The sequence below is a fragment of the Chondrus crispus genome, genomic scaffold (assembly GCF_000350225.1).
Source record: "Chondrus crispus Stackhouse genomic scaffold, scaffold_223, whole genome shotgun sequence".
Taxonomy (NCBI): Eukaryota; Rhodophyta; class Florideophyceae; order Gigartinales; family Gigartinaceae; genus Chondrus; species Chondrus crispus.
The window spans coordinates 42,645-113,311 of NW_005179099.1; the positions used below are offsets into that span (position 1 = coordinate 42,645).

Below are 70,667 nucleotides of genomic sequence, written 5' to 3' on the forward strand. Positions count from 1 at the left end.
TCCACGCGTTGCTCCTCGGCTATCTCCTCTATCGTAAGAGGGGCCGGAAGGTCGTCCTGCGGTGGGGCGACCGGGGAGTCGAGCGCGCCAGCCTCGGGGTCTTCGGCGCGCTGTATATCGGCGGCGTCGAACTCGTCGTTCTCCTCCCAAAACGAATTGGGTCCTTGAAGAGCGGGGGCTTCGTCGTCACCTCGCGGTTCGTCGCGCGTCCGTACGCGCGACCTTGTTCGGGCTTCGCCTTGGTTCCGTGTCGTTACGAAGACATGGACGCCCTGATGATCGCAGCTCGCGGTACAAGCGTGGTCCGCGAGCTCGTTCGATACGTCTCGAACGGTCGTACCCCCGTCGAAGGTGGGAATGTCGTCATCCACCTCGACGGTGGGGCGAGGGTCATCGGCGACCTTCGGCGACACGAGTCGTGACAGGGCATCGGGCACCTGATGCACGCGCCCGGGGCGGTACTGAATGGTGAAATCGTATTCAGCCAGACGTAGCCGCCACCGGGTGAGTCTTTCTGAGCTCTCCGTGAGCGACATGAGCCATCGGAGGGCGTCGTGATCCGTCCGGACGGTGAACTTGGTTCCTTCGATATACGGCCGCAGTGTGCGGACGGCCCACACCACGGCGAAGCACTCACGCTCCGTAGCGCTGTAGTTCCGTTCGCTATCGCTTAGCGCGTACGACCAGTACCCAACGGGGCGCCAATCGTTTGGCTCGTCGTGCTCCTGTAGGAGGGTGCACCCGAGTTGATATGCACTGGCGTCAGTGTCCAACAGGTACGGTCGGCCGTACCGTGGTAGCGCGAGGATCGGCGGGGAGATCATCGCAGCCTTCAGGCTTTCGAAAGCCTGAAGCTGAACTTCCGTTGGGTTATCGAAATCGTGATCCGAGTCCTTGCGCGTTATATCGGATAACGGACGGGCAATCTTCGAGAAGCCCTTGACGAAGCGACGATACACGTTACACGCCCCGAGGAACGAGCGCACCTGCGTCAACGTCCTCGGGAACGTGAACGTCTTGAACGCGTCGATTGCCGTATCAGCCACGCTCAACTTACCTGGGGATATCACGTGCCCCAGGTAATGCACCTTGGGACGGAAGAAGCTGCACTTCTTAAGCTTGAGGGAGATGCCGGCACTCCGCAACAAGCTCAAGACGGTATCGAGATGCCTTGCGTGTTCCGCGTCCGTACGCGAGAACACGATAACGTCATCGAGATAGACGAGGCATATTTGCCAGCGGACTCCGGAGAGTACGATATCGAGGGCACGTTGGAAGGTGGCCGGTGCCCCTTTTAATCCAAACGGCATGCGCAAATGGCGGTACGTACCCATATGTGTCGTGAACGTAGTCTTATCCCGGTCCTCCGGAGCGACCGGGATCTGCCAATAACCGGAATTGCAGTCCAGCGTCGTAAAGACGGCTGCATCTCCTAACGAGTCGATGCAGTCGTCCATACGCGGCAGCGGATACGAATCCGCTGCAGTCTTCGCGTTGAGACGCCGGTAGTCCACGCAGAACCGAAGAGAGCCGTCTTTCTTCGGTACGAGCACCACCGGGGACGCCCACTCGGTGCTCGCGGGTTCGATAACCCCTGCGTTCAACATCTTGTTGACCTCCTTCGCGACCATTTCGCGCATGGCCGGGCCCTTTCGATAGGGCATAAAACGAATTGGTTTCGTTCCCGGTTCGAGGGGAATGCGGTGCTCTGTGGCTTGGATCGTTCCGAGCGCACCGCTCCACAGACTCGAGTGCTTACGGAGCATTTCGAGCACGTGGCCACGGAGCTTGTCATCGTCGATGTATGACAAGTCAATCCCATTTTCCCAATCCATCGGTGGATTTTCGGGATCCTTCTGCTGGGGGGGTACAGTACCCTCCGCCGTCGGTTGGGGTATAGGTGACCGTTCGTCCGGGTCAACCCCTTCACTCCCCGCGGTTGCCTTCTCGTCGGAGCTGGATCGGCCAGCTCCGACCTCTCTGACTTGATCGGTCAAGTCGGTCAGGTGCAACGCGAGCGCGACCCCCTCAGCGACTCGACGTTCGGGCGTGAGGATCGCGAGGGGGTTGCGCTTCGCGTATCCCACGACGGTGTGCTTCGGAAGCCGCCTCTCCCGTCGCGAGAAGTTTGCGACGAGGACTTCGAATGTCTGGTTCGGCAGGACTTCCGCGACGCCATTCGTCAGCCTCACTCCATGGCGGTGTTGGAGTGAGGGCTTGGGCTCCAGGAACACGAGACCCCTCCCCGCGGTTGTCACACGCACACGGGCTTGCGACATCGCGGGGATGGTAGCCCAGCGGGCGATTCGGATCGCCTGCGGGGCCTCCTCGCGTACCTCCGGACGACTCGTTTGGCGACCATGTCGCCTGGTAGGGGGAGTCGGTTCCCCCTTCCCATTGACGATGGCTACCGAGCCACCGTAACGAAGTTCGAGCTTCTGTCCATCGATGTCGATGCTGCGTACGTGCGCATCAATGAACGCGGTCCCAAGTAGAACGGGAACAGCGAGTTGTTCGGCCATTACGAAAGGTATGCGGAACGTCGTGTTCCGCAGCCGGACCGCGAGACGGACGACCGCCGTAAGTCGAAGCGGGTTACTGTTCGCGCCAGCCAGGCGTGGTAATGGCGCGCCCCGTATTACGTAGCGAGCCCAGTCGGGAGGGAGGTCGGCCTTCCTCACCAAGTTGTAGCCCGAGCACGTGTCGACGGCGATCGTGTGGGGCTTAAACGCGTTGCCTTCGGTGGCCACGGAGCCCAAGACGTTATATATTTTCGACGTCATGAGGCATACGAGGCCATCGACCACCTTGGGCGCGACCTTATCGGTGAGGTCGTTCCGCCGGGGCCTTCGACTTCGGCGTTGGCCCCTCTTGCGTTTCCTTCGGCTCGAGCCGGGGGACGTTCGCGTCTCAGTGACGCCCGTCCAGGTGCTGGAGTCCGTACGAGGCGGACATTTCGCCCGCGACCTAGGGCTCACCGGGGTCAGGAGGTCGACCGACTCGTGTCGGTCGGCGTTAACCGCGTCTCGCTCGTCGCGCTTCACTGGGATGTCGGGTGTCCCCGTGGTGCCTTCTTCCAACATCGGGTCTACGTGGGCCTCGGTGTTGGGTTTCTCCTGCAATGTCGACATTGCTGGAGTCCCCGTGCTCGACTCCGATAGCGGGGGATGTATTATCGGACAATACCCCCCGTGTCCTTGGCCAGCACGCGGGGACCGGTCTAGTTCATAGGGAAAAGACGGCTCACGCGAACGCGTGTACGTAACCGTCTTTACCCTTTTTTCGAACTACCGGTGCTATCGGAGCTACCCCCCTGGCTATCGACGGCCAGGTCTTCTCCGGGTAGCCGGCCGCGTGGGTCGGGACTATTCCTCCCCTGCGGCTCGGCAGCCTTGGCGAAGTACTCGGGTACTTCCGGGCCTTGACCTGCGGCGTCCGGTCGTCGCAGGATATGGGGAACGAAGCGAGTCGGCTCTCCTTCGTGACCCTCCGTGGGTAGGGGGTACGGATCCTCTACCCAGTCTTGCAGGTACATTATCGCATTCTGTACCTGTTGGGGTAACCGAGAACGGTCTCGGTCCCCTCTCCCTCCTTGGCGGGGGTATCTTGTGTCGGCCTGGCGGTAGTCGGGCCGATCCCGACGATCGAGTTCGGTACGACGATACCCGCCTCCACGGGGGGCGAAGCGAGCGCCCCCACCCGACCGATTCGGGAAACCTTGACGCGGGGGACGACCCTCGCCGACCGCTTGCCGGAGTAGATTGCGCGCCCCGGGGCGCGTCTCCATCTGGTAGCGGTAGTTCCTGTACGCCGTGAACATTCGTTGTTCCGGCGACAGGAACGGGCAGGCGTACATGGCGTGTCCGTACGTATGACATAGCCAGCACACGTACGCGCTGCCCTCCGTCGAGGCGAAGGTCGCCGCGTGACGCGCCTTCTCATCGGTGAGGAGGGGCACGCGAGGAGCTTCACCTCCGGTATCTCCGTTTGAGATGTCGAGCTCAGCGACCCGGGGAACCGTACCCCTGGGTGCTCTGGGAGTGGCCGCGAACGCGGTCGCGTAGCTCGACGTCGTTACGGTCGACATCGGTGAAGGGGGTCGACCCCCTACCGGCCCTGCTCCTTGCGTAATGAGGACAGGGTCGGCCTGCCACTCATCCTCCCCGACATGGAGGGTAGAGGCGGGCGAACTTGTTGCGGCGGACTTCGTAGTCCTGCCAGCCCTCCCTGCCGGTCTCGAATCCGGCAGAGGTAAACCGCGTCGAGCGCGGTAAGTGGTTCCTTCTGCCGTTGCGATACGGCGGATGGTCGGAAGATCGGTCTTCTGGCGGCTCGGCAGCCGCTGCACTGTCTCGGAAACTGCGGCACGGGTCGCAGGAGCGAGTCCCCGCACGAAGTAGTGCGCGAGGGACTGTTCGGAGAACACTGCCGTGCACCGGAACGCGGCCGTTTCGAGCCGGTCCGCGAACGTGCTCTCCGTTTCATGAGATTGCTGTCGCGCCGTCGCGACAGCGTCGTACGCTTCACCTAACACGTCGTCGGTTAGGTAGCGTTTCAGGAACTGGTTCACGAGCCCCGGCCAACTCACGTCGTCGTGTAGTTGGCCGGCGCGGAGGCCACGCATCGTATAACTCGTATACAGGCGCTCCGCGTCGCGCTCTAAGAAGTGCGCGAGGACTCTCACGGCAACACCTTCGGTCAAAGGTTGCGAGTTGAAGGTTATCCGAATATCCTTCAAGAACGGTAGGAGCTGGATCGGGTCCGTACCGTCAAAGCTCCTCATCGTGGGACGGATCCCACGGCAGCGTTGGACGTACTTCGCGATCCGTCCCGCGTCACCCGAGGTGACGAGCCTCGAGGTGTTATCCAAGCGGTACATACGATAGTCAGCGACGGCGCTGAACTCTTGGATCATCGTATGCACCGGCTCGAGCCCGGGTTCGGCGGGACCTAGCGTGCCGAAGGAGGTAACCGGTAGCGTACGGACGTCTACCGGACCTGGATGCTCGGCATAACTCGCCGGCGGGTAGCCGCCCCAGCGGGGATCGACGGGGAACATCGGTTCTCCGGATCCGCGGGCGGCTCCTCCACGGTCCTGTTCGTCCGCGTACGATACGCGGTCCATCTGCCGCCTACTTACGGGGATAGGCGGCAATGCTTGGGTCTCGGACGCGAGATTCGCGCCCATCGGGGGACGGTTTCCTTCCGCAGTCCGACTGGCGTCGGCGCCAGTCGGACGCCAACCTTCCGGAGCGACGGCGCTAGGAGGTACGGCACCACCGGGCCCTCTCGTGGGGGCACCGGGCAGCCTTGCGGCCATGGTCCGTTCCATGTCACGAGCACGCCGTCGCGTAGCGTTGAGCTCGGCGGAGAGGTGCGCGAACGCACCCAACTGCTCTGCTGACGGGGACGGTCGATCGTCGGGACGTCTCGTCGAGGTCGGCCTCGTGGGGCGACCTTGCCCGTGCAGTACGGGCTGTGCGAGGCGTGAGTCTTCGACGAGCACCAGTCGCGAGTGTAACTCGTCGACTAGTGCTCGGAGATTCTCCAAGGACTGGCTGACTCGATCGAACCTCCCTTCACGTAGGGAGCGAAGCTCGTCCATACATCGCGAGTAGACGGCGTCCGTCACGTCTATACGGAGTGAAGTACGGACTTCCTCGATGTAGTCAGCGATGCGATCGAACATCGCAGCCGCTTGTCCTTCGGGGGACTCGGGCGACGGTTCGCGGTCTCGGAGACCAGCGTCGCCGTCGCCGAACGGCGGTGATGGTGCGTGCATAGCGGCCGCCCTCGGATCCGCCGGTTCGGACCGGATCGAGGTGGCGTATTCTTGACTCATCTCAACGCGTACGGACGCGGAGGAAAAAGAAAGTCTTCTCGGAAAGATCTCGGGGTCTTCTAGGTCGGGAGACCACTGTAGCATAAACACCCCCAGACGACTGGAGGTGTATGCGCAGTTCGACCTGTAGACCCCGGATCGGAGAAGGGGTGAAGCGGGCCAACCAGCTACGGAACCGGGCTCGGGCCCGGGTAGCGGTGGTAGAGCGGGAGCGAGCAGGGACGCGTGCACGCACGAGCGGATCGACGCCTCGACGCCCCGGAGCAGCACTGGGTGACGTACCAGTGCTGACGGGCGGAGGCGGTTCCGTGCTCGCTCGCGTGCTGCGCGTCCACTCCGGCTCGGCTCCGACTAAACGCGCGCGGAGAGCGAAGGCGACGTTTAGAATAAGCTGGGTGCACTGACCTTGGCGGTCGGTTGAGGACAAGCCCGTGCTTGTCCCCTTCCGCCGCCGTCGGTCCGCTCCATATTTAATATACAAAACACTCTATCATAACACTACAGTACCGTGGTACTGTAGTGGGCTACTGTAGTGCAGGTCGGCCTGCACTGTAATACTGTCAGCTATGTCAAGGCTGACAGTACACGTATCACTCGTGGTGCGTGCGCGCTTCGTTCGCGCGCTGTACACGTGTGCACGTGTATGCGCATGTCCCTTGTCCCCGTGGTGTACACGTGGACACGCGCGGTGGTACTGTAGAGCTCGACGCTCTACAGTAGCTGATCTAGTTCTTGATCTAATCTAATTTAAACCCCCAGGGGGGGGTTATACTACAACGGGTTCGCCGGTACGGAGGTTGAGGCGGACGGGAGTGCCAACCGTAGCGACCAGGGTAACGGCCTGGGCAAGGGTGGCGAGCAGGACTGAGGCGAGTGTGGCGAGAGCAGCGCGACCTGCAGCCAGAGTGAGCACGGAGGGGCGGTACGCGTGGCAGGACGAGGGGGAAAGGGGCGACGAAGACCGGAGAGAGGACGAGAGCAGTAGCGAAGAGGACGGGGGAGCAGCGGGGCGGGGAACGCCGGCAACGATGGTGGACCAGAGACGAAGGGACGGCGGAGCGGGAGGTGCGGGGCGAGGAGCGGAGAAAGAAGGGATTTGGCTCGGCGCGCAAAGCGCGCACGGAGCCCACTTGTCAGCCCCTAAATGTTAATGCCTATCCTAATGCCAATAGGACGTTGCTGGGAAATTTGGATGCAGAAGGTTGGTTTCCGAAAGGGGGAGTAGTGGTCTGCACTGCCAAGGGGTCCATGGATATGACGGTCCTTCCACTACTTATCAAACACCTTAATAACTACGTGCGAATGTTTGTGCCATCTGATATTCACTACTTGCTTAAGCTGGATGGGCACGGCTCCCGGAAAGGTATGGAATGGGTGGAGGCGTGTGTGGAAAATAGATGTGAAGTCGTCGTTGCACCAGCTAACACCTCCCACTTCTTACAGCCCTGCGACCAAGACATAACCAAAACGTTTAATAGTCACATCAGGGCTGTAAACGATGAGCTAATGAAGCACAAAGTTACTGACACGAAGTCAATTGGGGTCAAATTGATTTGTGGTGTGCGGGCATTTGAGGCAGTCACGATGGAAAAGTGTGCGATAAGCTTTAGTAAGACCGGTCCTTTTCCGTTCCGGAGGCGGTTCGCGAGGCGTTTTCAGCATGTTCCGGTTATTGACCTCATTGAGAGAGAGGACAGCACCACGCTTACCGAGAAAGAGACCAGGCGAGTTGCGAAACAAATTCTAGAATCCGTCGCTGATCCGTCACGAGCCCTGCAGCTCGTTGCAATTTTACTGCAGAGGGCGACAAGTACTAATTCCATACTACTCAGTTTACGGGGCAGCAGCACAGCCAGTAGTGTGGGCACACATGTATCCGCTACGAATGTTCTCCTTCTCTGCGGTGCACCTGCAGAATACATAACAGTACACGAAGCAATAACCAAGCAGAGGGATCGACTCGACAAGGAGAAAGCTAACCAGGAGGACAAGAAACGGAAGAAGATACAGAAAGCAGAATTGCTCGCCGCGGGGCGCGAAGCGTCTTGAGAAGCTGAAGAATGCGGCAGAAAAGTGTCGCACAGCTGCGGTTAAAAAGCTTGAAGCGGAGAAAAGAAAGCAAGCCGTGCAGGAAAGGAAGCGTGCATCGCAAGCCGCTGCGCTGGCGAAAAGACAGGCGGCACAGGGCCGAATACGAGCTGCACGAGACAAAAAACCGCAGCGAAGGGACGCAAGGCCGTCAATATTGGCCCAAGCACCCCTCAGAAGGCTTCAGCTTCGGCTTTGGTGGATAACTCGGAGAAAAGGACCCGCTCTCCATTGAAGGGGATCTCCCCTTGGGGTAAATTCAGGAGATCTAGGCAATCTGGCGCTGCTGACACCGAGTAAATAAAACTGTCGAGCTTGTTTTGTTGTCCAAATCACCCCATTACCCCATTACCCATATCTAGAATTGCACGGAGGATGAGTGGCCATTTGTATACGGGGCAGAAAAAATTGTGGTTTTTAATTTGATTGCAGGGCCTAGTGCCAAATCATAACTTGCCTGCCAAATTATCCCAGCATGAAGGGTAGCCTCTTTCGTTTAACAAATTCCTGAAAATCATTTTATTCCTAGACGTTAGTCTAGGTGTAAGCAAGAAAAAAGGGGACGGCTCGTTACACGTGTTCACTTTTTCTGTAAAGTACACGTGTCCACTTTTTTCTGTAAAGTACACGTGTTCACTTCTCCTTATGAGGGGAACGGGGTGGTGCTGAACTTTTTTTTTTCTGTAATATATTTTTCTTTTCTGTTTCTTTTTTTTTTCTCACTTCTCTTTGTGAGGGGAACGGGGTGGTGCTGTCCGCACGGCTGTTCGCAGAGGTGTACCCTTGGATACTGTTCAGGTCATAAGTTGAACCGAAGTCTTGGCGCCAACCCGCCCGAAAGGTTTATAGTATAAACCTGTACAGTCACACCCCAATACTGTAATGTATTCAATATTTTTCAGGAATTGCATTAGAAACCTTTCTCTTTGTTTCCGTTTTCTTTCCGCGGAAACGTCTAGGACTCGCGATGCGTGCATCGCAAAGAATGTCTTTCACAGGGAATGGGGAGGTGTTCACGAATCTCGGGTCTCCACCGTGTTGCGTGGCTTCATACTGAAGTGGTTACGCATGCTCGGGGATGCACGGCGAGCACTGTTCCATCCGTGTGCAATTTTTCCTCATAGTATTGCGTGGCATTCAAAGTATCCGCCATGAAAAAACAAGTAGGGCGTTGTCAAGCGTCAACTTTCAAATACAGGTTCTATACATCTCTATAAAACCTACAACTCTCACCGCAGTGAGAGGGGTGCACCATCTTGGTCCCCGTTCTGTTTTTGCCGTCCCTTTTTCCCTCACCAGTTCAACACATGCGTATAGACTTCGAACACTGCGATGGTGAATAAAAAAGGAAGGCAGCCTTGCCACCCGACATCGTTGTCTATCTTTACTTCCAGCCAGCCCAGCCCATAACCCAAGTAAAGTGTACTTATGACGATATATTAATATCTTAACAATACATCTACGCCGTCTTTTAGAAGAAGATTCTGTTCGGCAACTCGGACGAGGCAATGTTCGTGTTTCTCAGGATCAGCGAGCGGAAGATCTCCGACTCAGTGAACAGCGCGTTCACCCGCGGGATCGCGCTGCGCATCTGGCTCGAGAACACGTTCCGGTTGCGGAAGAAGAACCGGTCACCATCCCTGAGCACGCTGAACTGCCTCTCCCAGATAGCGTTCATCGTCGGCCCCATCGAGCTTCCGGACTCGTGGTCCTCGGCCACTAGGCCGATCCACGCCTCCACGCGGTCTACCGTCCCGTACACGTTCTGCAGACCGCTCTGCACGTTCGCTACGCTCGAGATGTCCGCAAAGCTCGTCGCCTTGCGCATCCCCATCAGCTCTTGGATCTCAGTGAAACTTGGAAGGGCGTGGTCGCGTGACCGCTGAAGGTTGAACGCGATCAGGTCAAATCCAAAGTTGATCGCAGGCACGTTTGTGAAAAGGAAGTTGCGCAGGTTGTTGTTAACCATCAGGTCAATTTCCTGTGCCTTAATCTGCGTCGCCCCTCGAATGAACTCTTCGGCTCCCTCAAATCTGGAGGCCACGCGGAAGAACGTGTCTGTCATAGGGATCGATGGAAGCACCGAGTTACCAGGTCCCCTCCGCGCTATCACGTTTCCAACCATGGTATGGCCCACGCGGAACGCCGCCGTGCTGAACACGTCCAGAACATCAGGTCGCGTCGTAATACTCACACGTCGGAAGCGGGGAAGGTCCTTGCCGACTATCGCGGGATAGTACTCCTCAAGCACAATCTTTTGGAACTGCGCCCCATTAATCTTACGGGCGTTTTGGAATAGCTCGTCCTGACCCATATCCGGGAATGCCGCCTCAAGTTCGTCGCATAAATCGTTGTGCTCGCGAAGGAAAACAACGTGCAGGGCCGTGAGAACAGGATTCTCAGCGGGGCGGACATCACCAGCAACGAAAAATTGGTCGCTGGGGAGGGGCACATTAGACAAGTCCATGAAGTTGACGGGGAGAATGTCACCTGGACCAGTCCTTAGCTTGCAGCTTCCGGGCTCGCGAAGAACATCCTGACGAATCTGGTTGGAACCATACACAGCGGCAAGGTCAAGAACACTCGAGTGCGCATTGATAGGTCTCTCGATATCAACGCCCGGAGGCGGACGGGAGCCTCCTGCAGCTGACCCGCCACCAGTACCTTGGAGAAGACCCTGCGTATCCACGATGCCGCGGACAGACCGGGAGAATTGAAGTTGACCACCAGAAAAATTGGCGAAGATCGGGTCCTCGCGGGGGATCGGAATCGGCATGGATTCACTGCCTGGCGGGGTGAGCATGAAAGTATGGTCTAGAAATTGACCGAAGAAGGTGGCCATTTCATTGAGTCCACGGTCGTTGAACTTGTCATCAGACTGCTGGCAGAGCATGTTCGAAACGTCACGGGCGGATGGCAGGTCCAACCCATTGGGATTAGCGGAGTTTAGGAAGCGCTGGAGAGATGTCTGAGCACGACCTGCTGCGCCCCACGTCCTGAAAACTGTGTTAGTGCAGGAACCGTCGGCGGTGCGGAATTCAGAGCTGCAGCGTCTTGAGGTCATTTCATCTTCCTCGGCACTACCAGGGTTGACAACTTGCAATTGTAACTCAACATCTCGGCCTCGACTGCCAGGGCGCAGGCCTTGTCCTGAAACGAGGTTGAGAATAAGGGCGAACGCAGTCGCCAGAAGAACGGCAACCTTGATAGACATCATTGTTGGAAAGAGACGCTACAAGCAATGGCGAGAAAGTTTGGAAATGAGACTTGTTGGTTGGTGAAGAGGTGAGAGTTGCTGGATGATGAAAGTTGCTGTGCCGCAGTGGGAAGTCAGCTTATGTACTGTTTGGGGGGGACGGAACGATGCATCAGAACATATGCATGATGTGCAGGAACAAGAGAAATACATCCAAGGGGCCAGATGCATGGCATAGTGGTACGTCAATGTGTTGCGTTGCAAGTGATGAAGCAAAGGATAGAAACAGAAGAAGTGTCAATGCGCATCACTTCGGTCCCCAACTAGATGTTGTGACGTATACAAGTTTCCTTCAGAGAGAATACAATTTATCTCGAGATCTTTGAAACTATCTTCCAGGTAAGTGTATTTTTCCGCCTGCAAGCCCGATCGAATCAGTGTCAACAAGCGAGGCCGTAAATGCCAAGTCGACGACAATTTTAGCGTTGGATTGGATGAGAGCCATACGGTGAGTCCAATGGAAAGCGAAGGGTAGAAATGAGAAATATTCCTGTATTGTTTCGCAATTATCTTCTGTCGATGCAAGCCTGTTGATGTAAGAAGAGAGGCTATAGCTGAGAAAGACAAAGGTTACGCCGCATGTCGCCATGAAGTCAGTCGGCGCGGCACTGAAACCTGTTGGGCCTTTTCACGGTGTGAGACCTGGCTGTATCGTCATCAGGGGTCCGCGGGAGGGACACGAGACGTCAGATCACAATTCGAGGCCGCCTGTAAAGTTTCGTAGATGGCAGACGGTTGGGGATTGGTCTTTGCGGACGAGCACCGGCGTGTCTCTCTACGAGGCTGTGGACTAGGGTTTTGAGGCTACGTCACCGGTGCTACGGAGAGGGTGAGGAGCACATTTATGGATTTGTAGATGAGGTACCCTTCGAAGGGTAGAGCCCGTGCGACAAGAACGGACGGGGCACCAGGTATTTTGCATTGATGACATTTCTTGATTTCATGTAGAGCAAAAACGATTCAAAATCCGGCTCCCTATTTCTCCTCGCTCCGAACAAACTCCGCCGTCTCTTTTCTTTTTCGCCTCACATGTTCCGCATTATACTGTAGTTAGCCACCGCTGGCGTACGTCGTCACCAGAGGCTTCCTATTCCCGGATACGCTACAGTAGTACTGTACATACCCTCGCTGTTTGCCTGCGAGCAGCGATGTGGACGTTTAGCCGTTACGTCATCGTCGTTGGCGAAGAAAATTTGACAGGTCGAGACAAGCCCACTTCTCCACTGCTTTGAGAGCAATAAGCTATCCTTATTTGCGACATATATGTTTCATGAGTTCCAGGACGTGTAGTTCTACACTTGCCGCGTCGCAGGCCTGAACAACGTGAGCTTCATTGCTGTTACCCCTGCAAATGGCATCATAATATACTGTAGGTTGCTCCATTTCTCAACAAGTCTGTCTCGGACAGCAATGCTCCCAGCGCTGATTCCCTGGTCTTTGTCTTCACCTTCCCATCATCTATGAACCTATTTGCTATTTCTAGTATGGCACGGTATCTACGAAAGGAGCCTGGACAAGCTGCGTTACATGATACGCCGCGTCTGTGTTTCTTTCACATACTTCCATGTCTCAACAGGCTGGAAAGATCCTCATCTCTATCACCCCTCATTCCACCCAGCCCCCCGTGCCCCCTTGTGTTTTCTCCTCTCCTTAGATTAGTGTTACGTACGCTCTAGAAACGCCAAAATCAACTACATTTCATAAAGATCCGACGTATATCTCGAAGGAAATATTATGTCTTCCATCAGATCGCCTCTAAAGGAGTCTCTGGCGGGGCCTCATCCTATCGCAGCCATGGCAATACCACGAAAAGAAAGCTGGCAGTACTGCACGGCCACTCCACTAACGTTTCGATATGTTGACGAAACAGTGGCATGCAACCGAAATGGACCTCAATATGATGCGATTAGTTCTAAGTTAGGGAGAGCTCATGTCCAGAGTCCTTTTGGTTTGCCTTCTTCGCATTTAATCCAGAGTATGACGAAGCTTAAAAACGTGGAAGGAAAGACAACTCGAAAAAAGTTGGCAGACTCATCATCTGCAATTGCTGCCATCCATCCTAGTGTCTGTTCGACCCAGCGTTATCATAACATAGCATATGCAAATTTTATTTCTTTTCAACTTCGATGTCCACGATTTATATCTTTCTTTGGAGGGTTGACTCGTCTTCCATTTTTCTGAAGGTAGAACTGAATAGAAAGCACTCTACGCAGTGTGTTTATGCCACTGATATAAAATTAGAATAAAGAAAAATGCTTACTGTAACCCTACTTCTTCTTTTGAACACCTTTATGCGCATCAGCGAGTTCGTTTTCGCTAGAATCGACGAGCAACTACTTTATCTGTGGTGAAAGCCTTCTAGTTTCAAAAAACAGAAGTGCAATCGTGAGGTGCGTTCTGTAGAATAAATAAAATAAGTTTTGTCCTCATGGGAGGACTAACGGTCCTATAGACACTAGGCATGAAGCAGAAAGAAGACCTTCAAAAAATGCCAAGTGCAGTATGGCCATTTGCTGGTCTGCTTTGCACTTTCACCATTCATCCCGCTCAGGTAGGTCTGAATGAACAAAAGGCTGCTTTAATGAGATATCGCGTTGTGGGCATTTTTGAGAACGAAGAACGTGCAAATCAGTATTTGGCTGTACCGTCGGATCTTTCTACATCTTTTCTGCTAATTTCAGCTCCGTCCATTGTGGCATGAAAACACAAATTTTCTGTTATGGCTTCCCCACATTAGTTTGCCTTTGGCGGCCCGTGTCACTCTTCTGCAGCTCTAGCTAGATATACTCAAATCGGCAATAATGGAGAAAATGTCCTTTCCTCTTCATGCCCTTCACCCTGGGCAAATTTGATTTGTCCACTATTTGCACGGTATGTGGTTGCTCGTGCATAGGCTGGGGCAGACGCACGGACCAAAAAGAGCTCCAACATAGTCGTACCGACATAATACCATCAAAATTATTCAGCCCCCCTGAGCTCATAGTAGTAGAAATGACTGTGTCACTGCAGTTCAGATGACATCCTTGCATCTAGACAAAATCATGCTTGAGTCAGTGAAGGGTTTTTATTTTTATCAGGATTTGTTTCAGCTTTTAGCGTTCCTTTTCGTTTCTGAAGAGGAAGAAAACCCACCGTGCGTCGACTTGATTCTTTTCAGAATGTCTTCATTGTTTTAAAGCGACAGGACACTCAATTATTTAATTAAAAGGTATCATAGCTTCTTGCGCCAATTACTAATATACGTGGGATCTCTGGCCTCTCCAAGTCTTGTACTGTAATTGAAAGGATATTTGAAATATGCAAAAGAGGACAGCATATAAAATGACTAAAACAACAGATAACATGGCAGAGAATATGCACATTTTTGCCTGTCTCGGTATATATCTTGTAGGCACGTAGTCAACGGTCTCGCCTATGAAGATGAGTCTGTGTCAACTTGTTTTAAGATTCCATGCCTTACACGTTTTTAAGCTCCATCATACTGTGGATTAAATTCGAAAAAGACAAACCAAAAGGACTCTGGACGTGAGATCTCCCTAAAGTAGAACCAATCGCATCAGCTTCAGGTCCATTTCTGCTGCATGCCACTGTTTCGTCGCCAAAACGATGGCGGAGTGGCCGTGCAGCACTGCCCGTTGTTTATACAATTCGTTAACTCTCGAATCTGATTTCACCTCGTTGGTATCAGACTCAGAATCTATCAGCGCCTATATGTCTTTCTATTTACACGATTTTCACCGTTACGTCATGTGGATCCTTTTTTGAGGAGAATTGGCATTCTACATATTGCTATTTCCCTAAAATGTTGTATACTGACGCATACCCTCTCGATGTCAACACAACGAAGGACCCTGCGCAATGATTCAAAAGGTAGAAACGATCTCACTAACATGAAATTCAGAAAACGGATGCCGATTGCAGCTGCCAAAGCGGGACAACATGTGTCACCTTTAGGTCTTCATATCATTTAAAACCTACTTCAGTATGTGCACGGCAGACCTTTATAATATGTTTTCACTTACATGCGACGAGAGAGACGAGATTTTGGGTTGGCACGTCTTGCAAAACGAAGAGTATGAAGCGGCTTATCGAATGCGGTTCATCGGATTGTCACCATGCGGCCCTGGCTCATGACGTCTTATAAGATCTGTTGGCACAGCCAGTAGGTTATTCTCCGTAGTTCAAGAATCGTTACCCCGAATCATGGCAAGATTGGCGTGGGGTGAGAATATGGTAACTCGATTTCAGCATATGCAGGGCCGTCCAGGAGGTGCGTGTGTTCATGTTTGATCACCCTACGGATTGGGAAGCACAGGTTACAGTGGCATATGGTGCGAGTCGGAAAATTGGTGATGCTTTTGTCAAGCAGTTAGAACAACGTCAGATTACAGATCTGTGCTAATAGGAACCAATGCAATCAGTTAATCAGCAGGCGCTTCTATGTCTGACAGAATCAACGAGGTTTGGCAAAGAAAACGAAAGTGGATAACATGAGCAACTCATTTTTTTCAAGCGTAATTCACTACTCCATGTCTAGAGCTACATTGTACATACAGTAGTGTGTAAATTCTTTGATAACATCATGTAGTTGTACCCTTCGTAGCACTGTACAGATTAGCGGCCCTTAAATTTTGGGGTACTGTATATCGATACCTGTGTTTGTCTTAGTCAACAACGAACGGGAAACAGACTTGCAGCGAGCACAACTGTGATGTGTAAACACCTACTACTGTACCCTTGGGTACTGTACAGCCTTCTGGTACGGCGTGCCTCCTCGAATGCCCCCCTTTCAAGAGCACTTCAAGGGAACCTACAAGTACTTCAAGGGCACCCTACAGAAAGATGGAAAGCCCTAGCTACACATGTAGGAGTGGGGAAACAATACGAAGTGTCACAAATTCTTCCATGTGCATTGCTCTATGCGCATTTCTTTCTGTGCCCCCTCTCCTCTCCTTCATCAAGTGTCCACGTTGGTGGTGCTTTGCTGTCCCCACGTGTGATACCTCGGTGTAAAGTAGTTATTTCTGGGAATATTTTTGAGAATTTGCAAAATATAATTTTTGGTTTGAGTTGCCATGATGAGGATTGCTGTGGGATCCCGCCATTTTGGAGACACTATCAAAAGCGATGTCTTCGTCACTATTCGACATATTCTTGTTGTAGACGTCAAGCACATATACGATTGTTTAGGGTGACGCTGCTTGTAGAGAAATGAATCGCTGAAGGCGCGATGCATGCGAGCTTTTTCTTCGGATTCCGGCCCAGTTTTTGATCTCACTCCCTCCCACCCACCACGCAAGACACTTTCGGCCCTCCATTCACCCGTCCACGGCTGTTCCATCCCGCTTATGAAAGAAAATTCATTCTATGAATGTCGTGTCATAGAGATGGCCTCTCTTTTATTTGGTTTACCAGATATCCTGTCTTCGTATTCTCGGATGATACCGTCGCCCGGTGGCGTCTCCGCTGCTGGCCATGTCCTCATCGTTCTTATTGGATGCTTACCTCCGACTCCAGCTGTTGCCAACGGACAGAGAATCTACTCCGTGTAAACCAAAAGCAAGAAATCCTTCCAGTGCTGTTATTCGTGTCTTCCAGGAATGTGTCTGTTAGAGAATAAAGCATTGTCTTCGAAAGTCTATTACTCACACGTTCAGCAATTCAGCACCAGGTGAAGATACTCTTTACAACAACGCCAAAAATGAAGGGACCATATGCCGCACGAGCAGCAATTTTTAGGTCCAGGTGTTTTGCTAATCCTGAGTTCGTTTAGCCTTCCTTTGCCCCTCATGCCCGCATGATGAAATCTTGAGGATAAAAACAGCGGGAAATGCATGACTACGGAAATGGGAAAGTAAAACAGTTCACTATCCCACTGGATTGCACGGCACTCGGAAAGACAGTGCCGACTGCGGAGAAATACCATCCCGCCCATCGGAAGAGGAGTCACACCTCCGATCCTAACCCCTGACGCAGAATCCGCACGTCTTAGAGTTCGCGAGAGTACTGTAGCACATACAGCTCCCAATGCGAAGTAGCAATGAGTCGTGGCAAGGAGGAACAGAAGCCATTACGACATGAAACAGTGTCCTGATCCCACCATTTTAAAATGGTTTGCGCTTCCGTTTCGACGGAGACGAGAATATATACAGCGCTGTTTACGCTTGGGAATAGTTTAGAGGCATGCTGTGCCTTGGGGTTTCTCACAGAATCTTCTATGAGATGCAGTATGGAGCGGAAACGAGGAACCGAAGCATCGTTGAAGAAAAAAGAGAGAGAAAAGACATTCCGTATTGACTCTGTCCGCTGCCTAAGGTACTACTACATTCACGAGGAAAAGAGCGCTTTTATTCGTTTTTAGTAGCTTGGTTTCCTTGATACTGCAAAACCGAAGAAATTTCCCTGGGGAGACGTTCCTAAAGATCGAGCGATCAGCAAAAGCGCACCTTAGTCTCACCGCATGGGGTTTAAGCGCTTTTCTCTAAGAAAGGGGGGATCTCTGGATGGAGTGCACAATTAATTAATGTAGAAAACGCCAAGCGCAAAGTTACTTTAAACCACAATTTGCCGGACATCAGTTGCTGCCATAAAGCGGGGCGCTGTTTCCCGGCAGGTCCTCGACAATTCATTCTCACTGGTTGTTTCTTGTGGGAGAGACTCAACACCTGAGGTCGTCTTTACTGGGGACATGAGCGACGACGGTGTTAAGTACGGTGAGAGTGCTATGTACACGTGTAAGATGCGACATTTCTCAACCACGCCGATCACTTTCTGAGAATTCTCCGCCGCCATACGTCATTCCCACAGCCGCATCTCATTCAGAATTTTTCGCGTACCTCAGTCTGGGAGAAGGTGTCACTATTGCTCCGGTCGTAGAAAAGGAGTTTCGCCCACACGCTTGCGAATTGTCACTATTGCTCCGGTCGTAGAAAAGGAGTTTCGCCCACACGCTTGCGAATTCTGTCGAATGCACAAAGCTCCAGGTATTGACGATCATCTCTGCTCGTCTTTACATTCTTGCGGTTGCCACAAGCTTCGACAAGGCCTCGTCTCCTCTTCTAACTGTCTCTCTATTTTTTCTCATCTTGGACATCATCAACATTCCGTGAAAGTGTAAACGTCCTCCCTTTTTTTTACATCTCCACTCCTTTGCAAACCAACCACTCGTCTCTCTCTACTTAAGCCATCCCCAGCATCCCTCCGATCCATCTTCCCTCACCCCAATCAATTCAACTCTTAACTCCTCATCCTAACTCCTCATCCTAACTCTTCACGCCTTTCAACCACCAAAAATGTCTCGCATCACCCTGAATAACCGCGAGAATGCTTCTGCCCCATCCCATCATCTGCTTCTCGTCGGCGCAGGACCTCGCAGCACCATTCAAATTGAGGCCGAAATCTCATTCATGCTTCTCTACAACAACCATTTCCAGGAACTCATGAAACTCGGCGCTCGCTATCGCATTGATACCACTGTCGTTGAAAAGCAGGCTCGCGTCGCAGCTGGAGCCTCCTTCTCTGCCGATCAAACGGGAATGGCCAACACAGGTATTGAAGATGACATTGAGTTTTCTTTGCCTATCACTGGCATGTCGGACGGAGAAATTGATGATATCAAAAGTCTGTTGAGCTACAAACAGCGCTACGAACATCGATTCGGACAGAACCCGGAAGCGTACTACGAGGAGCTCAAACATCTCAACCTTCCCGGTTCCGTCATGTTCAGGCGCTCCGTCGGGCCTATGTCTGGAACCCGTTCCGGGCAACTTGACCACTCTCGTGCCTACCTCATGCGCAAAACCATGGGGGAGGAGGAATTTGACCATTTCAATCTTGTCCGCCGCATTGCAAATGAGCGACTTCCCTTCTATAAGCTAAACGTTATGCATTCCAACCTACTCGAAGAAATTGCAGTCTCCGAGCAAACCAAGCCTTCTGCGAGGCTTCTTGATCTGGAAGAAAGCCGTTGGCGTTGGTTTACCGCTGACCAAATCCGCATGAATACTGGAACAACCCTCAAGCATCCAGTCGAGGACCTCGATGCGCGCGACCTCACCTTCTGTCAGTCTATGAACATCGCAGATATCAAACTCTATTTTGCATCTCGCAAATTGCTTGATTCTCAAGACATGGTTGTCCCAGGAACGAAAATTTTGTGTGGAGGATTGAGTCTTTCCTCACTCGACCAGCTAAGCGTGCTCGACGGGATCATGAATCTTTTCGAGGTAGATAACAAATCGCTTCTTGGATATCGCGTCACAAGTCATGCAAAGGAGTTGTATCAGGGCGCCATCACATTAGTCAGCCGCACCCCAGGAAAGGCCTGTCCTCCGAGGCACTCCTTCGAGCCAGAATGGACGCAAGAGACGCCCCTTTTGGGTAACACAAAGCATCTTCACTCTCTTTTCCTCCATGAGAGTGGCGAAGAGGTTTACCAGCTCTGGTATGACATATTGAAGGCCACGGTTGCCCGTGCCTTGAACCGGACCCCGAGCGAAATGAATAAGTCCCAATCTACAGAGGAGCTCCTTCGGTCCAAGTTCGAGGAAACATCCTGGTTTCTGGATCACCGCCGCAAGGCTGGCTTGGCTGAGCTGCAAGACAGACTAGCCGTGAAGGAGCGCCTGCTCAAGGAATCCATGAAGACTGAATCCGGGGCGTGGCGCCAAGCGGCGCTGAGTCTCATTCTTGGTTTCGGGCCTGAAAGCGATCTCGGCCAAGCAACTAGTGAAATGGAAGAGCTTGCCCCGATCACATTCAAAGGACGGCAGGCAATGCTCATCCACAGGGCGCAGCAATACGGCATCACGCATCCGCGGGTTGCCCTGAAAAAGTCGAACAAGGTGCCCGTGGGCAACTTCAAGAAGATCATGAGCTTTGTGACGGCATCTCCGGTGGAGATTCACAGCATGTTCCACCTTCTTTTCCAAGCCGGGATTGCCAAGTTTGTTCCGGCTTCCTACTCGGACATTTCGGTGGACGCAAGCGGGCGGTATCTTTCCGTCGGCGGGGAAAAGTACGACGCTCTGGTTGTTTCCCCCGTTTTCGACCGCAACACCAATCCCGCCGTGAAATCTCTTGCGGGGCAAGTCCGCCCGATTCACCTTAGTGCACCAGGGTACGGGGCAGTTGGCAAGTTCCGGCAGTTTATCTCTCCGTCAGGGAAGCCTCTCCCCGTCGAAGACAACGGGCTCGGCGGGGCCGGCTTCCAGGTACAAGAGGGGGACGGGAAAGGGTCGACCGTCGGTGCGTTCGCGGTGGACATCAACAACAGGGCGTCCGCAGCCAGCACGGCTGCGTCATACGCTACGCGAAGGATGGCGCTCGCGCATCTCAAGGCGGCCGGCGTGTCATCGCCGACGACGACACTGTCCGCTATCTACGAAAGTCAGAAGCCCGAGGAAGCGGCGTATGACGAGGAAGTGAGGAGCTTTGAAAAGTACTTTGATGAGATTTATGAGATCGGGGCGTATCTGAGGGCGATTGAAAAGGTGAGCCGGAATGATTCGGACATGTACGTCAAGCTGTACGATAGGGGAACGACGGTTGAGGGACGAAAGGATGCGGTGAAGGTGATGTCTGAAAGCGAGTCAAGCATCGAAAGGAAGGCGGCAAAGATGTACACGATTGAAATGATGGGAAGGCCTTCGTTCACCCCGGCTAAGAGGGATGAGTACCTCGAGAGGTTTGTGGACACAACGGCGGAAGAGGATAAGGCTGCGTATGCTGAGGCGTTCAGGCTCGCAAAGAAAGCCCTTGTAGTAGGAGCATAGCAGTATCCGTGGAGAAGCAATAACTGTCCATTTAGTTTTTAACTCTAGCTGTCTAGCCATCCATAGTTGCAATAACAAGAATTTTGTTGAAACAATTAAGCCTTGCCTGTTGGTTTTTGTGCACCAAGTACGTTCGCGTATGTGAACGATCCTTGGAAGCTGTTTAAAGTGGTTACCCAAGGATGCGTAGTATAAAGTGCAACTCGGAAGAGGGAAGAAAATAATTTCATGGTACGGGAGGTGGTCGAAACTCGAAACTACTCCAGCTTTGTGAAAATATTTCATTCTTTAATTTGACATTTTTGAGCGAAAAAGAGGATTTGAAGGCAGTAGTAGAAAGTAGATGTGTGAACACGAGACCGATGTCCTTTATTTCCTCGTCGTCGCTCTGTGCGCCTACTTATATTCGTGCACTCAGGACAGTCTGTCCTGTGCGGTCTGACTATCGAGATTTCCATCGGCGAATGTAGTTGTGCGGTCTGACAGTCGCGGGGTTCGCCGATGGGGATTGAGATTAGGGGAGTTGACGTGCAGCTTCTTGAGGAGCTCACTTGTGCGAAGGCGTCCGAGGGGTTTTGTGAAGTAGTCGGCTAAGTTGTTGCTGGTTGGGATGTGTGTCGCTGCTATGGTGCCCCGAGAGATGTGGTCGTGGATGATGTGATGCTTGATGTCAATGAACTTTCTGCGTTTGGTGGGCGCTGAGTTTTTGGCGACTTGTATCGTGGCTTGGTTATCGATGAATAGTGGTGTTGGATGGGGTTCTGGAAGGCCTATGTCGTCAAGTACTCGTCGAATCCAGTGTGTTTGCTGTGTAGCAGTGGATGCCGCTAAATATTCAGCTTCGCAAGTGGAGCTGGCTACTGTGGTTTGCCTAGATGAGGTCCAGCTGATGGGGCAGTCGTACATGGTATGGATTATCCCTGTCCTCGATTTTCGGTCGGGGTCGTTGGCGAAGTCGGAATCCGTGTAACTCTTGAGTGAATGTTGACTGGGGGGGCTGTTGCGTGTGAATTCGATGCCGTGTCGTTGAGTTCCTTTCAAGTATCGAAGGAGCCATTTTAAGAGTTGATTATGAGTGATGGTGGGGTTGTGCATGACTGTGGCTAGTTTGTTGACGGCGAGGTGGATGTCCGGTCTTGTACTGTCTGCGACGTAGCGCAGATCGCCTATGATTTGCCGGAACATCGTTGCTTGCGGTGATGTGAGAGTTTCGGATTTGGATGCTTCGTCTAAGTTTGTTTTGTATGGGAGGGGGGTGGGTTTTGGATTGCATGTGGTCATGCGTGCCTTTTCTAGAATAGTGGCGATTACGATGGGTTGAGATATGTGGATGGACTGGTTTTCTTGTTTGGTGATTGTCCATTTTAGGTAGTTGGTGGGGAATCCAAGTCGTTTCACCTTGTATTTTCGACTGAGGTCGATGTGTAGTTGATCGTGGAGGTTAGGATTTGATGCTATTGATAGGAAATCGTCCATGCTTACTGCAATGATGATAGAGCCTTGCCGGTTGTGTTTGTGGAATAGGCACGGGTCTGCTTGCGTAGGTTGGTATTGATGCTTGAGGAGGTGGGCGACCAATCCATCGTAGTAGATGCGCGCGGCTGGAGGTGTTCCATATATGTTTTTGATTAGTTTTCCACCTTTGCAGGGATGTTTCATGGAGCCGTCGAACCTGGGATGTTGCCTTATGAAGACTGGTTTTTTGTGACAGTAGTTCTCGTATAAGTATGCGGATGAAATGTCCATATGTTCTGTGGTCCAATTGCGTGCGGCGGCTATGGATAGCAGGAGTCTGACGGTGTGTTTCTCTGCCATATATGTTGTGACGTTATCTGGGTCATAGTGATGTCCTGCTATCATTTGGTCTCCTCGTGCTGCACAGCAGGCCTTCCGTTCAGTTATTTGCCCTTGTGAGGATCGCTTGTATCGATATGTCATGGTTAGGTTGGCGTGTTTGAGGTTGGCTCGAGCTGCATTCATTATCGTTTGGTTAATGCGCTCGGCCAAGGAATTTTCTTGGGGCTGATGGGGCGTGTTGTTGAGGTATTGTATGCCTAGGTCAGCGTACGTGTGGAGAGCGGCTTTCGATTTGAATTCTTTTGCGTTGTCGGTGCGGTATATGCGTGGAAGGCGGCCGTTTTGGCGAAGTTGCTTGAAGAATTGAGGCATAATTATCTCGACTTCGCGTCGATCTTTGAGAAAGAATAGGATGAGGTATCGGGAGGCGGCATCAATGTACGAGAGGAAGTGCAGGTGCCCTTGCAGTGATGGAGGATTGATGGGACCACATGTGTCAGAGCTGATGTATTCTGACGGTTTGTAGGAGTGCTGCTTTGGTTTGTGCGGGTAAGGTCTTTGTTTGGCGTGGGCACATGCTGAGCAAGATATGGTGGCTGAGATTGAGGCGAGGCGGCGTGGTATTCCATGCACGAGTTGTTGACGGGCAATGGATTGGATGACGCGGGGTGGTGCGTGGTTGAGTTTTAAATGCCAGTCGTGGAGTGCAATAATGTCCAGGGATGGGGGAGTGGGTGTGGGTTGGGTGTTGCGAAGCTTGTAGATGGGTTGAGTGTTGTGGTGCTTTGCGGTGGTGGTATTTGGACGTTGCGAGAGTAGTAGATTGGGTTTTGAGAGAGAGGGTGAGAGAGTAGGTGAAGGTTGCTCATTGGATTTGGGATGCGCTGTCTTGGTATGTTTGTTGTTTGAGGGTCGTGTGCGAGCGCTATGAGCGTGGTTCTGTTTGGAGCTCCAGGTGTATGCTTGATGTTTGTGATTCCATGGAGCGGTTCCGAGAATCCTGGTTGTGCCTTTGTTTCGAGCGTACATGATTGCTTTGGTTGGTGTGAAGAGCACGTTTCCATGGTGGATCGTGATGTCATGGACGGATAGTAGATTAGACTTGATCTTCGGCGTAACAAGGGCTGGTATGCGTATTGTGTTGTTCATATTCGTCTTGATTGATGTCTGACCACGGTGTGTGCAGTGGGTGCTGTCGTTAGTTGCCGTGTACGTTTTGGCGCGATAGGAGTTCGGGTGGAGGATATGTTTGGTGTGGGAGACATGTGACGGATGAGCTCCGGAGTCGAGTGTATACGTACATGGCGGGGGTTGATGGTCGTCAGCTGACATGATTGGGTGTTCATGCACTTCCTCGTTAATGTGCGGGACGTCTGGAGCTAATGTACGAGATTGCGTGTATTGTTTCGTGGTTGTTTTCCGTTGGTGACGAGGGTGTTGAGGGTGTCGACATTCGTAGTCCCTGTGGATCGGGTGAGGTATGCCTCTGTTTTGATGGAATTTGCATGGGTTCGAGATACGACGTGGCACTCGACGAAAGGAGGGGGCTGTTCGCCATGTGTCTTGGTTCGCGTTTGTAGTTATGATAGGCGAATATCCTTGTGTCGTACTGGTGGGTTTTTGGAAGGATGTGTAGGAAGTTATGCGGTTGAATTTGTGTACGAAATCCTTGATATCGTGGGGATCTAGTGAGATGAGTTGGACACCTACTGTAGATGTGACTGGGTTGAAGCGTAGTCCGTCAATGAGAAATTCTACAGTTGTCCTTGGGTCTGATATAGAGGGGTAGCGTGCCGCTATCATTTTGGTTTTGATTGTTTCATGGGCTGTGATGTATTGAGAGAGTGTCATGTCGGGTAGAAATACGGTTTGTTCCGCGAGTTGCTTCAGGTACTTGTGATCGGAAGTGTTCGTGGTGTCAAGGTGTGCAGTAATTGCTGTTATGAGTGTGTAAGGTGTAGGATCGCTGGTCGGTGTGATGATTAAGTTGGCAATTTCGGGTGGGATAGATGATATGATTTTGCCGATGAGATAGTGTTTGTTGCGCTGAAATTCTGCCTGTTGGTCTGGATCTTGGGGTACTTCGGGGTTGCCGGTGATGTGGTTGATGCAGTCGATGGTGTGAGCTGCGGCGCGAATGGCTACGAGCCATGGGCCGTAGTTGGCTGTGTCGAGTTTGGGAACGTCTGAGCGTTTATCCATGTTGCTGAGGGCTGGCTGGAGCCGGGGAGGTGGGAAGTATGTCAGTAGTGCGGTGAGATCTGAGGGAGTAGGGAGGGGCCTCCGATGGCGGAGGGATCGGGTGTGTGACGTCGTGTTGGGGAGTGGTTAGCGAGTGTTGCCCATAACCTGTGTGAACACGAGACCGATGTCCTTTATTTCCTCGTCGTCGCTCTGTGCGCCTACTTATATTCGTGCACTCAGGACAGTCTGTCCTGTGCGGTCTGACAGTAGAAACCGAAGTGAAAGAAGGTGTTGAACCTGCAGAAATCGAGATACGACAGGCTAGGACGAGCCGTAGCAGAAGGAGGAGGGCATCAGGGCATCATGCCCTCCTCCTTCTGCTACGGCTCGTCTTGCATGATGCAACACAGCGATGCTCCTGGATCAGGAGTGCAGGAAACAAGTTTGGCAAGCAGATGGTCGCCCGTGACACGCCGCATTACAGTAGCGACGGCGCCTCCAGCCAGGAGAGACACAGATAGAGAGTAAACACCTTGAAGACCACCGGGAGAGGAGGGTGGTCACAAGAGTCTTTCTCAGGTTATGGTCCCTCTATCGCAGTAACAACCTGCGCAAAACACGCACTATCGCATCCAACCAACCAACTACGCGCCTTGAGCGCTTCCGCCGCCGCCAAGAGCAGCAAGACATCCAAGAACATATCAACGACCTATTACGCAACTGCGAACTTCAAGAACAAAATCACTCCACCACCAACGACACAAACTTTCAAGCCAAGATGTCCAACTCCGACAGACCCAAACTACCCAAGCTCTCGTACCACAACTTCCATTTTTGGAAGTCCTCGCTAAAGATCAACGCCTCTCTGCACGACGCCGACCTAATCCTTGCCTCCCCGGTACTACTCACACCGGTCGACCCTGCCACTGCCTCAACTTACAACAAGAAAGTAAACAAGCTCAAAGCCCTGATCATCCAAAGCCTCCCAGATGAAATTGTTACGAAACTACCGCACAAATTTCTCGAAACCACACCCCATGGCATATGCGCCACTATCGAATCTCACGTATCAACAAACAATATGCAAAACCATGATGTTCTAGAAGCGGAAGCCCGGTCAATTCTGTTTCTGCCGGGATCCAACCTCGATGAGTTTGTCACTCAGCACGAGGCTGTGCGGACCAAAATGATAAACGCCTCTTACCGACAAATCAGCGACGAACGCGCAACTGTCAAGTTCATGATACAAGGCCTTCGAAAGCACCCCGACTTCACAAACCTCGCCATCATACTAACCGGCAACCCACCGTCCAGCATACAAGCATTCTCAAATTACATCCGACAAGCACTTCTACTACAAGACGACGGACCCACATTACCGCCCGTTCAATCCATGGCCCGCCCCTGGAGCAGACCCAGCTATGGTAATGACAGGCGCGTACAGCAACGCCAAACCCCGCCAAGCGACAAGAATTGCCCCAAACCGCACGGCTGGAATGGTAAATGGTGTACGTACCACGCATCCACCACCCACGACACGCATGCGTGCCGCGTGAAGTATCGTCAAAGAAGCGGACCCCAACGGCGACAAACCCACTACCGCGCGCGCCAAGTCCAAGAAGAAGCCGAAACCAACCCTCTGATGCAGGAACTGGCCCTGCGCCTTTCCACTCTGGAACAAGCCATGGACACAGCCAACGATTCGGCCATGCACAACGGTAAGTCATACATTGTCGACTCCGCAGCCAACCCATCGTACACCAACGCACCGCACAGCACCATGACTCCCATCACCACACCTCTCCAAACGAGCACCGCTGACGGACGCCCCCACAAAATCACGCACAAAGGACAGATCGCCCTACAGATGAGCACTAAACGCATTCTACGTATCCCCAACGCGGTACATGCTCCAAGCATACGGTTCAATCTCGTTTCCGTGCACGATCTGGCCTCAAAATATGGAAAAGTAACCTTTTTCCCTTCAACCGCCTTCGTGCACACCAAAGAAAACAGCAACCAGATCACCGCAACAGCTCGGTACCGCCACGGCAATTATGAATTAAACAGAGCAATCACCACAACATCTGTCCAAGCCCCCCCACGCCCACGCATCCAGGCCCATATGCATGCATTTGCGGCACGAACCATACCAGTTCCGCACACCCGATCAAACAAAACCCCAAAACCACCATGCAACTCGGCACCGGAGCATCCAGCAACACTCGCCGCACCCCGCCACCTCAACGCTCGAATAAGAACCCTGAAGCCCCCTTGCACATCACTCCGACAAGTCCCACCAGACACACCCCCTGACACCACAACAGCCGCGACCAAAACGCTTCACGACTGGCACATCAAACTTGGGCATATACAACCCAAAACAATGGTACTGATGGCGAGAAAACAGCTACTCCCTATACTACCAGAAAGCATTAGCCAGAAACCACCAAAAATCACCTGCAGCGCCTGCCACACAGCTAAGCTCAAACCCGCCCCACACCGCCTAGCGAATCATATAGCCAGGACAGGAGAACGTGTATCTTCCGATGTGCTCGGACCAGTCTCACCACCGTCACGCATCCACCACCACCGCTACGCAATCACCTTCATCGACACAGCAACGCGGTACCTCTTCCTTGCCCTGCTCACTTCGCGCAAAGAAGTCCTAACCCAGGTAATGCACCACATCGAACGCATCAAAAATATCACAGGCCGATACCCAAGCCTGTTCAGATGCGACAACGCCGCAGAATACATATCCAAACAAGCGCAAAACTATCATCTCCAACGAGGTATCGACCTCACCCCATCCACCGCCTACACACCCCAAGAGAATTCCATTGCAGAAAGGATTAATCAAACACTAATGCGTCACGCCCGTGCAGCACTTCAGCATAGCCGCCTAGACGACAGCTTCTGGGCAGACGCGCTACGCGACGCAGCCTTCAAATATAACCTGACCTACCACACCGGCGTCGGCAACCTTCCCCATACACTGTGGCACCGGCGCCCCCCGGTCATTAGTCAAATACTAGCCTTCGGACAACTTGGCTCCATACCCTCACTCATCCCGATCAAAAAGAAGCTGCAAACTAGGGCTGAACCTGTTCGTTACATGCACGGAATCGACGAAAATCACATTCGCATATACAATCTCCCAAATCACAAATACCAAACCGCCCGCACTGTCAACTTCTCGCCGTATGCCCACAGATTGGATCCGTGCCGACACTCCACCATAGCCTTCCACACAGCAACGCCAACGGTTCACCAGCTCTCCGAACAAAAACGGTCAACCCGCAAAAAGCCCTCTTCCCAACGCAATGTACCTGAGACAATCACAACCAACACACTGCCACCCCGCTCTACCGCCCAAGCAAGGAAATACCCAGACGCCAACTTATGGCAAGTAGCCCACGACAGCGAACTAGAGCAGCTTGACGCGAAAAAGGCCATAAGATGGGCGCCACAATCAGAACTACCACCACGACACTTGATAATCCCCACTACCTGGACATACCGATACAAAACCTCGTCAAACGGAGCTACACGGAAAGCCCGTTGCTCAATCAGGGGGGACCGAATGCTGCCAAACGTACACTTCGATCCAAATAAAACAGCAAGCTTCATGGCAGACAAAGCCACGGTCCGCCTGATCATAGCCATCACCGCTGCCCACAGGCTGCATGTCGAGCACTTCGATATCAAATGCGCATACCTTCACGAATCATATAATCACGACAAGCCAGTTTACGTCTGGCAACCACGCAAATTTGACGGCTCTCTCAGCCACCCGCACCCAGTTGGGCAACTGCAAGGCAATATATATGGCACGCCCCCTGAAGGTTACATATTCTCTACAGCCTTACACCGGTATCTCAAGGATAATGGTTATCGCCAACTCCAGTCAGATGTCTCCCTGTTCATCCGTACCAAAGGCGCAGACTACATCTTAGTAGTAGTGTCCATGGACGACTTTTTAGTGGCAGCAACAAGGCATAACCTCATTGACGACTTCCACAACACCCTCTCCAAGAAATACAACGTCAAGCGACTCGGACGGCCAAAATCCTACTTGAATTGGCATTTCTCCTTTACAGATAAGGGAATACATGTCTCACAACCTGCCTACATCACCAAAATCGCTGAACGTTTGAAAATGAGTAACGCAAACACCAAGAAATACCCGTACATATCAGGAATTAATCTTGATCCGCCTGCAGACGACGAACCAGAAATCACAAGCTCGAAACTGTATAGGGAAGTGGTTGGAGATCTCCGATATCTGGCAGACTGCACGAGATTTGACATAGCATACATTACCGCTGCCCTAGCCAGGGCCCTTTCCAAGCCAACAGAGAGACACTGGCAACATCTAAAGCGGACCATTCGGTACCTGCTTCACACACCCACACACGGAATATTATGCCAGTTCGACAAACCAATACATCTCACCAGCTTCGCTGACGCAGACTACGCGCGCTGCGGCGTCACTCGCAAATCAGTCTCCGGGCATGTCCATCTTGTTGGAGGATCACCAGTGCACTGGCGCTCAAAGCGGCAAGACACAGTCGCCTTATCAACTTGCGAAGCTGAGTACGTGTCCGCAGCCCAGGCATGCCAGGACACAATCTGGTTGAAAGACATGCTGCAAGAGCTACCCATAAACTACCAGGGGCCGCCGCTCGTGAATGTCGACAACAATTCTGCGGTCCAAGTCGCCACCAATGTGGCTCCAACACGCAAACGGAAGCACATCAATATTCGCTTCCCTTACCTTCAGGATCACGTTACAGAAGCCACTATAACCCTCAAGCACGTCCCCAGCACAGAGATGCTAGCCGACTCACTCACTAAACCACTAAGTGAGGCATTGTTCACCTCGCTGCACACGAAAATGCGCCTCTGTCCTCTTGCACCCACTCCGCGCGTTGGGGGGACTGACACGCCGCAAGCAGCTCCTACACAACGCACGAGTGGTCGCGGAGTAGTAGAGCATCCGACACGCCGCTGACACGCCGCATTACAGTAGCGACGGCGCCTCCAGCCAGGAGAGACATAGATAGAAAGTAAACACCTTGAAGACCACCGGGAGAGGAGGGTGGTCACAAGAGTCTTTCTCAGCCCGCTTCTGTTTTCGCCGAGCCCCCTCTCACGCTGACAGTGCTGGTGCTGACAGTGCTAGTGTTGACCGTTCTACCCGATGCTGACAGTCCGGATGCTGACAGTGCCGATGCTGACTGTACCGATGGCGACACGGCATCGGTGACGTCACCGGCTGTTGATGCCAACAGCCGGTGACATCTACAGCCCGTTTCTCTCTCTCTCGCTCTCTCTCTCTCAGGACGGCAGTCGTGCTGTTCTTCGACTCCGCAACGGTGAGTTGATTATTTTGGTGCATCACGAAGAATGCCCAGGTTCCTTCCTTCGAAGGCCTTTCGAATTATATAAGCGCTGTATGTATGAGCAGAGACGGCAAGTGCGTTGTGTTGCGGTCAAGTGACACTACTTTGCGAGTGTGAGACGCTGAGACGGGACGCCAAACCGGCGACGAAATGACTAGACACACGGGTTTGGATTTGAGCGTGTTGGTGACTGCTCATGAACGCGAGGCTCGTCTCTATTGGACATGTGGCCTCACATGAGGCCATTTGACCTCGTATGAGGCCACCTTCCAACTTTGTTTTTCTCGATTTGAGCTTGTTCAGCAAGAAGGAAAAAGATGCCGTCCTCACTGCGGTTGAGTTGTGCGTTGTGGAAGGCTGGGGTTTGGTGAGATGTGCACGTCCTTTCTAGCCATTATTAGAAAGCCTAAAAACGAAGCCTTTTTGACGGACCTCAAAGCGTTACGTGTTTATATCTTCGAAACGAAAGCGCCTGTTTAAAGTTTTAACTAGACATTGAACTGCATTGGATTCTCAGTCTCTGTGTGTCTTCACAACTGCTATCCCAATTTTTTTGCAAGATGTTACGGCCGAGCGCAGATACGTTAAAGAAATGGTGTCCAAATTGATATATATATATAATATTTTTGCACAAAAGGGAATCTGGTCTAAAATATGAGGCAAATCGCTTGTCGTCGAGACACTTGTGCATGTGCATCAGTTCTAAACGCACTCGCCACTTCCAGGACACAAGGAACGCTACAGTAGGTGTCGAATAGATGGGGTGCTGTCAACAGCACCGAAATAACTCTGCCCGACCTTGGCACTGCATGAGGCGGAACTGCTGTCAACGTCGAGCGCGGGACTACCCTTGTTGGCATGTCGACCGGTATGCCCGGCATCCTGACCGTTGTGAACCCAGGACATCCGCATAGCCAAGAATCGTTTTGCCACCGTGTTTTACTAGCATTGCGCAGCGTAGCACTGCGATACGTCGCGGGCGTGAGTGGCGCAATTGGTAACACTCCGGGTAACACTCCGGGATGCCCCGGGGGCTAAACATGCAGGGCATCCATCTTGACACGCAGTGGCTTTCGCAGAGTTACACGCAGCATTCACCTCCCAAAAGATCATGCCGATCGTCACCTCCGCATTTCTTCCACCATTGTCTACCGGAGCCCTCTGACATACATACGCACCGTGACAGCGGGGACAACAATTTTACTCGAACCCACTGTAATTAGCATGGCTGACAGTTGCGGTAGCAGCCGGTAGACAAGCATATTATTGTCTCCTGGATACTTCGGGCAGACACGCAGCCTCGTGCTGCGATATGATGCCCTCGGCAAGCCTCGGTGCTCATATCTGCACTCGGAGCGTGTCTGCACTCGTAGCCAGTAGACAACCCCTACGTGATGGATGCTCCGCGTTTGCTAACCAACTGGTCCCAGACGGCTAGAGATTCTGTATCTCCTCCTGGGAGGAACCCCGAATTTTCTTTTATTGGTGCGGCAATACACAGAATTTTAGAAAAAGGGTCAAAGTGTAGATTTTGGGGCGACACCCGGCCAAAGTGAAATCTACGTGGGGCGATTTCAATGCGGTGGGGGTTTTTATAGGGCGACACTACTAAAAAGTGCTTTGCTAGTAGGGTGATTTTGGTCCATGGTGTCCTTTTCAGGGGGTGACAATGCACGTTTTCTAGGGTGACAGAAAAACGATCGTAAAGTCACCTCCGACAAACTCATATTCGGGGATGTCACCCCATAAAAACGTATAGCATCGTGGCATTTCGGCAGAGACCTAAACGTTAGAAAAGTCGCCCTAGAAATGCATGATTGTTTTAATGTCACCCCTATAAAAGCACGCCAACGCACGGTTTCGCGCTGGATAAAGCGCTCTCAAAACTGAAACAATATAGTGTGGCTATAGAGGCCGCCCAGTGCCCACCACAGTGGCATACGGTGACGCGCAGTCACGCGGCGTACGTTCTGCCTTCTGAACCCGCCATTTTTCGGCGTCTACGTTCCCCAACTCCCCCCCCGCACATCTCGCCGAAATGCCCTCACCCGCCTTCTTCATCGCCTTGCTCACCCTGCCTCTAGCACGGTGCACCGCGGCCGCGTCTCCAAGTGACCCGGAACCCGCACCAAAGAGCCCGGCGCCCATCTCACGCGTGTCCATGAAGAACGGAAGTTTGTGCAGATCTCCGGGGAGGTGCAACATTCCTAGTATTCTTGGACACCATGAGCTGGGCGATTGACAGGGTGATGATTGGTGATGGCCGACAAGGGGCAAGCGGCCACAAAATGCAAAACGGCGTTTTGTACGCTGCCGCCGGATTGACAGGCGGTGACGAAAGTTTCTGGCCTATCGATGCCAATTCGATTACACTATCCCTTCACACGATGCAGGCTCTATTAAACGCGATAGATGATGGTACCAACGACTTGCCGCGCAAGAAAAAGTTTTTGCAAGAGATGTTCCGTCGACTGTTTGCGTGGATGATGGCCCATCGCGGTGTACCGATACTCATCGGTGGTATTGGGGCACGCGGACAAATCACTGGATCAAGAAGGTTTGAGGTGCACCAGTATGGCCCGAACCTCGTTCGCAGCAACGACGATTCATGCGTGTCGGCTGCGCTGTCCAACGGCACTTGTGCGCTATATGGTACCACGGGAGGAACAAGCGTCGACAAGTACCTTCGGAAGCATCCGATGAAGATCAAAACACTCAAGCAACTCTTTTCTCTGGTTCACCAAATTCCCGCTCAACTATCAGTGCGCCGAGTTCCTAAAGCTGTGAAGAAGGCGGTCGAGGCAAATCCTTTCAAGTGGCTTGCGCACCATAATCAAGGCGTGTGGATAGTCCGAATAGTGGAACACGGAATTGTAGATCATTGCGTTGCGCTGGACTGCAACCGTGGTATTGTCCATGATAGCGCTTCAAGGTATCCGTTCGCATTAACCGAAGATGTGCTTCCTTTCCTTGGCGGAGATGAAGCAAAAAATTTGCGCGTGGCTGAAGTGAGGGAGCTAGTTAAAGTCCCTGTCAATTCCAAGAAGCCCTCACGCTGCTCGTGTTCATCCCCCGCCCCTCCCGCTCCTTCTTCGCCAGCTTGAAGTACTCGGGCGTCGAGCAGGGGAGGCTACATGCGTGGGTGCGCAAGTTGGAAGAGAGGGAGAGAAGGGTCGGCCAGGCGGAGGAAGCAGGGAAGGACCGCGTTGCCGAACGAGTTGCTACTGTCGCGAGGAGGGAATCGAAACAGGGCGCACCAATCCTTCTCTCTTGTATCGGCTTCAACGATCGCAGAGGCTAGCGCAGCAGATGGGAATCAGCGAAATTTAAATTCTCTGAATGGGTCGAACAACAATTCGGGAGTGATCAGTTATCAAGCGTCATCTCCTGACGAGGCGGCACTAGTGAATGCAGCACGTATTCTAGGCTTCACTTATTTATCAAGGTCTAATCGTGATACAGCTATTGATGTATTCGGACGAAGCGAGACACATGATTTAGTGGAAACAATCGAGTTTGATTCCACGAGAAAGAGGATGAGCGTGATAACTCGAGATCTGGATGGCAAGCTAAGGATCTACACAAAGGGCGCAGACGCCATCATTTTTGCGAGACTGGCTGAAGGGCAGTCACCCGATGTCACTGAGCAGCATCTTCATGAATTTGCAGTGGAAGGATTGCGCACTTTTTGTCTTGCCTATGCAGATCTTGATGACGATGGGTTTCAAGATTGGCATCGAAGATATCGGCACGCGAATTCCGAGTTAATCGATCGTGAAGAAAAAGTTGCTGCAGTTGTTGACGAATTCGAACGTGATCTTACCTTGCTGGGTGCGACTGCTATCGAAGACAAACTCCAAGATGGTGTTCTAGAGACTTTAAAGAAGCTGGAACAAGCCAGCATCAAGGTATGGGTACTAACCGGGGACAAACAAGAGACAGCCATTAATATTGGGTTGTCATGCGGCGCCATTGACGAAGGCATGGATGTCGTGATCATCAATGAGGACAATCTCGAAGATACAGCTGCGCAGCTTGACCGAGCACTTGGCAGGTGGAGCGCCATGCGTACAGATCCAGCAATGGAACGAAAGCTTGGCCTGGTCATTGACGGACAAACATTGCATTACGCTCTCGAAGAGGAACTCCAGAAACGGTTTATGATAGTGACAAACATGGCTTGATCAGTCATCGCTTGCCGTGTGAGTCCGAAGCAAAAGACTGAGATTGTCGAGCTGGTCCGCCGGCTTGACAAGGACAAAGTTACTTTGGCTATTGGAGACGGCGCTAATGATGTCGGTATGATTCAAGCGGCCCATGTGGGGGTGGGAATTGTGAGCTTGGAAGGGCAAGAGGCCAAACTGGCCTCAGACTACTCTATTGGTCAGTTTCGTTTCTTGGGGCGTCTAATGCTAGTCCATGGCAGATGGAGCTACAAACGGCTCTCAAAAATGGTCTTGTTCACAATATACCGAAATGCGGCGCTGACTCTTTGTGAGATCTATTGGGCATTCTTTTCAGCATTTTCAGGTCAGCCTCTCTTGGATCCCTGGATGGGGGGTCTTTACAATTTGCTTTTGGAATCGCTTCCTCCCATTGTCCTCGGTATATTCGATCAGGAATTGACTGCCGAATATGCGCTTGCGTTCCCTGAAATCTATTCAAAGGGGCAAAGAAACACGGCGTACAACTTTCGCGTCTTTTTGAGCTGGATTCTCTCAGCAATATGGCAATCAGCTGTAGTGTTCTTTGTTTGCTTCTGGGGCTTTGGTGACATTCCGCAGGCCGGTGGGCAGATGCTGGGAATGTGGGCATTCGGCACAGTCGTATTCTCGGTAGTGATTTTCACTGTACATGTCATGCTACTTGTGTACCAGAGTTCCTGGACAAAGCTTTTAGCATCCTTGTTCTTTGTCTCATTTGCGACATTTGCATCATCTTATCCTTGAGCTTTGCGTTCTCCTGCTGCAATTGCTGCACCTGAAGGATGAAGCCCTTCTTCTCCTCCTCAGTCGTCCTCACGAGCTTTTCCAACATGTGCACGTACACCTCCTGCGCGTAGCGTGCGGCGGCGGCCGAGTCCTGGTTCATCTTCAGACGGCGTGTGTACTTCTCACGCGGCGTCATCGAGGTATCACCCTTCTTTCGGCGCTTCATGCGGTCAAACTCGCCCTTGGCCATGTGCTCGTTCTTCTTCATCTCCTTGAAGGCCTCACGGGCCTTTTCCTTGCACAGGTCTGCGTACGGGATGCCGCCCATCTGCATGACGATGTGCGGCTCGATGGGCGGGGAGTCATCCAGCTCGTAGGTGGCGGTGGGCTTCTGGACCGGCTTGATGTCGATGGGCAGCGGCGGGCGGCGGTCCGTCGGGTGCATGGGCTGCGGCGGGAAGGAGTGGGCGGAGACGACAGGGTGGCGGGCGTATTGCTGGGCGTGCGGGTCATGGGAGAGGTGGTGCACTCGTATTGTTGATAGTGTAAGTTTCCCTTTCTTGTCTCTGGTGCGGCTGAAATGCAGCCGGAGCGATTCTTTCTGTCACTGTTTCATAGCCTTTTTCATCTAGCGATGTGGCGCTCACTCCGACGACATTGCAGGACTCATGAGTAATGTAGCTGCCTGGTTTGCGTATTAAAATGTTCTTGGAACAACCAAATACTTGTGCGGACATCACAGCCTGCCCTCTGCAGTCCGGATCCTCATTCATTGTCCAGCAAGGTCACCATATGGGAATCACTCCTATTGGCCTAGTGTATTGGTCAGAACGCTTTCCGCCAATCAACAGGTGTCGAAGGTGGCCATTGTATCTCTCGGCAAGCTGTCCTCGTCATTATCATGTCCCTACGAAGTACTGTATTTGCAGCGAAACTGATAATTCCACGTCGTTCGCTGATGCGCCGTGGATATCGCTCATATGGCTCGACCGTATGACATGTATATACGGGTTCTGTGAAGAGACTTTACATTATTGAGGAACTCTTCCTCGCTTGCTTCCGCTCAAACGGCGTCCTCCATCGCTTGGATGCACATGCTTAACAAGACATCGGAGCTGTTAAACTTGCATGGTATCAGACTTGTACAGGCTCCCATTTACACAATCTATGATGAACAATTTGGAAAAGGAAGAAAGTCTATCTGTCCACATATACTTGGGACGGCGACACCCCGGTACTGTCACCTACTGGTAGGCCACCACTCCCATCGACTGGGACATTGCTCATGTGATCAAACGCTGTTGCATTTGTATTGACCAACACCCCAACGCCCCTGTCCTCTCTGAACGAATTCTCGGCGAAACGGACGCCTGCGCCCTCATCATGAGCTACGAAAGAATCGGGAGGAAGTTCGTGCTAAGATGACCAGAGATGCGATGCCGTTTAGCAAGCAAGAGGCAAGTACTGATATGTTCAAGTGCGGAAAATGCAAGCAAAGAAAATGTACTTATTACCAGATGCAGACCCGGTCCGCAGATGAACCATTAACGACCTTTGTCTCATGCGTACATTGCGGTAATCATTGGAGGTTTTGAGCTTTCACTTCTCGGTCCAAACAACCCATCCGCTACCCCTTCTTCCCCTCATACCCTCCATTCCACCGCTTCAGTACAAAAGTTGAGAGAGCTTCGGTGAAATTGAGACTACTTGTACGAGTAGAGAAGACGGGTGACAAAACATGTATCCCTGTAAACTTTGGGTTTTCTCAATAATCAGCGTGCTACGGAGCAGCTCTCAAAACTAGTGTACAACAACAACGATATGTGACGTAAATGTGGGCCTCAACGCTCTGGTAAACACTCGGACATTGCACAAATGGCATGTATGGCGCATTATCTGCAAAAATTGAGCAATTCGTATGAAACTACTGGTCCTCCAGAAACAGTGTTTCTGGCCGGCATGAGTGTCTCATTTGTAGGGCGTCCGCAGCGCAGATATTCTTGTCAAATACCCTGCGCCTCGGCCTGCCCCTCGACCACTTTCTCCGAGAGTCACCCCACAAAAATCCATCCTCCGGAAGTATCCCTCGCACCACAGCTCGCTTTTCACTGTCACCCTCTGTTCTTTCCCGTTTTTCTCTGCCATATTTTGGCGGGATAATGCGATCTTTTCCGCCAGACGCCAGAAAGGCCCTGCATCACTTTGGGACAATCATCATCAACGAAACGCCCGTAACTGACGTCTTTTGTTGCGCTCATCCCGGAGATACGGCGGACGAAAGTGACGAGCCCACTTTGCGCAATATACAAAAGCGTTTCAAGAAGCTCTCTTTTCTTGTTCATCCGGACAGATGTGTGTCGGATCGCTCCTCCGCGAATAAAGCTATGCAAAAGCTTACTCGCGCAAAAGAACAAGCTGAGAGAGACATTCGTTTTGATGAGATGGAAAACGGGGAAGATGCTTCAAATTTGGTTCCCGCAACACTACTTTTTACACTCATTCCAACCTCGAAGGAGAAACTACTCGAACTCATGTTAAGGGAGGAAAGGGAGAATATTCGAAGAAAGGTCATGGCTGAGGAGGAGGAAATGTCTTCTCAAGCGGAAAAAGGCGAGGATAGGAGCAAAGAAACGGAAAAAAGTGAAGAAAGGGAAAAGAGGGAGGGGCGTCGCAATCGTGAAGAAAGGATGCAAGAAGAAAGAGCTCAGGAGTTGAGACGTAAAAGGGAGCAGGGGCTAGAGGAGGAGAGAGTACGTGCGAAGAGGGAGGAAGCGGAGAGAGAAAAAGAGCAGGCATTGGAGGAAGAGAGGGAAAGAAAAGGCTCAGCGGAAAGTGAATGGGGACATCAGCGGAGGGAGAAGGAAATGAGACAAGAATGGGAAACGGAAGACGAAGACATATGTCAATTAGAAAAGCCTGAGACAATTACGCAAAGGCGGGAACGGATGGCTAGGGAGCGCAGAAAGAAGAGAATGTCTTATCAGGAACGAGCACGTATGGATAATGAGGCGCGGAAACGAGAAGAGAGGCAGAGGAGGGAACGAAGGGATCGTCAGGAATCAAGGAGCCAAGGAGGGGCTCGGAATAATTCCCCCAGGATCCATACATCTTCGTTTGACGGAACCGATTTTATGACCGATGTCCTGGGTAGAGAGTTTGAATCTAAAATGAGTCACGGCCCAGATGGTGAGGAAGCGGAGTTCGTTGGGGCGCCTGACGATGATTGGGATAGAGAGGGGGGTGACGGGGTGAACTCGGATGAGGAAGAGGACGATGAGGATGTTGATGCCGAAGAAGAAAGTTCGATGGAAGATGAAGCAGATTCCTCTCGTTCCCCTCGCCCGGAATGTATTGACGACGATGACTTTGATTTCGGAGCGTACATAGCCTTCACGCCTGAAGACACCAGCAGCAATGGAGAAGCTTGTGATGCAGCAGCTGCGGCTGAAAGGGTGTTGCCAGTTGACCTCAGAACTTTGTCTGAAGACGAACAGAAGAAACGGCGAGCGGAACAAAAGAGAGCGTCAAAAAAGAGAAGTCAGCGGAAGGCAATGGCGGAAATAGCGGCGGATAGAGTAGCAGAGATGACGTGGGTTCCCCGGCGATGCGTCCCGTATACCCCTGAGGTTGGGATTCAGCTTTCCGGAAGATGGCGCTGCGAGCAGCTCATTCGAGCATATACTGCGAATTTGGGTGTGCCGGAGGGAGTGAATGTGGTGAAAAACTTCGAAATGGTGCGTATGGACTGTCGACGAAAGCATTGTGCCGCAACTCTCACTTTTAATCGGCAACCGAAATCGGGATTGTGGAAGTTGAATCGGTTCCAAGAGCACGAAAACCAGTGCTATGGGCAGTCAGTCGACAGAAAGTCCTGTCAATTTAGACCGGCGTATACCGCTGAGCAGACCGCACGGGCGCTTCGTGATGAGTTCGCCTTGAACCCTGACATGCCCATCAGCGTCCTAGCGTCCATTTTAAGGGCGAAGTCAATTTATCGTCGACAACCAGCAAACTCACACATTCGCGCTGTGAGGCGCGAGCTGAACAGATACATCTCAGCTGCTCGAGCCGTTGACATGGCTGCCCTGGAAGGATACTCTGATCTGTTGAGAGAATTGGGGCACAGGGTGGACATTTTCATCTTGTCCGGTACGGAAATGAAGGCGCAGCGCATCAAGGCTGCACGATTCATATAAAAACAACAGCAAAAACTTTCATACTCTGAAAAACTAAGATCCCTACAATCCGGGTTTAGTGTAGAGGATGTGGACGTCTCGGATATTGCGGATGAGGGTAAATATTATGGCGGGTTCCTATTCGTCCCGATGGTTGCAGAAGCTTTCTGTAGAAAGGGCAGGATGACATGCGCAGCGGATGCCGCTCATTGCGAGGGTTTGGGCCGCCGTTCTTACGGAACCACATTTGAAGTGTTCGGATACGACACTAACCATCAACTCTGCCCCTTGGTGTTCGCCCATTTCGTGGGAGCTGAGGGAATGGACACGTGGGAGAAAGTTTTTGCTGCCGCCGCGGATATCCCAGGGTTTGATGTACCTACGAGGACGACAATTGTCGACCAGGAGAAATCTATCGACTCAGCGTACAAGCGGTGCATGCGGGACGCGAAGTTGTTCCTGGACCCACTGCATGTCCGAAAAAATCTCGCTACAGCACTGGGTGCGGGAAAGGTTGTTGGTGTGCGCATGTACGATAAAGCGCTTCGAAACCCAAGCAGGGATGAGGTTATTCAAGCCAAAAAAGACCTCCCGATGAAGATGTCAGATTACCTTAATAGGTTTGATGACAGTGAGCTGTACAGAGCATGCTCGATGTTGCAAGATCTAATCACGACATCTCAAGGAGCTGAAAGTGGTATGTCCGCCGCCCTGCGAAACCACATCAGGACAGTGGAGCCTCAAAAGATGCTGGAGAAAGTTGTGTCGACACAGCGAACTGCCTCTTTGAAGCGGCAAGCGACTGCAATGAACTGCAAGAGTCCCGTACCACCTCACATTGAACAACGTCTTGCGCTACTCATTCAGAGATCAAGAGTTTATAAGGAGTCTGTTAGGTTTGTAGAGGGAACGGGGCAAATGGAGGCGACGGTACGAAGCGTGGTGGACGGAACGCGTTTGAGGCATGTAGTCATGAGTTCAGAGCCAAACACGCCCCCTTCATGCTGCATGCATTCACGAGATGGTTCCGGTTTTCCTTGCTATCACGGAACGGCTGTCATATGTGAGAAGTACGGATCTAATAATTTGTATAAGCACGTTGCGCGACGACATTTGACGAAAGCATGGAAAGAGAATTACTACAGCTTGTGTTACTCAATGCCGGCTCAATACTCTGTCGACAGAGTTATCAAACAAGCGAAACGGTTAGTAGCTTTTGGTCAGAACTTAAGAATTCCCAAAGCTATCCCTCCCCCTCGTGGGAGGCCAGTGAAAAACGCGGGAAAACGTAAGAAGAGCTGGTATGAGAACGGACCTGCGCCATCAAAGAGGAAGTATACTTGCTCTCTTTGTCGTTCTGAGACGCATACTGTTACTGATTGTGCACTGAGACAGCTTTATGGGGATGAAAACACTAGGTAAACATGCTTCCGTGGTATGGAAAATACTGTATGTAATTGTATGTAGATAGAGTGGGTAGAAGTTGCCGGTGTTTCGCATACGAAGTCACCCTATATTTCCAACTGAAATCACATCAATCTCAGAAAACGATCCAATGTCGCCCTATAGACACAGACAAAGATCGGCATGTTTCAACATGTCGTTTTCTTAGGGCGACGTCACCCTCGGAATTGGATGAATGAGGAACGTCACCCTTCAATGCCACCTCAATTGGGGTAGTCGCCCCCAAAACACCCCCAGGGCTAGAACTTCACCTCCCCAGGGGCATCAAAAGCCGCACCTGTCACCCCAAGATCCGCAAATGGCCCTTAGAAAAAGGTCTACAGTATTTGGTAATTTAGTAAGCACCAGAGAGGGCGTATAACGAGGACACGTGTACCCAGTGTCCGCACTTGGTTTTCCTCAGCGGCATGCTTTCATATGTACAGTAGGAGGGAGCACCGAGAACTGAGTTCCCAAATTAACCATTTTTTACCAAATAACACGTCATCTGACCTGTTATTTGGTAAAAATAGTTAATTTGCTCTGAAGAGCATCGTAGCCGCGCGAGCCGATTACCACAGCTTACCATTGCTGTTCTGAGAGTACACTTACAGTATAAGCCACGGCCGCCTGACGCGTCCGCTCTGCGGCACGTGTCCCGCCCGTACAATTACTCTACGCCCCCAGTGTACGTGCGCTGCGGGAGGGCGACGTATTCGGGCACGGCTGTGGCTTTCGAGACGGTGTGCACGGCGAGCGGGACGCAGCCCGCCACGATTGTACACAGGCCGAACAGCACGAGGACGCGGTCCGAAAGGTGCGCCCGATCGGCTGGAAGGGGCATTTAGATCAGCAGCCCCACCGGCAGATGAAAAAGATGCAGAACGAGGCCGCGCCATAATTTACCTCACGTGATGCTGCTCCATCAAGAAGAGCGTGGCGATGGTCTCGAACTCGGTGGTCACGCGGCGGAAGGCCACGTTGACGAGCAGGCAGACGAACATGGCCGCGACATCCGCGCGCGGCGGCGTGGGCGGCGGTGGCGGCGGCACGCCTGACGGCACGTCCAGGTCTGGGTGTGACTCGGCGTGCGGCAGTCGCGGGGCGCTGCTCTCGAGTTTTTGTCCAAAACTCTTAAAACATCTAATAATTATTCTTGTGAATAGTGTTGGCGGCGAAAAGGGGGGAGGAAGGCCGCGCGCGTAGGGGAGAGAGAAAAGTTTTTTTCAGAAGCGTGAAGTTTATTGCAAGAGCGGGGGTCAGTCTGGGGTGTCGTTGTGTTCTCCCCTTGTCGCGGGGTGTCGCGGCGCGCCCCTTTCTCTTATAGAGGGGCCGCCAACATCTTCCACTTCCCAGGACCGCCGCTCTTCAAAGGGAGATTGTCCACGTGTACACCTGGCATACACGTAGACCAATAAAATCTCCTTTTGAAGGCTTTGGTCCTGGGGCCACTCCCGGGTACTGTACCCTGTACAGTACCCCAAATCTCCCCCACAATCTCCCCCACAAATAGTGTAAGAAGTGAGAAATAGAGCGTAGCTGTGCTCTCGTTAAGCAGTTTAAAGCACGAACAGATAATTGAAGTTGTTCAATTGTCGCGGCCGCAGGCTTGGCAGTGCGGGGCGCAGCGCGACGGCGTGGCGGGGGATGGGACGCGGACGGTGGAGGGCGCGACGTGGCGGCAGATGACGTTGGTAGGAATGTGTCGGGGATGGCGGTGGAAACAAGGTAATGGGAGGGCTCGGCGCCGGAGCCCGCAACAAGCCGCACCACGCCGCCGCTCCCCACGGCCTCCCCCGTTACCAATCGCCATCTCCCTACCGGCACTCTCCCCATCCCCCATGCCATCACCGCCGTACACTGTCCCCCACGCCGCCTGCCGCCACACCTCCCTCCCTCACGCCTGTCGAGACGCTTCCGCCCACGCACTACCTCCGGAGGCGCCCAATGTCACCGCTTTGGCAATTCCCCCTAAATTATATGCCATTCCATGTACACGTGCCCCTTATACTGTAGCAGTGAAGCGTTACTGAGTGTCTCCCATAACCTCAAGTTTTCTGTCGATCAGGTGTTCATGGCGAGAGTTTATTCATCATCGTATCCAGAGACGACGTTTATACTAAAGATAGAGATGGTACCTACATCTCACAGTGGAGTTCAGCACTATGGCACAGTTGCATGGAACAGTCTTCAGTATTAGAGTAATAGATTGCGCAGAGCAACAATACAAACCATAACAAAGATAGGTCAGCAGATATACAGTAAGTATATTGTCTACAGACAGCATTTCAGTCGCTGTAGCTGCTGCGCATGAGCACGCTTGGCACAATCACTGTGCCATGCACAGAGGGTATCATCAACACAAGAGGTATTCCTTCACACCCACCCACAAGTCTTCAACGCCATCCAATCTGGTTGAATGGTACATTTCGCAATCTTCTATACTGCTTCTTTATGCCTGCATCATATAGAGCGTGCAGCAAAAGATTGTCGAAGACAGCTTCGCCTACATCGCAAGTGTCGACCCAAGGCCATGGTCTGAAGATGAGACCAAGCTGAACAGCAGCAAAAATAAGCCACCCGCCGAACGTAAACCAAATCAAGATCAGGTTTCCCACCACTACACAAATCATTTTGAGAGCCTTCATGAAGAAGAATTCAACCTTCATCTGTTTGTAAAGAAACACGATCCTGTCATCTTGGACTTCAGCAAGCTGATCCCCATCCGGATCTGAAACATGTTTGAGATAAAAGGGAATCACACTTGAATTTTCCCAGATACCTGTAGCTTCTGCAACAGCTGTGACATGTCCACTCCGAGCCGTTGAAAAACGCGCTAAATCAACTACAAGAGTGCGCTTATCTCTCAAATCATCATTTTGCAATGTAATGATTGATGCGACATGTCCAGTTGTTGACACGTACAGATCGACGTCACTTTGTTGGTTCAAGAAATTCATTATCTGGTTCCGATCTCCAATTATACAGCTCTCAGGCATCATCCCGATCCATTCTACTATACCGTCCCAAGAGGAGCTCTTTTTCCATTCCATTGACCTTTGATAAGACATGTCCAAATAGCTCCTCCCGGTCAGAGATATGCTTCGAGAAACCATGGACTCCCAAAACGTAATGATTAGAAATTGTTGATACCCTATCGAGGATGGCTCCTCTTCTACCATTATGCTGGAATGGCAACTGCTGTACGCTCCTTCAGTGATTGTTCGAATCGCCCAAGATTTCCAACCAGTGGCAGATCTCTTTGTCCTCCGGTCTTCGTGAGCCGCCCTTACACTGACACCATCCGTTAGGACAGCTGTTGCCAGGGCAAGCGTGGTGGACCTGATGTAAACACCTCCACCTCCAATGCAGCAGAGCCCGTCGCCCAATCTTTGGTAGATTTTGGGACCAAAATATATCGTGTGATCGTACTTCCTCAACATGTAGTCATCGACGAAGAGGCCTTTACCCGCTACGCCGAGAACCGTCTCCAGTTTTCTCCAAAAATCAGTTCCATAGTAAGGTTCGTTTGATTCATACAAGCGCACCACGTGACAAACTGCATAAGGCAACAGTCCGAATTCCTCCCATTTTGTCAGTTTGAAAATGGCTTCCCGTTGCTCTTTTTCTATGCCCATCATCACCAATCGATCGACCCATAAGCGAACATGGCTTTTCCCATCTCGTCTGGCTATCGCTATGCAAGACCTAACGAGTTGACTCCAGCGGAAATCATCGAAAAAGTCGTCGGTCATCTGAATTTGGATCTGGTTGAGAATTCCCTCCTCTTTGTCCGGACTTCCGTCTTCTTTGAGTAGCAGCATTCGTCGAGTGATTTTGACATCCTTGCTTTTGTATGAAACGGCTATCAGACATGAGAAGTCTTCAGGTCGACCATCTGGTACCTCACCGACACGTTGATGACTCCTCAGCTCGTCACGCAGTCGTTCCCAATCATCGAAATCGTCAGCTCTGACAGGACGACTGAATCCTCTCACATAGCTGTCGCGAGCCGCCTCTGCCTCCTCTTTGCTCTTCCGATTGGAAACTTGCACGAACAAATAGTCGGCCGAGGATCCAATACTGGCAATGTCACTAATTCTGGTCAGATCTGCTGCAAAGTTGGTGTGAATTTGGCCTACGTGCCCCGGTAAGGATTGATAAAAAGCAGCATTGCCGACCTGTTGCAAATGTGCTGCGAGAGGATCCGTTGCATCGAACTTCCGAATCGCATTCTCATATTGCTGTTGCAAATGGTACTTGTACCGGGAGGTAACGCGACCGTAGATCTTCGTATGCTGACCCTCTGCAAACTCGCCCAAAAAAGAAATGGAGTCTCGGACTGTGTTTGCCCATCGGAAATTCGATCCTTTCCGCGGCTGGAAGAGAAAGATGCTCAAATTCATAAGGCGGATTACCCAGTCGGTTATCGTCAAACTCTGTCCCCGTTTAGACGTGCGTAGGGGCACATTCGTGGGTGCCGTAGTGTTTGAGTTCATTTCAGATGCTCGAGATTGACAGGCGAGACCGAAAGCTGTTTGAATCAGTTTGGAAGGCAGTTTGGAGGAACAGGGATTGTTTAAATAACAGTGACGAAGCTGGAGAGCTTTTAAGCTGGGACCCGCTTTCCTATTTTAGAGCTTTCAGGTCGCCAACCTGAATTGCTAGGTCGCAAAATTTACGCCAGTGTGGAGAGCGACATTTGTGAAGGTTGGAACCTGAATCAAATTGTACTTCATACAGTACTGTATTCTCTCTTTATTTGCAACCGCTTGGTGGACAGATCTGGTTGCAACAAAAAGGGGGGTTGCAGTCAAAGAAATGTACCATACCCAATGTACCATACCCTGCGTTCCTGACCAATCGTTTGGAATGTCTCATATTTATTTCAAAAACTCATCAATGGTGCTCTGCTGTACAGCTTCGGATTCCTACAGCGTTACTGTTCTCTGCACGCAAAACGCAGCATTACTGTACAGTATCATCACAAGTGGACTCGACGATGCGCTTCGCAATTGCAAGCGCTCTAAGTTGCTTTTTCGTGCCGGGAGGAGGCACCATTTTGTCGGGAAAGGAGGTAATTTTCGTTTTTTCACACAGTTTTTTAACAGTTGACAGCAGGGTTTGCAGCATTTCTACTGTTCAACGGTTCACTACCAGAGATTTCGGACGGTTTATTGCTCTCACAGTGCAGGCAAAATATATGTAAGAAGCCATTAAACCGGTTGCATTAATAGAAAATCGAACAACATAGTAATTTAGTTTTTGCTCGGTAGCTAAGGGAGAGAGACATTTGTGAAGGTTGGAACCTGAATCAAATTGTAATTCATAATTTAGTTTTTGCTCAGGTAGCTAAGGATCTTTCTAGAAGGTCCGCCGGCGCCGCGCCGATTGCATAAATAGCGCAGTGGTGAGTGGAGTCGCGAGACTCGGGAGGCGAAAAACAAATATTGGATCCTCGGCCGACTGTTTGTTTGCGTAAGTTTCCAATAAGAGCAAAGAGGAGGCAGAGGCGGGTCAAGGTAAACACCTTTTCCCCCCGAACACACCCCAACAACATTGACGTCAAACATGATAGAGAGAAGCCAAATCTGCAGGTCTACTGTGTGACACAATGTTGTGCAAACTTTAGGTAATACCCTGTACAGTAGACCTGCACATTTGGCTGCTCTCTGTCTTGTTTGACGTCAATATCTCCACACTGGCGTAAACTTACGACAATGTTTCTTACGTGCCCCTTTTATTTTGGAGTTTTCCTTACATACCCCTTTGTATGAGCCCCATTTCTTAGGAGCGCTAGATTGAATACAGTACAGCTGTACATGACAGTGAGGTGAGGAGGTGAAGAGGGCGTCACAAAAATGAGTTTGATGGGAGTACGTTCCCTGACAAGCAAAGCATCTTCATTGCATCTTTGGCCACGTGCGTCACCGTGGGCCGATCTCACCAGGTAAAATAGTCAGACTCTGGGCGCCTGCGTATACAGTGCCCCCCAGGAGTGATCATACATCGTGAACGCCCAACCAGACCGCGGGGCAAACAACGGCTTGTGGAAAGTGGGGTCGCAGCGCCTCAACGAAAGTCGCGTTGCTCTGCATGTGGTCAAGTTGGGCACTACGCTACGACTTGCCAAGCCCCAGCACTATGTACCTCTACCGGAAAGTCGTTCTGGAGTGAGGTGAAGAAAGGGGTACGTAAGACAAATTCTCTAAATTTAATGTAAACCGAGAGTTCACACGCATGTGAACTCTCTGTGAACAAAATCTTCATTCTTGTACAGGAGCTGCAGCTGCATATAGGCTCAACACCCACAGGATGCCCGACGAAATTCTGGACATACAAGGGCCATAACACTGTATGTGATACATTCCATCAAGGAACTAATTTAATACTGTACGGGCTGGGCAAGGGATGTGGGCATCGAGTTACCATCGTACATACTGTAACAGGCTGGTTTTTGCTTGAAACGACCAAGGGTAGCGTCCCATTTGATGATATCAAAACCCGACTGAAGCAACGGTACACGGATGCTCGCAAACTTCGAGGTAGAGCAAGTCTGCAGTCTCAACAATGTTGTATTCCTTGGCGGGTAACTCACCCCTCGACGGACACAGCGTAACTTTAGAGTCTGGGTTCGACAAAACCCAGCCCACCGCTGCAAACGCAAATTCCATGCAAATCATCGCAGGGCATAACCGCAAATTCCATGCCCTGTGGTGAAATCATCCCAGGGCATGTAATTTGTGTTTACAGCGTTAGCCGTGCCGATACGAGAATATTTCAGAGCGTTTCTGAGATTGCGTTTGAAAGCTTTTGAAAGCAACCTCAGAAACGATCTGAAACATTCTCGTATCGGCACGGCTGTATATATATAGTATATATATATATACTGAATATATTATATACAGTAGCATTCAACTCCAAGACTACACGCGAGGGAATAAACAAGAGACCAGCCGACTGTCCTAGATGATATTATGCAGAAATCGCCTCAAACAAGGGAGTTACAGATGCAGTGAAGTGAACCAGAGTTGGATTTTCTCGCCAGAGGTGCCCTCCCGGCAGGGTAACATTTGGTATAGTAGTTGTGCGCTTATTACCCTGTACATGCCTTTCAATAGCTATCAGAGGCTCGGTCATGAGAATAAGTGTTGGAGGTGAATTTTTCGTCCGTGCCTGCTGTCGTTTGCACCGTGATTTCTGTCACGGTGGCTAGGTCATGCTTGTGAAGAAACCACGGTCAGCTTTTTAAATTTAAGACATTCTATGGGAGCACATGTGATTGGAGGACTGAGTAGGAACGGTGGAAGCGAGCAGAGCCAGACAATTGTATGGCATTGATAGGTTCAGTATATTGGCTCAGGTATGTCTTCTGTAATGCGGCAGTGAACATTTGTGAAAAACCAAACTTTCCAATATCGATCTCCGGAAAGTTTAAACATTGCATGACAAAACCTCGTCCACGCTTTTCAAAAATATTTAGTCGAAATCTCGCGCCTTCTCGAAAGCTCGAAACTTCCGGATTAAGAGTTGTGCTTCTATTTCTATTTAACTCAAGCTCCAGGTTGGTTTGCCGGAACCCTGAATCTGGGCAGCTCACTCATATAACGATATCCTGGTTTTCTACAAAGAAAGCGCCGCGTACCGCCTCTCAAAGGAACGCTGGCTCCAGCAGTACTTCATTACTTCTGCAACTGTCCTTTTTTTCATGGAGCTTCCCTTGCCACTTCATCGGCTTGTCTGAGAGCATAATTCCCGCACCTGCGCTTTTCTTTCACGCAAAAATCTTCTGAACCCGTGCCTTCCTGCCGCCCTCTTCGCCCCTTTTCACCCTTCCAGACTATCTCCACTCTACTGCCATCCTGGCCCCTCCGTCTTGCTATCCGCCCGCCTCTATCTTGCCATCGGGCCGATCTCTTTCCTGCTATCCGGCCCCCTGCTGGTCTCCAGCTCCTCTTTTTCCGATACTCTGACCCTCTCTCTCTTATTCTCTTAGCTCTTGCCACTAACCCTCCAAACTCCTTCAACTCTTGCTATCTTACTCTTTCTCATCCTGTCATCTCACCCCCTCCATCTTTCCGCCCACTATTTCCCATCTTTCTATCTCGCACCCTCTCCTCTGCCATTCTCCTCTCACCCTCTGGCTACACTACCCCTCCCTCCCGCTGTCCCGCCCTCTCCTGTTATCCCGTCCCGACCAATCTATCTTGCCATACGACTCTCCCCCCTTCTGCCATCCGTCCAGTCCCTCGTGTGCCATACTTCCAGTCCTTTGTGTGCCATCCAGCCCCCGCCTGGTCATCTATCCCTTCTCATTCCTCTCTCACTAATTCCTTCAATTAATTTTCATTGAAAAGATCCATGGTTTCCTGTCCTGCTACAGTCCCGAAATTCGGAACTACATCGAGCACACTGGAAAACGGCTTGCAAGAAGTTTTAAGCAGCGCGGATACCGAGGTTTTGGATCTCTATTTTGGCGAACAACAGTGCAGTGACGAAAAAATCGAGGCGTCAAACCGGATTGCAGCTTTTTTGCTGCGCCTTTCCGGGAATGGAGAGATACGTAAAAATATGACATATGCTATGGGGGAGAATGAACACAACTTGGACGCAGCGGCGAAGGAAATGGCTGAGAAAAAAGTATCGGAGTTTATTGAAATCGACAGGAAAGCTCAAGCGGCATACCGCATTCACAGGGATCGCTTCCCCACATCCATATGGTATTGTTGCAATCTCAATGGACCCGCTACAGATCCAGCTGTTGGATGAGCTAATTCTGATTCACAACCACGCAAATAGGTGCCATGCCGCACATGAGCAACTAGACGCACAGATTGAGACGAGACGCCGCGGTGTAGGGACTTCGACAATTGCCTTTGTTTCACACTCGAGATCTGAAAGAGAGGCCGCCTCGGGACAAGCGCATGGCACTGCGCGTCAGAAGGCATTGCGGGAGTTTGCAAGTTTTGTATTAGAGGTCTTGCCGTTTCTCTACGGAAAGAGTGACTCCCCCAAAGGAATGGCACGCCCGAAGCAAAAACTGTGTACACAAGCTACATGCTCGCTTTTGGGGGTGTCACGAAATTTTTTAGACAACCGGATGAGCATGTCCTTAAACACCGCTACAGAGGAGGATCTTACAAGTGTCGTTGATGCTGCAGGAGTCTGGCAGCGTCAGCACCGGAGAAATGGAGATAGACGCAACTATCCGCCTCTCCAAAGCCTGAACGAGTATGATTGCGGCTGCGACGAGCCGTGCTTCGCATCAGTTCCGCAGTGGAATTTAATTGGAGAATACAATGACTTTATCAAGCTTGCAAAGGAGCTCAAGCCGCGCCACAAAGAAAACAGGTTTTATTGAATAGGTTATTTTGTCCGCTCTCAAAGAGTACTACGCGTGTGTGCAACGCTGCACTTTCCGCTTTGTATACAGTGTCTGAATCACTAATTGCAGATGTTCGGAGAGCCCTTGACGCGATGTGCTCAGACCAAGAGGACTTCGGGCGCCCGTTGCTAAATGATGGTACACTACGCTACCGATACGAACGGACGCATCCGATAAATCGCTACCCTGAACGTATTAGGCAGAGAGTGGAGGCTCACCTCGATATTGTCTTAAGGGCAGACCCGTCGGGCTCCACGGGTGCTAACGTTTGTCGCGTTTATTCTCCTGAGATTAATACTCAGGAGAAGCTCCGAGAGGTCTTGCGCAAAGCCCTTCGCTGTGATGATGAATCTACCATCTCAGAAGTATCGTCCAGCACGTTACAGCGCATGGTGAAAGATTATTTAAAACAGCCAAACTGCGTCATAAGTTTCTCGCAGTCCGATCACAACGCATGTCCAAACTGCAAAACAATGCACTACGCCGTACTACAGTACCACCATGAGGCAGCCGTCATGAAAAGTGAGCTGGACGACTTGCGTCAGCGAACGCGGGAACTATCAGAGGCGGAAAGTAGACGATTAGAGTTATTGTCTGAAACCATTGTGGAAAAAAGATTTCAAGAGGACGAGTGCGTCCAGGACCTGAGAAGACACAATAGCCGGGATGGACGTATTCGAGACACTGTCAAAAAGCTTACAGACCACTTTCGGAAAGTAGAGAACAAATATCGAGCTATACGTTCGAGTCATGCGTCAAATCAGGAGTTTCCTGACCCAGTGGGTTGGAACCTGTTCCCGGACCGTGCAATTATGATGCATCAGGATGACATGAGCAAAGTCGATTTGCCTCATTTTTTCGTGTCTGCCTCCTCTGATATCACGAGGTGGAGATTCGATGTCAACGGGCACGTCAGCGCTGTGACTAACGACGCCATAGTCCTCTCCCACGAGCAGGGAACAGGTCCCAAGAACGCGTCTGCTATCATTGAGGAAATACTGCTAACACATCTGCTTTGTTGTCGTGGAGAGTCAATTAAAATTATAATCTCCGATAATGCGGCAGTTGGGAAAAATTGGATGACGACAGTTGCTCTTCCGCAATATATGGTGGACCAAGGCCTCGCTGAGATTGTTTTGGTAATCTTTCTAGAGAATAATCACGGCAAGTACCTCGCGGACATGCTTTTTGGACAATTTCAAAGCCGCAAGAGACGGGAGGTCATACTAGGCGTTGATGACATGTTAAATGGCTTTGAATGCATCAATCGGAAAAGCGGCAAAGTCAAAGGCTTTGCAGTGAAACCCCTCATCAGCATTAACTTTACAGAAGTGTTTGCCTCACTGGGCTACGCAACCAAGCCACCACCTGATTTTGGCTTTTTGAGACGCAAAATCCACTTTGCCGCAGCATGTAAGCCAGGGGTTAAAAGTCGCTTACCAGTAGATTTGAGGGAACTTTTTGCATCTGCGTTACCTGATGATGCCGGTATGGTGCGTATCTCTACTGAACCTCCTGGACTTCATGCACAGAGCCAGCTGGCTTTCGAAGACCGATACTGCGATGTGCCGGCTGCGGACCTACAGGACTCTAGAGCTAAAGAAGCTGGTCATGGAGTTAGTCTAAGCGCTGGCGACGGATATGTTGACCCTGTAGTTATCCCTTTTGACCGACAATATTCTCCAAGTGGACCGGGTGTGGTGTCAACTCGGACAGCTGAGCACGTGGGGTTTAATGGGATAGAGTTTCGGAATCTTACAGCATGCCCTGAGATGCGGGACACTTCCAAACCGTTAATTCGTAGGGCATGGCCTCAGGGGCTTTTAGAATTGCGGTCAGGGCACACGAGGTCAGATGAACCCATTGGTGAATCGCACAGTGTTAAGTGTGCTCCTCTGAACTGGATTGTTAGGAAACCGGTGATACACTTTTCCAATTCCGAGCTTGACTGGAAATCGCGCTATCCTCCACGTAACCTACTGAATGCGAAGTTTCGAAAGGGTCCACGAGACCCTGATCCATGGGTCCCAACTGCGACGTATGCAGAACCTCCCTTTCCCATTATCGAGGGAACATCGGCTTGCAACGCAATGGCTGCTCTCGCATCTGAGTACAGTGATATTAATACATCAGTACACGTCCTACATGCGCTAAAGGGCGTTTATCGCGACATGGGGGATCGTGAGGCTCATTTCGATAATTGGCTGCAGAGAAGAGCGACTACACCAAGTGCAAGGGCTTTGAGATGCTACATGGACGAGATGAAAATTTGGGCTGAAAGAGAGTACGGAAGTCCGAGAGGGGCGAGGACATTGCGCCAAGTTTTCAAGGAGGACGAGGCCATTTTCAACAAAGTTGCTGACATTTTGGCCAGCCATACAGTCTCAAAAGCAGTAGAAAGAAATCTAAAGGGCAAGACTCTCACAATGCTGTTTGAAGAGGTAGAGAACACTCCGGGGGCCCTTGATAGATTTTACCACCTTGTCACGAAGGACCAAGAAAGATACTCTCGAGACCTGAAAAAATTCAGAGCGGCGCAAAGGCAGTTCGACGCTGACCATGGATTGCTTCCTATTGAGTAGTCCCTCATTTGAGGAATGTACATATCTTCAGCAGAGTAGAAAAATTCAAGGTGACTTGAACTGCATTGCTATGACGGACGAGGGACTAGAACAACGATGACTTCGCGACTTTCTTGGTTGATACTTTGTGCTCGAAAGGACTGAGGACTCCTCCTCTCAATTATGCGGATTGCGTAATGCAATGGCCCACGGCGAGAAAATCATTTCCAAGTAGCCTCTGCATTCCAATTGCAAAAAAAATATCTCCCTCGCCACCCCCTAGCCGTCCCTGATCCCGACCTCAGCGACCTCCTTCTAGAATCCCGCCGTCCCCGCCGGAGTCCCAAATCCATACACCACCCGACCTCCTATGCCACACGAATCCCTAATATGTTCCCATGCGCAAACAGCGCAACAAGCTTCACACCAGGTCCAATCACCCCTGAAGGAACTACATCAATCTCTTTTGCATACGAGAAACACTCCAGTTTCGCGTAACGTCGCATGAAGGGGATTCGGACGGATTAAATGAGGTGCGACGATGAAATAAATGGCGTGAAGCGACGGAATAGGGAGGGCATAGCATCAAAAAAGAAGAGGGCAACGCGTCCTGGCGCGCGCCAGGACACTTTTGGACCTGCGCCGCGCGGCGCAGGTCCAAAAGTGCTCGCGGACGATGTAGAGGTCTCCCTCCTGCGATTTTCGAACTTTCGAAAGCGCGACGGTGAGAGCTTTAGAGCTTTAGAGCGCTATGAATTCATGGCGTCACAGAGAGAAGAGTCGGATCGGGAGGAGGATTCATCCTAGACATGTGACAATGGAAGGGAAAGCGTGAAGCGGCGGGAAAGGGAGGGCACGATGAGAAAGAGATAGGCTGGGGCGCGTTCGAGAGTTGGCGCTTCCTGATGAATATGAAATTCGCCTACGCAGAGAGACCCCAATAAAATACGGAATGGGGCTGCGCGGTTCTGGAGCATTTCCGGCTCCCTGCGGGGCAGATTCGGAAATCGTGTTGAGTGTTTGTTGCACAGGCTTCACGTAGGCATTAGTTGTGATATTTTCCGTATCGATCAGCCAATTAAATGAGCGTTAAACTGTAAAAAATCCACAGCAGTCGATGTGGAGCTATTTGATTGGTTTTGAAGTGGATCTCAAAAACGTGGGGCGAAGCGGCGCCCATCTTTTTGTAGTGAAGCTTACTTATCTAATGGCTGTTTGATGCTTCGGAAAGAACTGCCCCACCGGTGAGAACCAAATGAAGTACATTCCCCTCGTACTCACCGTCGCATCCTTGTACTCACACTCGTACTCACCCTCGTATCGCACCCTCAGTCGTAGTGGCACGCTCACTCGAAACCCATCTCGCGACCTTCTCCCTCGCCACTCTGTCTGCACTCCTCCCCTCTCACCTCCACCGTGGACAAAGACAGATTGCCGGCGCTGTCCTCCCTGCTCACGGACAGCACGCGCTCCCCACGCGACCGCGAGCAGCGCGATCCCGGAGAGAACATACGCGCCGGCGGCAGCGGTGCTGCGGCGGATGATTGGCTCGACAGCCGCGAGCGACGTTCTCCTGCGGCTGCTGAAGCTGCTGAGCAGCGAATCACACTGCTCTAGCACTGTCTGCGCTTGTGAACCTGTCGGAGGACGAGGAGCCGGCGGCTCTGAAGCACGCGGACGCGGTGCGGCTCGCAGCGCAGGTGGTCCTGGACGCGGACGTCGTCGCGCTGCACGCGGCGCTGCTGTCCAACCTGACGCGCTTCGCGCCGGGCATGGACGAAGCGGAGGGCGCGGACGGGTTTCGGGAGAGGGGCACGCTACTCGTGCTCGTGGAGAGGGTACCGAGTATTCCGAATGTGCTGCGGCTGTCGAATGCGTGCGCAAGCCAGGAGGGGAGGGACGTCCTGTTGGTCGAGGGAAGGCAGGCGAAGAGACAGCTGTTGACGAGGTTGCTGAGATTGCTGGAGGCGGGGGAGGCAGAGAAGAGGCTGGCGGGGGCGAGCTGGGTGCGGAACTGCGCGATGGCGGACGAGTGCCATGATGTGTTAGTGGGGGTACAGCGGCGGTCGCAATGTGCTTGGGCAGGTCAAAGTAGGTGGGACGGGAGGAGATGGCGGAGATTCGCGCCTGGTTGGTCGAGGAAGTGTTGTTGTTGTGTAAGAGCTGGGCGGGGAAGGACGCGCTCAGGGATGGCGGGGCCGTCGACGTTCTGGAGGGATGGAAGGGGGAAGAGCATCAGGGATGACGGGGCCGTCGACGTTCTGGAGGGATGGAAGGGGGAAGAGCATCAGGGATGACGGGGCCGTCGACGTTCTGGAGGGATGGAAGGGGGAAGAGCATCAGGGATGGCGGGGACGTCGACGTTCTGGAGGGATGGAAGGGGGAAGAGCATGCACGCCGTAGTGGGCATTCTGGATCGGCGGGAGACACTGGTAATCTCGAGGCAAATACCGCATCGATGCACATTTTGGTGGGATGCCGTTTCGGTCGACCAATAGAACGTGCACAACTGGATTGTCAAGGGTAATCAAACAGAGACTATCCGAACCAAATTCTTGATATTTGGTTCCGATTTTTAGATCGACACCAAAAATTTGATGATTTGGTTGCACCGGTGGGGATTTCAATCGACATCAAATCATCAAATTTTGGTTGTTTGGGTATTTGATTCTACCGGTGGCGATGCTCTTACATTGGCGCTCTGAGAGAGCAATTGAATTTATATATGGGCAAGGTACATCAACTATTTCGAGCATCTGTGCACCTCCGTCGCTTGGATCCATGTCCTGCGATTATCGCTAACATTTGATGTCAAATGTTAGCGATAATGCATGTAAACATGCATCTACGGACTCTATCTTTGTTCAGTACTGTCCAACTCTCGTTTGTGCGAGCTCTTGCAGTTGATCGAGTCAATTTCTGATCGGTTAACATCAAGCGAAAGAAAAAGGGCGAGGTTTAAGAGGTCGCGCACTCCCGAAGGCGACTAAGTTTCATTCGTGATGTCAACTATGAGCTATAAATATTGATCATCAGCGCAATGTACACCGCTCAGTTGTGGCGGGCATCATGTCTTGAGCTGGTTACCATCTTTACTCATATGATTTCATATGAGTGAAGATGGTAGCCAGCCCTGCCAAAAGACGGAGTGGGCTACCGCTCCGTCGGGGTTCGCCGCAAGTAATTAAATCCGATCCGCGCATGCACAGTGTGCATGCTCGGTCATGGCCCATGAGCACAAATTCACGCGGTCTTGTAAGCATCTCTTCCCGTAATCGGCGGACGTCGCTCTTTGGAGAAGCTCGGAATGCGCCGCAGTGTTATCATTCTTTTGACTTGATCTGCTGGTACCAATGCCACAACTAACTGAAGTTCTTCTTCCGCTTCTTTTTGCTCAATGCGTCGCTCTTGATCAGCTCTTAGTTCTACGACAACAACTCGACCGCTTAGCCGATACACTACAGCAAGGGAGCGATATATTCGACACAAATGGCCTTTGCCCCCTTTTCTGATTTCTCTTACCCTTCCACAAGGCTTAGTTTTCTTCGACGTCTGGAACTGAGCCAAAAGCCATGAATTAACTTTTCTGAGTGACACAAAGTATGAACAGGGACTAAAAGAGAGCGTCTTTTCGGGGCTTTTCGGGTCAAGGTGCCAAAGTCTCATCGAGAAAGGTCCTTCGGGATCTATCCATCGCTGTGGAACGTAAGGACGAAATCGAATCTCGTTTGGTCATGGGCGCTTTGAGGTTTGATCTTCCTTGTGTTTTAAGACCAATGCTTCCGGTGTCGGGCAAATCTACACCACTCTACTCTTGAACACATTTTCTAGGTCTTCAATTCTCGCCCCGAAAGAGGAATATGGTACACGTTCTCGATCAACAGTGAGAAACTATCTACTACCCGGAAGCGCAAAAGCAACTGCGGAGGAAACGTTTGGAGCATGCTCTCCCTTGAAAACAAGCCACCAGAGAAGGATAGGGGAAAATCCCCCCCGCCCACCGCACCACCAATAGCAGTCGTCTGCCTCTTGGTAACATTGGTTTGCTCGATTGCAATAGCTAGCGGCAATCGACCACTCGAAAAATTCGTTGCATGTGATGCTTCCTGGTAGACGCGACAATCGTCATGTCCAAAGACGCAAGTGCTGCGATACAATTAAATGCAATAAGACTCGCTTTTTTCTGGCAGGTACTTGTGGTTATGTGAGTGAAATGGACCGATTTGGGAAGGATACCGGGCTTCGAAGAGAACGGAAATGGAAAGAGCAAGATTTGCAAACGGGAAAGTAGACTGCTAAGGATATCTGTCTCAAGGAAAGTTCCAGCGCATCTCTTGATACGATTTCTTGCCATGGACAGCCCGAATTGCTTCAAAAGTATGCATGGTCGACCGCAATCTCTGTTCGCGTTCCTCATGCTCTCTTCTGTTGACAATACCGAATTTCTTCCAGTGAGAGTAAGTGAGCACTTCCTTCATGAAAGCGGTGGCTGTAATTTTTTCACGACGGCACTGGTCTAAGTAAACTCCAGAATACATCCCGAATTCAATATCCGGCTGCTCGTCAAATAGAGAGCACACTATCAAGAAGCTATCATCGTTGAGGGCCAGTTCAATCATTCGTTCCAGTTTTCTTTTTTGAGTATAGTCATGCTCCGATCCGTGCCCAGACTCTGCGTGAGCAGCTTCAGTTTCTGAAGCGTCGTTCGGATCCACAATTCTGGCAGCAGCATCCGTGCTATTATTTGGAAGGGAAGTATGCTCAACTTCACGTTGCTCATCATTGACCTCTTGAGGTGAGCGACTGGGTTCTGCACGGATGGCTCTGGAGCGGTCCGAAAGCGAAATGCTACAGTTCGCACATAAGTCGCCCCGTGGCGTCTCTGTTTCAGGTTCAGAAGATCTTGAATGACTCTCCGACGTTGACCTATTTGTGGCCCTGACCATAGGATTGTAGGTCTCCATAATACTCTTGCATATTTCGTATGCCTCCATTTCAGTATCTGTTGTAAGAGCGTTCACAGACCACGCAGATTTGATCCACTCACTGACATCCGCCATTTCAGTCATACGTTTAGTGGCAGAGGGCAGGCGGCAGCCACTGTATTTCTTCGATCTCTTTGCAAGGGTCGGATATGGAGGTGTAAGAAGACCTTGGTCGTGACTAGAAATGTTATTGTGACGCAAGTGTCCCCCTTCCATGTAGAAAGAGCGCATTTTCATGCATCGCTCAGTTCTTCCGAGGCGATATGGCTTTTTAAGAGACGTTCAAATATTTCAACGAGCGGTCCTGTTGACCTTGAAGTGGAGATATGATCGCTGCTGTTACCTCGGACACAAAATGCGTGCAGATAATCCTCATAAAGTCGCTTCTTCAAAATTTCTCTTTGACGAATGTAATCTCTTTGCTGTTGGGCTCGCTGTACTCTCTGCCGGGACTGCGAAGATCGAATTGAGAAACGACCACGGCCATCTCGTCGCACAACTGGGCGACATATATCTCGAGGGAGAACGACTGGAACAGAAACTAACTGTGCTTCGGTGTTAGAACGATCGGAACGCGAAGAACTACCTTCCTCCGGCCCTGACATTGAAAAGTATGCGGAGAGGAATGATGCATAGAAAGTCGTCAGAAACAGATAGAACTGTTGAATGTCTTTGACGATTGGTGTCATCGTACCGAAATCACAGGAGCAGTGCAGATATGGAAATGAAAGGGCGATGAAGGGGGCGTAATGATGAGGCATAAAGCGATTTTCAAAACTTCAAACTGAAGGATCAGTGTTGCGTAACATTGTGAAGAATAATATAAGAGAATGGAGGGCGTGAATTCGCTGGGGAGAGCAATAGAGAACAACAACTTAGCATATTTTGGGATCACTGTGGACATGCTCAATGAATAGAAAAATAATGTACCTGTACATGCATTCCGGTGCAGCTTCTGAACTCGGTGCCCGGGATCCCCGTGTTGATACGCAGAAACATAGTCCTATCTCACTAATTCTCCTAGGAGTATTAGTGTCAGGGCTTGAGAAAGCCGCCAACGAAGATGAGAGAAATGCGATTCTTGTCACCGGGGTGAGATCCTGGGATTTGAAGCACTGGATGCAATCCCTAGATCTGTCTCGGCGGCTAGATAGAAAAGCGCGGTGCAACTCATCAATGGGATTTTATAGGGCCTCGTCTGGATCGGGATCGAACGCCCCGGAAAGGATGGCTATGTGAAGAATTAGTACGAATTCCAATAGTTTCGCAAGTTTCGCTGGGACACCTGTCTAACTTTCTCCACAAGTTGCAGACATTTTTGTGTGAAAAGCCAGGACTTCGTAAGAAATACAAACAGTTTCGGGAAAATAAATTGTGGAAAGGGACACATTACAGTGATAGTGGAATGCATGATCACCCCATCCTGGAACAGAGTAATACATTCCACTTCTTGCAACCAATAAAATTTGATGGGGAGAAATAGCCTTTCATTCCCGTTTATCCAGAAAAAATGCAGCATACATACCCACCGTAACAAACTGATCAGGGTGCAACAGTCTGTTTTGTCACCGGTGTTTTTCTGCCAAAACCTAGAATTCTCATGAAGCGCACTCTATCAAGTACTTTTTTCTACTCGAACTATTGTGGTGTCGTGTCACTTTCCGAGCTCTTTGAATGGATACCAAAAATAACAGGCACACTTACAGCTCTCTTCGGATGACTTTGCTGGCCTTTAACGGCAAGAAAAGTCATCCGAAGAGAGCTGTCGGATGTTCAACGGCAAACAAAGTCATCCGCAACCTTACTGTATACCGGAATAATGTACAGTAAAGTTACTGTTTCGGTATACTGTACGGTACCAAGGGTACTGTGAAACAATGTATGATATGGAGGCGCATCCATTTCTCTAATTGCTGGATGCGTCAGAACTTGTCTTTCTTTATGCTACTGTAAGGGTTAAGTACGTGTAGAATATAAGTAGAGCTCGCTGTGGTTCCATCCAGAACCCACAACAGACGCTCGGCTAGCGTGCAACAAAACCAAACAACACCTGGTTCCATCCAGAGACAAGCACGTAAGGCACACGTAGAATAAGGCACAGCATTACAGCATCTTACTCACTTGAACAATAAAGTCACCGCCGTCCCCCGCTCCCCAGAGGATCGGGGGGTATTGGTGTTCCTAGAACCACAGGTTATGGGCCACACGCAACCGCTGAACACGATCCGTCAACTCCGAACAAACCCACACCACGGCAGACGTTAACAGACACGCAAAAGCGCAAGACGACGAGCCGCACTGAAAGAAAACGCGTACACACAAGCGATCTCCTCCGCCTCGTCAAACCGCCTACAGAACCAACCATGAGTGACAACACCAACACCCATGGCACTCTGCCACAGCTAACCATTACGAATTATCGCTTCTGGTACGATGCGCTCGAAATACATGCGCGAACGATCAACGCCCTCACCACCCTGGTAGCCACGATGCTACCCACCTCGGACCCAGAACAACGCAAGAAAGAAGATCTCATACGGAGAGCCATAATGCAGAGTCTAAGTGCCAAAGTGGTACAACTCTTACCATCCCACATCCTACGCCACGAACCACACACCATATGCACACTTTTGAAACAAGCGGTGGACACCTGCTCCATCGAAAATCATGAGCTGCTGGACGCAGAAGCACGCACACTCAACTTCACAGCAGACAAAGAATTCAAAGACTACGTGCAGAAACATCGTGAACTAAGGCACAGGATGCAAGTCTCAGAATACCCTAACATTGAGGCTGAAATAACAACTGTGAGATACATGATCCAAGGTCTAGCCCACCACCTTGACATGCAAGCACTCGCGATGATGCTGGCAGGCAACCCGTCGGCCACAATCAGGGAATTCACAAACCACATCCACCAGGTCCAGCTGATCCAAACCAACGTGCCCACTGCAACACACCAGCAAGAATACAAACAGCAAATCTGAAGGGGACGCTGCGCACCCACTCGTAGAATGACCACCACACGCCAACCACCCAACAAAACACGGCACTATGAGAAACCAACGGGACACAAAGGAATGTGGTGCCACACACACGAAAGTGTCACACACACCACCGAGAACTGCTACGCGCGTAGATACCAGAAACGTCCCCAGACAGCACGCGCCCACAGCGCCACAGCGATCGCCAACGACGACCGCAATGATGACACAGTGCATCATCTTAGCGAGCGACTACAGTTCCTTGAAGACGCCATCGCAGAGCAACAAAACCCCACAGACGGTAAGCACTCATTTATATTAGACTCCGGTGCAAAGCCAACGCATACCGCTACACCCCACGCGGCCATGCACAGAAGCACCGGAACACTAACGCAAACCGCCACGGGACATTACGCGAACATCACCCACACCGGCCACATCAAGATCAAGACGAAGAATGACGACATAATAATACCCGCCGTACACGCACCGAAGATCAAAGAAAATCTCTTATCAGTGCACGACCTGACAGTCCACGGCGATGTCACATTCAGCAGAAACAGGGCACAGCTACACGCACCCATCAAGCTACCACCAGCACAACTCACGGCCAAATACCACCAAGGCCGATACAGAATCGAACAAGACAACACAACAACAGCGAAAGGTGCCAGAACACACAAGCGCACGAACAAAGCCGTAACAAACAATAAAAACCACCGCAACACCCCGAGCACCAAAACCACAAAGCGCCGCCAACCCACAAAAAGACACACTGCAATATTCGGTACGACAGAAACCAACTCCTAAGCTGCGAACAGCCGCAGCCCTCACCAACACCCACAAAAAACCAACTGCCATGCAGCAGATACTGCACGAATGGCACCTCAAACTCGGACACGCACATCCGAAAAGAATCGCCACCATGTCCAAAAACCGACTATTACCCCCAATGCCCAAAAGGCATCACAGACCGCAGCGTCCAAATCACGTGCAGCGCCTGCATAGATGGCAAACCACCACAAGACCACACCGCCGATCCTAACACACATCGCAAGTCGGAGACAGTCTATCGTCAGATGTGTGTGGACCGATCATGTCGTGCACTGAGGGGGAAGGGGTGGGATCCCCCTCTGGCAGAGCGCGCGCGTTCGGGGGGCGCGTGTAGGGGGTTATCGGGAGACCACCCGTAAGGGACCGGTACGGGGCCGGGCGCGAAGCGCAGTAGGGAAAGTAAGGGAAAAAGAGGCAAAACAGAGCCCAGGAGGGGCGGAGCGGTAGGGACAGCTGTCGCGCGGAGAGCCGGGCGTGGCGGGACGACGCGCGCGGTAGAGACAGGAGGGAATCGGGACGTAGATGGCTCGCAGGGTACCGTCGTGGGACGGGGACCGACGCGAGGCTACGACTCCGTTCCAGAAACCCGAGTTGTAGACCCAAAGCTTCGTACGGATTTACTTAGGGTCGGACGTCGGCTATATACTAGCCGACGTCGGAGCTATAATTAATTAAACTAAAAGAAACTAAATTAAAACGACGGCGGCGACGACCGGAGAAACTCCCCTTGGGGAGGTATGACAACCACTACACGTGGGGGGGTGACACCTGGACACAGGGGCCTTGACGCCTGGTTACACGTGGCGCGTGGTACACGTGTGTCCCGGAGAAGGAGTCGTGCTGGCCGGGGACAGGTGTCCCCTGGGAAAAGGAAAAAGTGGGTCAGTGCACTACATAGCCCCCCGCTTAGAATAGAGCGTCCTCGCGAACCCTGGTTACGGCGACTGGTGGACCGCCGGTGGTCTGGCACGGGACATTGCCTTGTCCGGAATTATGAGGGGGGGGCGGGCCCCTGCCAGCCGCGATGTCCACTTCTTCACGCCACGCGCACTTCTTCGTACCAGCACGCCTACCTGTCCTTCCTCGCGCCAACGAGCGCGGTGTTCTCCCACGCCCTTCCTCACGCCAACGAGCGCGGTGTTCTCCGATACCTGTCCTTCCTCGCGCCAACGAGCGCGGTGTTCTCCCACGCCCTTCCTCACGCCAACGAGCGCGGTGTTCTGCGGCCTCCGGGTCGTGGGGAATACGATGGTAACGGATACGCGAACGGCGCGGGGAGGGACACGGCCAGCGCACGCCCCCGGGGGGGCCGTGGCTCGAGCCCGGGTGGCCCCTTCGAGGACAGGTGTCCCGGCGGAGGGCAGGTGTCCCGTAACAGGGGGCGGCAGTCCGGGCCTTACATATGTACCGTAGCCCCCCCCTTATACTCGGGCGTCGCGAGCCCTGACTGTGGCGGTTCGTGTACCGCCGGGGGACTCGACGATCCCCCGCCAGCCATGATCGGGGGCGGAACGTAGGTGGCTGAGGGCAACGGTATTCGTGGGTCCCCTGAAGTAGGTCGGCGCCCAGGGCCACACCGCAGCAGCTCACCTTCTGTGCCCCTTCCCCCTTTTGTTTTGTGACAACTCCGCCTTTCGACGCGCGAACGCGGAGCCCACGATACGCAAGGTACGCCGTACCAGTCTCTTACCTTCGTGGCGCCGACGTGATAGAGGTCCGCGGCGGTGGCATCCCCGAGCGAACGCGTACCGTCCCGCCTCCCCGAGATGCACGCGCCGATGTACCCCCCCGGGGGAGTCTCGGCCCTCGAGGGCGAGCTGTGGCCCCGACCACGAGACTTATGGGGTCGGAACTTGTACGACGATGCGCTACTCTTCGAGCGAGCCCCTTTTATGGCGCCGGAGGGTTTACGCGACGCGGAATTGATCCGTGCGTACGCGACGTCTACTGGGGAACTCCCTGGGGGTTTGAGCGTGGCAGCCGTCGGCTCTCGCGACTTCACGCGCCGCCTGGTCGTGGAGCCGGCTTTGTTACGTCCGGAATTGAGACGGGTGAACACGGAGACCCGTGTGGCCTTCGTGGAATTAATTCGCCAACGTATACGCCGTACCCCCTGTAACAGGCTCGTCCCTCGGGCTTGGAACCTGGACACCTGGGCGTATCGGGCGGATGGGGACCGGGGGTACGTTGCGAATCTGAAACGAATATTTGATGAACTCCGCATCCGGGAGGAAGAACCCTCGGTGGCCATGATGGCCTGGGACCGACCTCTGTTGCCGGAGGGCTTCGCTCGATCCCCAGATCGGAGGCGCGACCCCGCGATGCATGCCAAGCTCAAGTTTGAGCGACGCATGCGTAATCGGATGGGGGTGTTCGTCGCATACGAATGGGTGGAGGTAAAGACATTCGAGCGGACGGTGTTGAGCACGCGGTATTCTGAGATACCGGCGTGGTTTGCGCAGTACGAAGTCCCTGCGGATTTCATTGCGGAAATTCCCCCGTGCGTGGTGTACTTTGGACTGAGTCTCACGGAGGACCCTCAGTCCGCACGCTGGATGGTTTTTCTCAGCGAGTGGCTCGCCTTAGTTGCGGGGCGGTTCTTGAAGTACGCCCACGAGGGGCGGTTATTCATCCTCCCGACCATGGTCGTGGAGTGGTTGCACCGGCTGGACTTGACGCGCATCCTGGGTAGCACAGAAGCACAGCGACAGTTACGGGTCCTCCTGGCTCTCCACGGGGACATCGACTGGTCGCGCGTCCCTTACGCTCAGGGCCATCACTTCGACAACCCCCGGAGCACGCACTACTCCCCTGGGAGACAGCATGACGCGGGCCGCCCGGACCGTGGCAACTGGGTCCGGCTCGAGAGCGGAACGCTTCGCCTGGACCAACCGGAATTACTGAGGGGAGGGGAAGGGGTTGCCGAAGGAGGCGGCGGAGGAGAACGTTCCGGAGAAGTCCGGGTCGCGGAGCGAGAGGGCGAGGGTCGGCGCGTCCGGCGTCGCGGCGTCGGTTTTGGGAAGGGTACTGAGGACCCCCGCCCAAGGGGGGTGGAGCGACGCGATACAGCGACGATGACGGACGCCGAGCTGCGCGGTTGGCTGAAGGATCCGCAATGGCGAGAACAGCTACATCGTCTGCTCGCGGAGGGGTCGTCGGAGCCGAGCGAGGTCGCGGCAGGTGAGCCCGCGGGGGACGCGCTCGCGGCCTCCTCGTCGCCGGTGCGAGGCGACCACGCTGTGAGGACCCCGACGGCGGTCGCCTCCGGAGGGCTCGTGCCGCACGAGGGGGGACGCGACGCGTAAGGTCGGTGTTACCGCGCGTAGCAGCGTGCCGGAGACGATCGGCGATTATCGCGGTGCGGCCGGTAGTCTCGCCCAAGGCGAGGGAGTATACGACATGAAGTCGGAAGTAGGGTCGCGGCGCGCGGCGGTGAGGGCGGACCGTCAGCGACAGCGCAGCGCGGAAGGTAATTCTCGTCGAGGGCGAGGGAATAAAACGACACGAAGTCGGAAGTAGGGTCGCAGCGCGCGGCGGTGAGGGCGGACCGTCAGCGACAGCGCAGCGCGGAAGGTAATTCTCGTCGAGGGCGAGGTAATGAAACGACACGAAGTCGGGAGTAGGGACGCGGCGCGCGGCGGTGGGGGCGGGCCGTCAGCGACAGCGCAGCGCGGATGGTAATTCTCGTCGGGCGCGAGGGAGAAAAACGTCCCGAACTCGGGGGTACGAATCACCCGGTTCGGGCGTCACTTCGTAGAGGGGGCCACCGGTAGACGAGGGAAGTGGTTCTGGGTTCCCTCCCGAAGACAGCGTCTTCTTCAAGCGAGCACCAATTTTTCTTCTCCCTCGTGCGGGTCGAGGCCCGGGACATGCTATGACGTGGGCAAGGACTTCGTCAAAGCGTGTACCAATTTTTCGCCTCTCCCGTGCGGGTAGGGGCCCGGGACATGCTATGCTGAAGGGCATAGCGGTCGCGGTCGCCGCGTACGAGATGGTCCCGTACGGGGAGAGGACGCGGCAAAGCGCGCGAACGGAACGACGCACATGTCGGGCTGGTGGCTCGGTCCTGAGGCGGGAGCGGATCGTTGCCGACGGACGCGTGAGACCGGGGTGGATACCACAGTTGCTTGACGTGGGAGGGGAGCGTCTTTTTCTCCCTCCGCAGGGGGTGGTGACCCGCGAGGGCGTGGGGAGAGGGAGCGACTACTGTACTGCAGGGCGAGACACCGTCAACCGCTCCCGGAAGGGACGGGTCGGTGTCTGTTCTCGCCCAGGAGTGGGCCTCCCCAACCAAAAAATGAAAAATCAAACCATTCCCAAAAAATCAAAAAAAATCAAATACGACAGGTGGGCGGCGTTGACTGGCTAGGGCGTCGGGCGGCGGTCCGCGCCGACGCGTCGCGTGTTTCCAGGGGCTCCACAGTAGGCTATCGTACCTCAACCGAGGTGCTGGGGCGCGATCCATCCCTCTAATTCCCGATTCCCACGCTGCCGGGATGCCCCCATAGAGCGCGGTCGGGGATTGGTACCCGCTCCCTTCGGCAATATCGCGCGACCGTGTTGTAGTCGATATGACGGGCGGGCTCCCAGGTCGACTCGGCGTCGCTGTACCCGTACCAACGTACGCGAAACAGGGGGAGCCCGTCATCTCCCGGCCCGTGCCCGGTTAGCGATTGCACGACGTAGGTGTCGGTGGGGTCTCCCGCAGAGGAAGCAGGAGGGAGGGCCTGCCCCGATGGCACGCGTAGAGGTACGCGGAAGGCGTCGGGTCGGAACGTGCACCTCGCGGCCAGGTGCGCCGCGCCCGACGAGATGAACGCGCGGTGAGCGGGATCGGTCGCCGGGGGGGCGGAGGCCCTGTCGCGGCGGGGCGCGGGTGGTTCCGTAGGGTCCACTGTTGGCTCGTGGGGTTCCCTCGCCGTTTGCGAGCGCGTAACGGGACGCGTGTCCTTCGTTACGGGTCTTGAGTCCGGCGGCGGGGGGTGGTTCGCTGTTTCGGGGCGGGTCGCCCCGATTCGAGAGCGGAACCCAGCGAGACGTGTGAGGGTGTCCTCGGTTCCTCCGCCGATGACGGCGTCCATCAGCCCCGGCGGCCGCGGCCTTGCGAGCGCCGGTGTCGCGGGGGTCCCTTCCGAAGGGGTCGCGTCGGGGAGGTTTTCGTCTTCCCCGTTTGAGGACCCCGGTCCCAGCGGGGGGTCTGTCACGTTGCTACGAAGCGGGGGAGACCTGACGACCCGGTCGCGAGAGAGCCGGTCCTTCAGTCCCGTCCCCCGTAAGATGGTGACGGTGTGGTCGTCCACCTGTACGACAGGGAAGGGTCCCTCGGTTCGCGGTGTGAGCTTATTGTTAACCCGGTCCTTGTCCGTTTTCTCCTCGGAGCGTAGCGCAGCCTCGCGGTTCACGAGTACCTGATCCCCCACCCGATAGTCCGGGGTGGGGTGGCGTATCCGATTATCGAAATCGTTCTTATACCGCTCCTGTCCGGCCAGCAAGTTGCGGCTGGCCGTCGATATCAGGCTGCGGAGCCACGCTAGGTAGCGGATCTTGAACTGCGCCCTTGAGGCGGATGGGTCCAACAGCGGCGTTTGTTGCAGGGATAACGGACTCGGGGTCCGGGATAATACCAGGTCGAACGGCCGCATACCGATCATCCTGTTCGCCGTGCAATTATAGCCGTACGTCAGCGCATCCGTGTACTGATCCCAGTCACGTTGATTATCGGCGAGGTAATGCCGGAGGGTGGATACCAACGTCCGGTTGAATCTTTCCACCTGCCCATTCGTTTGGGGGTGATATGCCGTGGTGAACACGCTCTCAATTGAGAGTATCTTGCACACGGCGAGGAAAAACCTCGAGGTGAATTGTCCTCCGTTATCGGAGAGAAGTTTCACTGGGGCGCCGTATACGAACACCCAGTGGGAAATGAACGCTTGCGCAACCGTTTCAGCGGTAATCCTCTTGAGCGGGACCGTCCTGGTCAGCTTGGAGTATCTGTCTGTCATCACCAAGAGGTAACGGTTTCCTCTTGGTGTACGGGGGAGCTCGCCGAGAATATCGATGGCGATGTACTCCAGGGGCCCTGACGGAGGAAATGTCTTCAACTCAGAGTTGTGCTTCCGCAGTTTGATGCGTGCCTTCGCGCAGTCGGGACATAACCTTACGGTCGAGTAGGAGTCCACCGACATGCTTGGCCAATAGAACCGCTGTCTTAGCGTATAGAACAATCGCCTGCCTCCCGGGTGACCGGAGGTGGCGGGATAATGCGACAAGTACAACAACCTTTCCCGGAGGGTTGTGGGTACTACGATCTGTTCCACACCGTCGAGGTGGGCTTTCCGGCAGACCAGCCCTTCCTGATTCACGAAGAATCGGGACCGGCGCAATTCAGCGAACCCCTCCCCCTTCTCAAGACGGGAAGTCACCTCCTTACAAAATGGGTCGGAGTGCTGTTCACGAGAGAAGTCTTCGTGGGTTATCGCGGCCATCGAGGCCGGGGGGTCCAGCGCGTAGCAACCCGCGAAAATTTCGACGTCGGTGGGGTCGTAGGTCTCCTCTTGATGCTGAGGCTCATCGTCGAAATTCAGGACGGAGTAGCAAGGAATTTCTTCGTCGGTCGGGACAGTCGTACCCCCCGTAGATGGGATACGGCTCAGCGCATCGGCGAGGCAGTTCTTGATTCCCTTCACGTAGGTTACGTCGAAGTCATATTCGGCAAGGCGCAAGCGCCACCGGGCCAGTCGGCCACTCGCATCGGCGAGGTTCATCAGCCACCGCAGGGAGTGGTGGTCGGTGTTGACCGTGAACCGCTCCCTTTCCAGGTACGGGCGGAGCGTCTGTACCGCCCATACGATGGCGAGGCATTCCTTCTCGGTTGTCGAGTCGTTGCGTTCCGCTGACGAGAGCGTGCGTGACCAATATCCGACAGGGTATCGGTGTCCATCCTCGTGGGTCTGCAGTAGTGTGCAGCCCAACTGAGCGTCTGACGCATCCGTGTCCAGTGAGTAGGGGCGCCCCAGTCGTGGGAGTTTTAAGACCGGAGGCGAAATTAAGCACTCCTTCAGTGTCTGGAAGGCCGTGGTCTGCTCTTCATCCAGATCGGGGAGGACATCCGGTTCTCCTTTTCGGAGCATAGCCGTAAGGGGCGCCGCTATCTTGGCGAAATGTTCGACGAAACGTCGGTAGACATTACACATTCCCAAGAACGAACGCAGCTCGGTCTGGGTCCGTGGTTGAGTCGCTTCTGAGAGCGCTTTCACATTCTTCGGGTGGACTTCGAGTTCGCCCGGTCGGATGATATGTCCCAGGTACTCGACAGAGTCCTGGAAAAACTTGCACTTGTTAAGTTTAAGTGATAATCCCTCCTGCTGCAGAGCACGGAGTATTACGTCCACATCCTTGAGGTGCGTGTCATAATCCTTGGAGAAGATTATGATATCATCCAGGTAGATGAGGCAGCTCTTCCAGCGATAGCCTGAGAGGAGGATATCCAGCATACGTTGAAAGGTGGCCGGGGCGTTCATCAACCCGAAGGGCATACGGTTGAATTGATACGTCCCGGCGTGGCACGTAAACGTGGTCTTCGGTCGATCCTCCTTGGCGACTGGAATTTGCCAGTACCCGGAGTTACAATCAAGGGTAGAAAAGACCTTGGCTTCCCCGAGTGTGTCAAGACACTCGTCCATGCGAGGGATGGGGTACGTATCTCGCACGGTCAACGCGTTCAGCCGTCGATAATCGATGCAGAAACGGAGGCTCCCATCTGACTTGGGGATGAGCACGACGGGGGACGCCCATTCGGACTTGGACCGGGAAATTACCCCGCCAGCTAACATCTCGTCAACCGAGGCTTGTTCCGCCTCCCGGGCGCGGGGACCAGCTCGATAGGGCTGACATCGAAACGGCTTGGCGCTGGGGGTGAGTTCGATGCGATGCTCTGTCGCTCGAACCTCGCCCAAGTTTCCATCCCACATTCCGGCGTAGGGCGCGAGCATGGTGCGGACCTGCCCTCGCACTTGCGCCGGCAGGTGGTCGAGGGGAACCGACTCCGACGGAGGGGATGGCTCCGCTTGGGGGAGGGCTCCACGAGGGGGCCTCTCGCCCTGTAGAGGCGGGCTCCCCTCGGAGAATTCCGCGGCTAGGACCGCGTCCAACGGCATCGCCGCGCGCACCATCGCCCGCGGATGGGGAGTGACGAAGCCAACGACTTGGTTCTTCGACAACCTCTTGTTGGCGGTCGAGAAGTTCGCCATGAGGACCTTGAACTCTTGCAACGGGGTGATGTGCACCACCCCGTTGGAGAGGGAAATCCGATGCTTCGCATATAACTGCGGGTTCGCCTCGAGGACCGAGAGTCCGGCCCGTCCACTTGTGACGTATACCCAAGTCTGGGTGCCCGCCGGGATCTCCACGGCGCGCGACACCTTGAGCCTTGGGGAAGTCCGCCCAGCGGCGGGGGCATACTCTTGCTCCGTCGGGAGGGGAGGGGCGTTCGCGGCCCGAGACGCCGGCTTCCGGACGATGGGGATCTTAGTACCATCGTCCAGTTCCACCTCCTTCCGCCGGGGGTAGATGGCTTCGACGAACTTGTCGTTAAAGTCGCACCCCAGTATCACGGGGGCGGCTAATCGTTCACAGACGATGAAGGTACACCTCATGGTACGGTCACCTAACCGCACCACGAAGGGGATTTGGCCGCTCGTACGCAAGGGTCTCCCATTGGCGTCCGCGATCGTCGGGATTTCACCCAGACTAATCAGCGCCTCCCATCCGGAGGGTAGCGTGTCGGCCCGTACGAAATTGGAGCCAGCCCCTGTATCTAATATTGTGAGCTGGCGCACGAATATCGACGGGGATAATCCAAGGTCTGCGTAGACCTTGTAATTCCGCCGAGACAGCGCGAGCACTGTCTCGGGATGGCTAACACCCCTTGCAGGCGGGGGGGTGTTTCTTCGCCATGGTCGGCGTAAGGTACCGAGCCGTTCGGGGTCGGGGTCTCCCTGGGATGGCCCAGTGTGTTTGCGG

General features: G+C 52.7%; 6 protein-coding genes; 4 read left to right on the plus strand and 2 right to left on the minus strand.

Moving 5' to 3' along the window:
• Nucleotides 1-9,262: 9,262 nt before the first annotated feature.
• CHC_T00004259001 (hypothetical protein) lies at nucleotides 9,263-9,340 on the plus strand. Its single transcript, XM_005715567.1, has one exon. It carries the CDS (start codon nucleotides 9,263-9,265, stop codon nucleotides 9,338-9,340), a length of 78 nt encoding a protein of 25 aa, XP_005715624.1.
• CHC_T00010209001 (Animal heme peroxidase homologue) lies at nucleotides 9,268-11,220 on the minus strand. XM_005715568.1 is given in 3 exon segments: nucleotides 9,268-9,401; nucleotides 9,402-11,147; nucleotides 11,148-11,220. 1 exon segment carries the CDS (start codon nucleotides 11,145-11,147, stop codon nucleotides 9,402-9,404), a length of 1,746 nt encoding a protein of 581 aa, XP_005715625.1. The 5' UTR covers nucleotides 11,148-11,220; the 3' UTR covers nucleotides 9,268-9,401.
• Nucleotides 11,221-33,884: 22,664 nt separating this feature from the next.
• On the plus strand, nucleotides 33,885-36,487 carry CHC_T00004261001 (hypothetical protein). XM_005715569.1 is given in 3 exon segments: nucleotides 33,885-34,514; nucleotides 34,575-35,297; nucleotides 35,298-36,487. The coding sequence occupies 2 exon segments, from the start codon at nucleotides 33,885-33,887 to the stop codon at nucleotides 35,295-35,297; spliced, it is 1,353 nt and encodes a 450-aa protein (XP_005715626.1). The 3' UTR covers nucleotides 35,298-36,487.
• Nucleotides 36,488-36,700: 213 nt separating this feature from the next.
• Nucleotides 36,701-36,874, plus strand: CHC_T00004262001 (hypothetical protein). The gene has a single exon (XM_005715570.1). It carries the CDS (start codon nucleotides 36,701-36,703, stop codon nucleotides 36,872-36,874), a length of 174 nt encoding a protein of 57 aa, XP_005715627.1.
• Nucleotides 36,875-42,927: 6,053 nt separating this feature from the next.
• CHC_T00004263001 (hypothetical protein) lies at nucleotides 42,928-45,396 on the minus strand. XM_005715571.1 is given in 2 exon segments: nucleotides 42,928-43,293; nucleotides 43,294-45,396. The coding sequence occupies 1 exon segment, from the start codon at nucleotides 45,394-45,396 to the stop codon at nucleotides 43,294-43,296; it is 2,103 nt and encodes a 700-aa protein (XP_005715628.1). The 3' UTR covers nucleotides 42,928-43,293.
• A 9,219-nt stretch (nucleotides 45,397-54,615) lies between these two features.
• On the plus strand, nucleotides 54,616-55,140 carry CHC_T00004264001 (hypothetical protein). Its single transcript, XM_005715572.1, has one exon. It carries the CDS (start codon nucleotides 54,616-54,618, stop codon nucleotides 55,138-55,140), a length of 525 nt encoding a protein of 174 aa, XP_005715629.1.
• The last annotated feature ends 15,527 nt before the right edge of the window (nucleotides 55,141-70,667 follow it).

What these genes read in the sequence shown, in the direction of transcription:
- CHC_T00004261001 (XM_005715569.1), top strand. Translation starts at nt 33,885, where the DNA reads ATGAGCGTGATAACTCGAGATCTGGATGGCAAGCTAAGGATCTACACA. An exon ending in TCCAGAAACGGTTTATGATA is followed by an intron (nt 34,515 to 34,574) that starts GTGACAAACATG and finishes CAAAAGACTGAG; the next exon opens with ATTGTCGAGCTGGTCCGCCG.
- CHC_T00004259001 (XM_005715567.1), top strand. Translation starts at nt 9,263, where the DNA reads ATGGTGAATAAAAAAGGAAGGCAGCCTTGCCACCCGACATCGTTGTCT.
- CHC_T00004262001 (XM_005715570.1), top strand. Translation starts at nt 36,701, where the DNA reads ATGACCAGAGATGCGATGCCGTTTAGCAAGCAAGAGGCAAGTACTGAT.
- CHC_T00004263001 (XM_005715571.1), bottom strand. Translation starts at nt 45,396, where the DNA reads ATGAACTCAAACACTACGGCACCCACGAATGTGCCCCTACGCACGTCT.
- CHC_T00004264001 (XM_005715572.1), top strand. Translation starts at nt 54,616, where the DNA reads ATGGACGAAGCGGAGGGCGCGGACGGGTTTCGGGAGAGGGGCACGCTA.
- CHC_T00010209001 (XM_005715568.1), bottom strand. Translation starts at nt 11,147, where the DNA reads ATGATGTCTATCAAGGTTGCCGTTCTTCTGGCGACTGCGTTCGCCCTT.